Below are 72,089 nucleotides of genomic sequence, written 5' to 3' on the forward strand. Positions count from 1 at the left end.
TGCTTCAGAGCCCTGAAGATGCCCTTGGACATTTATGTCATTCTCACAAGAAAGTGTTTTTTGAGGTAGCAAATAGTTGTTCCACATGTTTTAAAACAGCACTAAATATTGGAATCCTGCTGATTTACTTTCTGAAAGCAAGAAGACAACATAATCTTCACTCAATTTTCACAAATTCAATATGCTTCTACTTAGACCATTCAGTTGGTTACCACCAGGTCCGTTGCACATAAGTTCAGTCAATGACAAAGTGTTTCCAAAAATGTGTGTAAAATTACACCAACTGCTTGTTTCCATTTCCAGTATTTTCAGTCATTTGTCAAGTTTTTATACCTACCATGATCACAGTTTATTTGCTTCTTTTTGGTAAACCACTGTGAATGAGTCCTCTTACCAGTGTTGGGCAAATTACTTAAAAAAAAAAAAAAAAAAGTAATTAATTATACTTACTAGCTACTTTCCCAAAAAAGTAATTGAATTAGTAACGAAATTTCTCCTTCATAAATGTAATTAGTTACCAAGGAAAGTAATTATTGTGTTACTGTTTTTGAAAAACATTCAAATATGTAAAAGGAAACTGATTTTTGAGCGTCTTTCACAGGCCAGTTGCATAGAGTAGAACAGCAGACAGGTACCTCATACCATAACTGTGGTGAGGCTGGGGTCCACCAGGGCCCGGCTTTTCCACCATAGAAGTACATATCTGCATTTATAGGAAGAAGATGCTCCTCCAGTTAATCCCACATCTCCACTTTTTTCAGTCGCTTCTCCCTGATACAGTGGTAAATGTCTTCAGTCCAGTCAGTCAGACTCTCACTGATAACTCCTCCCCTAAATTCGCTGCGCACGTAGCTGCATTCAAGTGAATGGGATATGCTGTGGACAACTCAAACTCGGAGATGTCATTAGTCGTTCAGATCAAGGCAACATGGACAACTCAGACTCATGGACACACAGGTGAAGCATGAAGGCAGTGTGGGCAATTTGAATATAAGAACGAACGGCTCGCAATGAATCAATTTTTGTCATTCACTGAAAAGAGTCGACTCGTCCGCAAACGTCTCACCTCTCGTGCCTGGCTGAGCGAACCAGGACAGATAACAGCTGTTAGATATCAATGTATAGTAACGCACCACATTTCACTGCCGGTAACGGTAACGGCGCTGTAACGTTTCAAATAGTAATTCATTAGATTACCCGTTACTGGAAAACAATAACAGCGTTAGTAACATTATTTTTGACGTCGGTATTCCCAACACTGCCTCTTACCCTTTGAGTACCATCAGCCCAAAGTCACTCTTTTGACCCAGATGTGGCTGAGAGCGCGACTACTACATGTAGGATTGTTGTTTTTATTCATTTCATAGCTGTATTGTTTTTGGCAGTGAATACATTTTGGGGTGAGAGCAGGGGGGTGAGGGTTGTTTTCTCATTGTTGTTTTTCTTCTCAAAATAAAACAAGAGATATTTGTTTAACAAGGGGTATGGAGGTCTGCAAACACACACACACACACACACACACACACAGACACACACACACAAACGTATGGGGCTTACTCTTTCACATTGTTTTCCAGGTGGTAGGAAATTGAAACCAGACAAGGGAACTAAGTGTAACAACCTCTTTACACGCACACAACAAGAGAAAGAGGGGGACTGACCCCACCCAACACACTTCATGGGAACAGAATCTCAGGACGGGATGTGAGTGCACAGAGGGTTCACTGATTATTGCCCTGTGCGGGTCCCATGGTGAGAGCAGAGTTTCACTTCTCATCCACAAAATGCTGAGTGAAATATTATTTTAGAGCAGTGTTGCCACCTCCTCAGCAGTGAAAGTATCTATTGTCTGTCCTAGAAGTTGCTAGAAGTTGATAAATGATGACATCAGCTAATTTGCATAATTGGAAACGTGCATGTAATTGTAATGAACAATGTAAGAGAGAGAAATAAAATTGTGCTAGAGACAAAAAAGTGAGCATAAAAACACCCTAAATATGTTCAGAACTACAACTCTTATGTCCCAATTACAACCCTCCTACTTTATCCGGGCTTGGGGACTGGCTAAAGTGACACAAAAGAGATACTCTGGAAGAGTTACTTAGGTTATTTATTTATTTGTTTGTTTAAATTTTATCTTCACTTTCTTTAGTTTGGTTTGGTTTTTAACCTTACTGTCCACTTAGGAGCCTACAACAAGTCACAGTAGAATGTGAGCATTTTTAACCATAATATTTTTAATTTTCAGCTTACATTAACAATACATGGACCAACAAGAGACAGTAGAGAAAACTGTCAATGACAGCGGGAGGGATTTATATTCAGTGCAGTGATTGTTTTAGTGATTGTTTGCTTTCACATCTCATGTCTCTAAAAGTCTCCAATAACACCAAAGTTGATATCAAAAGCCACTTTTTTTATCTAAAAAAAGGTCTCTGGAGGGGTCTGAAAAATCAGTAAATATGCCAACAGTGTCTAACTTGGAAGCACTGACTTTTACAGCTAGGCGGACATACCGTGTGTTTTTCTGACTGTGACAGAGAAAATCATTTCAAGTTACTTCGAGGAAAAATGTGTGTATTTTAGTGTATGAGTCACTTTTCAACTTGCTACAAGTTTCCAAGGAAATTGTAAAAGTAGCTAAATTTGTTGCTAGGTGCATTTAGAAAAAAGTTTCTAGGGTAGTCTTAAAAAACAATGTCCAATGTGTAACCTATGCCCTGACCAAACTACAGTCAAAATGGTTTAAGAAATGGCATTAGCCACTGTAACATCACCCATTGTTTTGTGGACTACAGAGTTTGGCATTTTAACCATCTTATTTGTTTTATCGTAACTAAATTATAATATATGAGATCAGTGTTATTATCTCTTCAGAAATAGCAATGTATGTTAAATTAATTAGGTCTGTTAGAAGGTTCCATGTGTGATTCCTTGGATCACTGTGTTGAAATTGTTCTTCAGTCTTGGTCATCAAATATTCATAAATTTTTTTAGATTTCTGTATCAATATGGCACATGAAAATAGTAGTTTTTATTTTTCTTCTTTTTTTGGGTCAATGATAGGCACCACCTCTGGATATCCATGTTCATTTATTTTCTTCCCCAGGGTCAGATCAAACGATCACTCAGTACAGACAAGGTCCACATAAAAAGACATTTGTTCTAGCTATTGGTAGTTATACGAGCAACAGCTCTTCTAGTTTTTAACAGTTGTTGTGCAGTTTGCTGTGCATCCATGTGTCTCCCCCCTATTTCCCTTCTTCTCCCCCCTCCCCCAATCTCTCTCTCTTTCTCTTCCTTCAACCCACTCTCTTTAACCCCAACTTGTCAAAGCAAACAACCATCCTCCAAGATCTAGGGTCTGCTCGAGGTTTCTGCCTCTTTAAAAAGCAAGTTTTTTCTCGCTACTGTCACCAAGTATTTACTGCTGAAGGATTCTGTTGAGTTTCTGTAAATTGGCTTCCAGTTTTTCTCAGTTGCTTTGGTACATTTCTCAGATCAGAATTCAAATTCTCAAAACTACTTGTTCAGTGTTCATGTCATTGTATCACTTGTGCACATCAAAAAAGCAGTTTCTCATTCATTTAAACAAATTGCAAATCTTTTGGTACATCCATACAAATTATTACGTACAATTCTCTGCTGTTTCCTACATTATCAATTGCTTATGTCATGTTGATCAAAATGTATTATCATGGGTCTCTGTTGAATAGGCTCAGCCCCCACAACATTTAGGCATTAGTTCATTGCATAAGTCTTTACAAAATGGTTGAACAAGTTGTCATAATATGTCAAGCATATTTCTGTACACCCATAGACTTTTTTTTTTCTAAATCTGTCCTTAATTGGTAAATTGCTCTCAGGTGAATCTTGACTTTCTCTAACGAAGAGAAGATATTTGTTGTGATGTGAATGAGAATTTGTGGTCCAACAAACAGGAATGTCAGGAGGTGTAGGACAACTGCGCTGGAATTACTAAACACTGCATGTACAGTTTCCCTAAGGAGATTGTCTGATGTTCACATTTCTACTTTTGTTTTTTTTTTTGTGCTATACAGTGCTGTCTTTTCCTTTCTGTATTGCAATGACACGGTCTGTCAACAAATTACAGTACAAACAGTAACAACATAAATGTGAATCTTGTCCAGTCTCTTGCGATCAATCTCCTACTTACACTTAGATGTAACTTACAATTTACAATACTTGTCATCAAAACTTTAGCCATAGTTTACATCAGAACCTCCCTCCAGATTACACGGTTATACTGACAACATGACTAAGCAATTTGACTGTCTCATCTGTACACAACAACTCAAGGATTTGTCATTCTGATGGCACTGACATGTTCACTGGCAGAGATATTTACTTTTGAGAGATGAACTGAGGATTTTGAGCAAGAGACTGGCTTTTGCAGGTTTTGCTATTTGTACAAACTGTTTTAAAAAATGCACTTATTGTTTGGCAAATGTCAAGGACAATTTGAGAAATGTACCAAAGCGACTGAGAAAAACTGTAGAAGTCTGGTTTAGACCAGCTCGAATTGCAAAGTGTCATGAGATAACATTTGTTATGATGTGACGCGATATAAATAAAATTTTACTGATTGACTACGATTGATAAAAAAATGTCATAAAATGTTTAACATTATTTTCTAGTTTCACAAATGATTTGTTTTAAAACTCTAAATCAGTAATCAGTGGCAACTCATCAATAGAGGGCACTAAGGTGCCACCCCACCTGTCTCACATGAAGAAGAAGGTAGATAGATAATTAGGAAGGTAGATAGATAAAAAATAATTTTACCAGCCGCCACTGTCAGTGATGATCAAATACTTGCTCATTTTCATAATTTTACCCTGTAAACTACTTCACCTAAAGAGACAGATTTATCCTTCTTTAAAAAAAATACAAAGAATGAAAAGAAAAATGCCATATAATAGATTATGAAATAGAAATGAATTTTTTAAAGGTTATTACAGCCTGGGATATATTAGTGACTTTGATGCATTGTTTATTTATTTTTTTTAATTGTGTCAGTTTTGAAACAGCAACACATTACCAGCTTTACAGTTAGCTGATAACTAAGACTATGTCAACAAACTGATGACTGATTTGAGATGTTGTCTGAGCTGTACTTGTACTCACAAAGGGTAGCAGACGGTGAAATAGCAAATAAATGACCATTTACATGTTAGACCTAAAAATAATACTTTACACAGTGAATTCTGGTGGAGACTTAATGTAACATGACAACATCTGGAACTTATCAGCATGGTACTGGACCTAAGAGAACCAATGGAACTTGCACAATTAAAAGGAAAAAAAAAAAGTTTTGTATAAAATCTGTCTGGCAACATGTAAATTATCTGGTGTCAAGCTCAGCCCAGCCTGTGTCAGAAGTTAAAGTTTAAAAAAAAAAAGTTATAACAATGAAACAATAACAGAATGAAAGGCATGCAATAAAAGCAGAAAATTAGGAAGTTACTGGAAAGTCAGGATGATAACATTTCTGTTTTAAGAGTAAGAGTTCCATATTGTATGATTTATTTATTTTTTTTATAAGAACACAGTGGGAGAAGTTTAAGATAATTCATCATATATTTATATGTCATATATATTGTCATAATATTTAAATGTCCAATCTCCATTTTATTTCTAAAATACTGGATCAAGCTCTCCCAAATCTATAATGTGAATACTTGTACAACAGGGATATATTTGAAGAATTTTAATAAAGATTAAGTATATACTATATTAGAGAAAGTCCCCAATGATCTTTTGGCATCCTCATCATCCTAGTCTTGTTTCTGTACTTGTTTTAGTAGATCTTAGTGTCACATTTAGTAGCATCAGTCACAATATTTTAAGCCATAAAGACCCAGTACTATTTTTGTGGCAGTTCCCAAGTTCTTCTCTGTATTTAATTTTTCGTAAGTGATTAATCGCAAATTATTACAATATTATCCTCTATATTTTTGTATTTTTCAGTGTACATCATGTGTTTTCCTGTATTTACTTCACAGATCATGTAGATGTTCATGAGAACTCAGATTAATTCAAAGGTTATTATAGCAAAACAGAAAACTGAAGAAAAAGTGACTTTTTCAGCAAAAATTTGAATGCAAAAACTAGTGTCTCCATCCACTGTCATTTGTCAAACTACATGGGTTATTGGTGAATCAATGTTGTAGAAGGTGACGGTGTTTCCATTTTTAGTAGAGAGCCTCTGAACGTCCAAATGAATCATATCCGATTACCATGAAAAGATGAATAACTGCATTTTACACCAATTATTTACATGTATTTACAGGATTAATGGATCAATAGGTATTAAACATTTTAGATCAGTAGATGGTTTTGGTCACCAGTGAGAGTGGAATATTAGAAACCTAAATATTGGGATTAAAGGAGCCACACTAGATCAGTTGTTATGCATTTTCTTTTTTTTTTCATCTTGTTTTCCCCTTTTTAAAAAAAAAATAAAATAAGACACTAATGTATATAGAACATACCAACACACCTGAAATACACATCACACAATGAAGGGCCTGATAATATGATAATACAACTGGACACAGGCAGAAAAAAAAAGAAAAAAAAAAAAGATTTATAACATCTGCTGCAACCTTCAACCTGGGAGTGATGAAAAAACTTTGCTTTCCCTTTTGTTGATCTGCAGTTATCCATCTTTTGTACAGTAGAAGGTCAAGGGCAGGACCAGACCATCATGCTTTCAATTGCAAATTGCTGCTAATTACGAAAATTATGTCAATTATGTAGTCAATACATCTCATATTCCTTGTGACTTAAAGTCTTGTAATGTCAGTCTCAAGGCCAGTCTCTCAGTTTTTGCATATGTAGTACTGTTATATAGTATGACAGAGGTAGCAAAAGTACACACATTTTCTCCTCCAGTAAGAGGTACTGACATTTCAGTAAAACTACTGATTCAACGTCTTTACTGGAAACTGATAAAAAAGGCTCTGAATTCGAATTAAAGTGTGACAGTAAAAAGCAGATGTCGTTTTTGACTTAGAGGAATAAGAACTCAGTCTGCTGTTTTATTTATCTTACTTTAATGCAGTAAAAACAGGTTTTTAAATAATTTAAGTATGGATACTGTAAACCTAGGCCCAGAAATATTTGGACAGTGACACAAGTTTTGTTATTTTAGCTGTTTACTAAAAAGAATATTCATGATACAGTTATATTATCAACATGGGGTTAAAGTGCAGATGTTCAGATGTAATTTGAGTGTATTCACATCCAAATTGGAAGAATGATTTAACATGTAGCAGCCTCTTTGTCAAGGGACCAAAAGTAATTTAACAATGGGGATGGTAAGTGATGATGTAACCGGCTGCCCACTCTCCCCCTCACTTTTTGCCATCTTTATCGAACCCTTAACAGCTGCTATTAGACAACAAGAAGAAATAAAAGGAATCCGTACCAGAAATGTAGATCACAAAATAAGTCTTTATGCTGCTGATGTATTACTTTTTCTCCAGAGCTCACAAGCATCTCTCTCCCAGATGATCACACTTATAAATAACGACTCATCAATATCGGATTACTCCATTAACTGGTCTAAGACCACAGCTCTGCCTATTAACTGTCACTTTCAAAGTGTACCCAATATTACAATACATTCAGGAAATATCAGATATCTAGGTATAAACATCTCACCCGGGTTGTCAGAACTAATAAAGCTGAACTATGTTCAGCTCTTGAAAACAACAGAAGATGATCTTTTGCGGTGGAGGCGCATACCCATATCACTCATGGGGAGAGTTGCCACCATCAAAATGATGGTTCTACCTAAAATTAACTATTTGTTTTCCATGATATCCATCAAATCATCCTCCAGTTGGTTCAAGTCACTGGACTCACACGTTTCTAAATTTCTTTGGGAAAACAAACCAACATGTATCAGTTTAACTACATTACAACAGACCAAAGACAGGGGCAGTTTAGACCTTCCCAACTTTAGTCCATATTTCCTAGCCAATAAGCTGCAGTGTATCTCCAAATGGCTCAAACCTAGTTATCTAGATGAGCCATGGCTAGATATAGAGCAAGCACTGTGTGAGGATCTAGGAATCTCTGATTTACCATTCATTAGTTCAACTATTAATCATCATAAATGTTAGAAAAGTGTGAACATCAGCTCCACTCTGACAGCCTGGTGGGAATTTCTTAAAATAAACAAATGTTCACTCATTCCATGTAAGCTGACACCCATCTGGAACAACCCTGACATCCTGCAAAATAAAAGAATGATCAACTTTACTCAATGGAAGAACAAAGGAATAACACATTTAGAAAATATCATAGTGGATGGAAACTTTGTTTCATTTGAGATGCTCACTTCGCAACATGGGATTAGCAGCACCAAATTTTTAGAATATCACCAAATCAAATCTATTATAGGTAAGAAATATACCCCTGACCAATTAAACCTGCAACTACCAATCAAGGTGGAAGAATTCTTGAACCTCTGCACCCTAAAGTTACTATCCAAAATATATAGGCTTAATGCTAAAACAGATGACTTAATCTACCAACCGACTTCAAAATGGGAGACAGATTTATTCAGTGATTTTGATCAAAACTCATGGTCACAAATATGTTCAAATACATTTAAAATGACTAAAAACTCAAATTTACACCTAATTCAGTCCAAAATTCTTTACAGAATTTATTATACAGGACAAAGGATGTTCAAGATGAGTCTCACACAGTCAAATATCTGCTCACAGTGCACAGATAATTCTGTTGATAACTACATACACACCTTGTGGCAATGTGCACCTGTCCAGAGGTTTTGGCTTCAGGTTTGTGAGGACCTGTCAACATGGCTCAGATATAATATTCCAGCACACCCCACACTGTGTTTACTAGGTGACCTGGGCCACACCAACATGGATACTAACACCTCACACATGGTCCTCACTGTTTTATGCATTGCAAAGAAAACTACCCTTGTGAATTGGAAAACAAAAGCCAATCTGAGCATTAACCAGTTTAGGAACCTTCTATTAGGTCACATAAGTAATGAGATAATATCTGCCTCTTCAAACAATCAATTGGACCAATCTCATTCTCTCTGGAACCCTGTGATTAGCTCTGTCACATCACTCGGAGTGTTAGGAGGCCGGCAGGAGGTGCTGCAGGGCTACGGGTGACTAGTGGTTTCTCGGGATGGGGGTCTGGACTGCCCTGCTCTGGGGGCGGCTCTGTGTTTGTCCCTGTTGGGGCTAGGCTGGGGTGGGGGGCTCCGGGTTAGGCCTGGTTTGGTGGCCAGCGGCCCCCAGGTTGGGTGGCTGGGCTGGTTGGGGGTGGGGCTCCTGGGGTCCGGGTGCTGCCCCTCCCGGGAGGGGGGGGCACAGCATGCACCGGGGTGTCTGGGCTGGCCTGGGCTTGCTGCTGCAGGGGTGGGCGGGTGCGTGCCCTGGTATCTGGCTAGTGCCTGGGAGTCCTGGGGTGGGGGAGTGTGCATGTATTTGTGTGTGTGTGTGTGTGTGTGTGTGTGTGTGTGTGTGTGTGTGTGTGTGTGTGTGTAGGTGTGTGTGTGTGTGTGTGAGAATGGGTGCTCGTGTGTGGGTGTCTGTGTGTGTTGGTGTGTGTGTGTGTGGGGGGGGGGGGGGCTGACCAAGCAGGTGTGTGGGTGTGGGCGGTGGTGGTGGCGGTGGGGGGGCTGTGCAGGTGCGCCTGGGGGGCTGCTGTCTCTCTGGGGAGTGGGGGTGTCGGTGGGAGTTTTCTCTGGGTTCGGTGATGGGGTGCAGCTGCGGTGGTGATTGGGGCCTGGGGCGGGGGTGCTGGTCGCTGGGTCTCTTGCGGTGGCACTGCGCCAGTGATCGCTGCACCCCTAGTGCATGCAGACTGGGGAGGCATGGAGTGTGGTGGGTCCCTGCACCTCCCTTTGAGGGGCTTTGGGAACTGGTCACTCTGTCACAGCAGATTAATGTGAACAACTGATGTTGTGTGGATTTTTTGCTGGTATTATTTGGGCGAACGGTGTGTATGATATTCTGTTCATGCTTTCTTTTCTTATATTCATCATTTAATACAGTACTTTTCAACCTTGGGGTTGCAAGGTTGCCTGGAATTCCGATGGGGTTGCCTGAAATTTCTAGTAATTGATAAAAATAAATAAATAAATAAATAAAACTTTGTAATAAAAAAATATATGGTGAGTTGAGACAATCACAATACATTAAAGACATGACAAAGTGAAGTTGAAACTGAAGCACTGTGGCACTGTTTATCTGTCAAATGTTCATTGTGGTTGGTTTAAGATGCTGCAGCTCTTTCATAATTCATAGTTTGAGTTATTGTTTGTGCAGTATTAATTGTCAGCCTTGTAAATACAAGTTGGACTGACTGTACATATCCTGGAAGGACATGGAAAGAAAATTCTCAAGGAAAATAAAATTCTCACTTTCTGCAGTAATCTCAACCTGGCTTTTCTGCCTCCATCCATAACAATAGACATTATTTAGACTAAATGTCATCTAAAATTTATTTGAAACATAGTAAAGCAAGCTATTACATGATCAAAAACAAATTAATTTTAGCAAAAACAAAGTCTTTGTTTTGAATGTCTGGGGTCACCAGAAATGTGTGATGTTAAAATGGGGTCACGAGCCAAAAAAGGTTGGGAACCACTGATTTTATAGATCTTATGTATTTTATTTTATTGTATTGTAATTTTGTTTAGTTTGTTTGTTTGCTGGACAACATGGTGAACAACATAGAGCAGGGGCCTGTTTCATGAAACTAGGATTCCGTCATCCAGGATGACTGACTAAGCCACGTTCAACGAATCCAAAACATGGGTGTCCAGGCTTAATCGGTTTCATAAAGACCAAGCCAGGATGAACGGACACGGATTCATCAAGCCAGGTGGAACTCATCCTGGATAAGTGCGCACACCCGGCTTCCTCAATAGACCCCGACATCAATCACAGATTCACCGATTCACCATGGTAACTAGAGCAGCAGACTCTCCCCGTCGCACGCAAAACTCCTCATTTTGGCTAATGAGGAAGTAAAGGAGCGAATGGAAAAGGAAGACAACACCACAACAGTTACAAAAACAACCAGAGACAGCGGTAAAGGACTGCAGACCACCTGAATGAGTAAGTAGAGCACAAACACACACTGACTGTTCCACTGAAATCATCACAATTATAACCCAAATATTTAACTAACACCTCTGAAAACGGAGTTGTGACATTGTAAGTTAAACTTACTGTAGATGTGAGTGAAATGGTGTAAATGTAACTGCATCAGACTGAAGAACTGATAAATAGATGAGCTCACTGACTTCAGTGAATTTACCTTTGGGATAAATAAAGTTATCTTATCATGATTCATGACTTTATGATATTGTTAATTCATCCATAAAGACCCAAACATCCATCACCAACCAAAACCATTTACTGATCTAAACTGTTTAATCCCTGTTGAGCCACTAACCCTATTAATCTATGTCAATAATTGGTGTAAAATACAGTTCTTCGTCTTCTCATGGTCATCAGATATGACCCAATTGGACGTTCAGAGGCTCCGTAGTGAACATGGAAACACCGTCATCTTCTACAACACTGATTCACCAGTCAAACCCATGGAGTCGGATCAATGACAGTGGATGGACACACTGGGTTTATGTTCAGTTAATGACTGATTGGACTGAAAAAGACACTGTTTATTCAGTTTGATCTGTTTCTGATAGAAGAACTATCAACTTTAGTCTGAACTTTAATGAACATCTACATGATCAGTGAATTAAATACAGGAAAATATCTGATTTATACTGATAAAAAACAAACTACAGAAGATAATATTATAACAAATGGAGATAAATCACTTAATAAAGGTTAGATATAGAGAAAATTCAGTTGTGAACTAACACTAAAGTAGTGCTGGGCTTTTATGGGTTCATGAACACTGTTCAATGTTTGGTTTAATATTCTTCCTCTTATTTCAGATGGTCCATGCTGACTGTCTCATCAGTGTTGTGTCTCAGTGGTCTGGTTCTGGTTCTGGTTCAGTCCATGACTCCTGAGTCTATCAGACCTCTGGAATCTGTCAGCGCCGATCACAAGGTGAGCCACACAACCTCTGTTAAGAACCACTGTTTCCATCAGATCTGTATCCAGAATGTCACTGTATTTCTGAGGTTGTGATGCTGAGGTTTTGTGTTGACAGGTGAATTGTCTGGTGTGTGTCTGGGGGACAAGGGGGTCTACCTACCATCCTTTTCTCCTGACACCATACACAGACCCCCAGGAACCACAGCAGGATGGGGTCATGCCCATGTCCGGACAAGGACCAGGATCCAAATGACCTTTGACCTCCTGAAGGAACGCTTTCACTGTCTTCACCACTTAAGGGTCAGCCCTTTGAGGTCATGTGACATCACTGTGGCCTGTCCTGTCCTCCACAATGTGGCCTGAGGAAGGGAGTCCCCCCCCCAAGGTGCATCACACATGGACTGGGACAATAATCCTGCCATCTTCCCTGATGACCGCAGTGGGCAGCTGGTCAGCTGGCCAGGGACCAATATGTGTTCAACTATTTTAGTTCACATACATGATTTAAGGTAAATATGTCCTGCAGGGGCAGAGGAATTATTTATTTATTTTTTTATTCAATTTAAATTGATTTGGCCTGTTTTGATGTTTGTGTTACATACTGTGTGTTTACTGTGTTTATACTGTGTGTACTGTGTTGCACGGAGGCTACTGCATCCAGTCATTTGTCTGTTCATTTGTTACGTATGGATTTGTCCTGCATTTCTTTCAGTGTACAGACAAGTATTTCTTTCAGTGTACAGACATGTATTTCTTTCAGTGTACAGACATGTGGGCTGTATTTTACCTTTGAATGTATATTTATTCTTCTGTTTTATCATATGCTTGGGGTCTGTTCTTTCAAAGTGCATTTATTCTTCTGTTCTATCATATGTTTTGGTTCTGTTCTTTCTATCTTTTACTGTCACTGTGTGACTTCAGTTTTAAAGGAACTGATGGTTTTACATGCTTTGATTGATCCTTATTCAATAAAGGAACATCATGTTACTCTTTGTGTATTTATATTTATATGACATATATAGTCTATGGGAAACTATCAGTTATCTAAGTATAAATAATACACAGACTGCAAGGGTGAATGCAATCAAATTCCTTGGAATAACTATAGAAAAGAAGTGATGTTGTTGTATGTTGTAGTGCATGGTGGTGTGGGGGAATACTGACACAACTAATACAAGTCCAGTCAACATTATTCAGAAAAGATGATCAATGAAGTGTCCTATAGGGAACACACACATCAGTTTATGATCAAATTAAAAATTTTAAAGTTTAGTGACTTAGTCCACTTTAAAACAACCCAATTTCCATCTCTCCATTATCTTCCACTTTATCCGGGGCCGGGTCACAGGGGTAACAGTCTAAGCAGGGATGCCCAGACTTCCCTCTCCCCAGACACCTCCTCCAGCTCTTCCGGGGGGACCCCGAGGCGTTCCCAGGCCAGCCGAGAGACATAGTCTCTCCAGCGTGTCCTGGGTCTTCCCCAAGGTCTCTTCCCAGCAAGACACACCCGGAACACCTCCCCAGGGAGGCGTCCAGGAGGCATCCGAAACAGATGACCGAGCCACCTCAGCTGGCCCCTCTCGATGCAGAGGAGCAGCAGCTCTACTCCGAGCTCCTCCCTGGTGACTGAACTCCTCACCCGATCTCTAAGGGTGCGCCCAGCCACCTTACGGAGGAAGCTCATTTCAACCGCTTGTATCTGGGACCTTGTCCTTTCGGTCATGACCCAAAGCTCATGACCATAGGTGAGGGTAGGAACGTAGATTGACCGGTAAATTGAGAGCTTTGCCTCTCGGCTCAGCTCCTTCTTCACCACGACCTTCTTCACCAGACCGGTACAGTGACCGCATCACTGCAGATGCTGCACCGATCCGTCTGTCAATCTCACACTCCATTCTTCCCTCACTCATGAACAAGACCCCAAGGTACTTAAACTACTCCACTTGGGGCAGGGGCTCCCCACCTACCCAGAGAGGGCAGACCACCTTTTTCCGGTCAAGAACCATGGCCTCGGATCTGGAGGTGCTGATCCTCATCCCACTCGCTTCCAGGGCACGCTGGAGGTCCAGGCTCGATGAGGCCAACAGGACAACATCATCCACAAAAAGCAGAGATGAAATCCTGTGGTTCCCAAACTGGACCCCCTCCGGCCCCTGGCTGCGCCTAGAAATTCTGTCCATGAAAATTATGAACAGAACCGGTGACAAAGGGCAGCCCTGCTGGAGTCCAACATGCACTTGGAACAGGTCTGACTTACTGCCGGCAATGCGAACCAGGCTCCTGCTTCGGTCATACAAGGACCGGACTGCCCTTAACAGAGTGCCCCGGAACCCATACTCCCGAAGCACCCCCCACAGGATATCACAAGGGACACGGTCAAACGCCTTTTCCAAATCCACAAAACATATGTGGACTGGTTGGGCGAACTCCCATGAATCCTCGAGTACCCGATGGAGGGTATAGAGCTGGTCCAGTGTTCCGCAACCAGGACGAAAACTGCATTGTTCCTCCTGGATCTGAGGTACGACTATCGGTTGGATCCTCCTCTCCAGTACCCTGGAATAGACTTTCCCCGGGAAGCTGAGGAGTGTGATCCCCCTGTAGTTGGAGCACATCCTCCGGTCCCCCTTCTTAAAAAGAGGGACCACGGGGGACTCAAGATGGCGTCGTAGTATGAACACCTTGTCCTGTTAAGCTCCGGTGAGTTTTACTGAAATATCCATCTAAATTACGTATTCACCTGGTGAAACTTCATATGCGTGAGCTGAAGCTGCTCTATAATGAGCCTGGATGATTATTTCTCGAAAATGCCAAACTCAAAGACCAAATTCAAGAAAAACACTGCTGCAGGAATGCAGGCTAGCATGGAGTCCGTTGCGGCTGAACACGAAGAAGCTAGCGAAATAGAAACTGTTACGGAGGCTGAAGAAGCCAGGAGTGATGTGAACCCTAGTATTCTTTTAGCTTTGAGTAAGATAACGGACAACATTACAAAGTCATTTGATGCTAAAGTGGACACTGTGCTTGCTGCAATACACGAACAAACGTCTCAGATGCAGGCATTGGTAACTCGGGTCGGGGATGCTGAAACACGGATCTCAGGCGTGGAGGACACCATGGAATCCTTACAGGCTAAAGTGATAAAACTCGAGAAACAAGTCACCGACATGGCAGATCATTTAGATGATTTGGAGAACCGCAGCCGCAGATGTAATCTTCGTTTGGTCGGATTACCGGAGGGCACATAGGGAAAGGACCCAGTCACTTTTATGGAGACGTGGCTCCCCTCTTATCTCAATCTCACCACTAAAACCGGGAAGATCAAGTTGGACCGCGTTCACCGCTCCCTAGCACCGAGGCCAGGCACTAACCAACGTCCCAGACCCATTATCATCAAGCTTCATAACTTTGCTGATAAACAACGAGTGATGGCCGCAGCCCAGCGCCTTGCTGCAGAACCGAACCAGCCAGCGGACCGAATCAGAATCTCCCTCTTCAACGACTATTCGGCGGCGGTGGTCAGGAAACATAAGGTTTTTGATGAGGTGAAGAGTTGTCTGAGGAGGAAGAAGGTGGATTATGCGCTTTTATATCCTGCTATGCTGAAGCTGACCATCAATGGTATGGAGAAGAGGTTTAATACACCAGAGGCAGCTGCGACTTTTGTGGAATCGCTGCCGTAAATTCCTGGAGTTATTGGACTGTTTTCTTCAACAGTAGGCCTGGACTTTGCTTCATGATGCGATGTGAGTACCTGCCAAATTCAGGCGTCTCTGACTGTTTTATCTTCTATTGCTTATAACTAGCCAGATGAAAATGTTCCACTTCACCGTGTGCTTGACAGACTGTGTTTATGTCTATGGATAGGCGTGAGTTAAGCGCTTGTTTCACCTGTCGGCTTTCAGCCGCAGACAGGAGATGGACGGGTTATCCCTACATGTTCAGTAGGGTCGTTACCAAATCACTGTTTTGTGTTTTAGTTCTGAATGTTATGTTTTCTATGTTATGCTCTTACACAGCTCTGTTTTTTTCTTTCTCTTTTCATCTACTTATCTTTTCTGAACCAGGAGTGTGGTGGATCTTTTTCCTCAAGATGCTTAATACAGTTAATGAATAACATCAATAATGAATAAGTTACGAGTATGTACCTGGAATGTACGGGGTGTCCATAGCCCTATTAAGCGAAGGAAAATACTTACATGTCTAAAGAAGGATAGTATAGATGTTGCTCTGCTGCAGGAGACACATCTCGATGATAAAGAACATTTAAAGCTACAACAGGGGCCTTTTGGACAAGTATTTTTTTCGTCCTTTACAACAAGAAGTAGGGGTGTAGCAGTGTTGATAAAGAAAGGTCTACCTTTTAAAATATCTGACTGTGTTAAAGATGTAAAGGGTCGTTATGTTATAATCAAAGGAATTTTGCAAGGTCGAATTATTGTAATAATGAATGTGTACTTCCCACCTGCCCACCCAGTTAGCTTCCTGACCAAACTGTTTCTAGATTTGGCTCCATTTCTTTCTAATTCCACTGTTATTGTTGGTGGCGATTTTAATTTAATATTAAATCCACTTATTGACAGATTCCCACATAGTACCCTGGCACCTTCTCCTCAAGCCAACACACTTCTTGCTCTATGTGAGGAGCTTGGGTTGATTGATGTCTGGAGATATACCCACCCCTCTGATAAACAATATACATTTTTTTCTGCCCCTCATAAGTGCCAAACCAGGATTGATTACTTTTTTCTGCCAAGAACTGACTTATATTCAGTCTTGTCATGTGACATAACCAGTATAATTATTTCTGACCATGCTAGAGTAATTATGGACATTAATCTCAAAACAGCATTACATCAGTCTCGTCACTGGAGACTTAATACTGTTATTCTTAAAGATGAGAAATTTACATCCCACTTCTCTACTGAACTTAAAGCATTTCTGACGATTAATACTCCTTCGGCCAACAATGCCTCCATTTTATGGGAAACATGTAAAGTCTATGCGAGAGGCTTAATTATTTCATACTCTGCAACAAAGAAGCACCAAAGACAGGAAAAACAAAAATCTTTAGAGAGTGAATTGATAGATAAAGAAAAAGCATATATTGTCTCCCCTTCATCATCATTGTGGCAAGAAATCACTACACTAAGATCAGCTCTAAACTGCCTTCTTACCAGGGATGCAGAAAAGAAAATGAAGTATACTAGACAGAGGTTTTATGAACATGGAGATAAAGCAGTAAAATGTCTGGCCTATTATGTTAAGAAACGTGCTGAGTCCCAAATCATCGCAGCTGTATCCGATAACAAAGGTCATAAGGTATATGAAAATAAGTCGATAAATGACCGTTTCAAGAACTTTTACAAAAAACTATATTCTTCTGAGCAAGATCCAGAGGAGGATCATCTAATGGACCATTTCTTTGCTCAATTTAATTTACCAAATTTATCAGAAGAGCAGAAGGATGCCCTTAATAGTCCTATAACTAAAACTGAAGTAATCAAAGCAATTAAAACATTACAAAATGGAAAGTCGCCAGGGCCTGATGGCTTCTGTTGTGAATTTTACAAACAGTTCCAAAATATTCTTGTAGAACCACTTCTTGATATGTTTAATCATTCCTTCACTACAGGAGAATTCCCACAGACACTGAAGGAGGCTAATATATCCTTAATTTTAAAGAAAGGGAAGTGTCCTGAATCTTGTGCATCCTACAGGCCCATAGCCCTCTTAAATGTGGATAGGAAACTTCTCTCCAAAATCTTAGCCTCCCGTTTAGAAAATCTCTTACCCATACTAGTAAAGGAAGACCAGACAGGTTTTATAAAGGGCCGGAACTCAGCTGCTAATGTGAGACGTTTGTTGAACGCTATACAAGCTTTTAAGCAGAAATCTATTGACGGTCTGGTGCTTTCTCTTGATGCAGAGAAAGCATTCGACAGAATTGAATGGTCCTTCTTATTATATACACTGGGTAAATTTGGTTTGGGGGAGGACTTTATAAAATGGGTCAAAATTATATATACTAAACCACAGGCAGCAGTTTTGACTAATGGATTCCGATCTGATTACTTTCATACTCACAGAGGGGTGATGCAGGGTTGCCCTTTATCACCCCTCCTGTTCGCGTTGGCTATTGAGCCACTTGCTGAGGCTATAAGAGTGACTTCTGCAATACGTAGTCTAGAGATTGGACAGCTGTGTCACAAAATAACGTTATACGCAGATGATGTTCTGATTCTTCTGACAGACCCTGAAACATCCATACCAGCTCTTATTGAGGTGATTGACAGATTTAGTTGTTTCTCTGGTTATAAGATCAACTTAGCAAAATCAGAGGCTATGCCCCTTGGTACTCTTTCAGCAATACCAACCACTGTACCTCCCTTTCCTTTCAAATGGTCTCCTAATGGGTTCGTGTGCTTGGGAATTTCCATCACTCCATCCTTTGATCAATTATTTAAAGTCAACTTTTTGCCTTTATTTTGTAAAATTAAGCAGGATCTAGAGCGATGGATGTCACTTCCTGTTTCTTGGTTAGGACGCATAGCCCTGATCAAAATGAATGTGTTACCCAGGCTGTTATATCCTATTCAAATGATTCCTGTTTTGTTTTCAAATAGGGTATTGAAGGACATAAATGGATGGCTCAGCTCTTTTATTTGGAACAAGCGCAGACCTAGGCTTAAAATGGCGGTATTACACTTATCAAGTTTGAGGGGAGGCTTAGACTTGCCTAATATTAGAATATATCAACTGTGTGCCCATTTAAGATTTTTAAGTGACTGGGTTAAGGATAAAACTTCAATCTGGATGGACATTGAGACAGCATTGTCACAGTGCAGACTAAGTGACTTATTATTTTTAAATAATTTTAAGGAAATTAAAGCTTGTTGTACAAATCCTGTAACAATTAACACTCTAAAAGCATGGCAGCTCGTACGCCGTCTTGAGGGGAGATCACATATAACATCCATATTCACTCCAATTATAAATAATCCTGCATTTCCTCCAGGCTCTTCAGATCCTGGCTTTCAACAATGGTATAATAAGAATATTAAATCTCTCGATGACCTTTTCTCAGATGATAAGCTTATGTCATTTGAACAGCTTACTAACAGGTACAAACTAATCAAACAAGATTTCTTCTTTTTGCAACTAAGACATTATATCACTCATAGCACAACACTTACTGTCCACCCTGAAATATCTGCTGTTGAGAAAATGATGTTTCAACAACATTCAAAAGTGTCTCTGAGTTCATTTTACTGTGTACTCAATGGTTTAAATATTATTGACATGCAAGGGGTCAGAGGTGTGTGGGAGAAGGAGCTGTCTGTGAACATAGATGAAGGAACATGGGATACTGTTTGGTCTTTGGCAAAAAAGATTTCGATTTGCACTCAGACAAGAGCAATACAACTTAAAATTTTACATAGATTACATATATCCCCTCATCGCAGACATCTCTTCAGCTGCTCTCTTTCCCCTTTGTGTCTCAAGTGTAAAACTGATGTGGGAACCTTAACTCATTGTTATTGGTCTTGCCACAAATTGCAAAAATATTGGGCTGAAATTGTATGTGAAATGGAAATAATTTTTCATACTGATATAGAAATGGATCCCATGTCCTTGATCCTGGGTCTTCCAAGTAAAAATGTGAAAACAACAGTTGGTAAAAGACTGTATAATGTTCTAACATTTGCAGCAAGGAAAAATATTCTCTTGCAGTGGATCAGTGACAAGATTCCTTCTGTCTGTGGTTGGCATAAAATAATTTTGGAACTGATCCCCCTAGAATATTTGACCAACATCATACATAACAACGCAGATCAGTTCTACAGAGTATGGCGCCCATTTTTGGACTATATTGGACCAGACTGTTCATCTACCCTCTTGAAAGGTCTGTTGTGAACTTCAGTTATATTTACAAATATGACTCCCGTACATTGTAAGTCTGACCTACCACCTACTGTATCAAGCTATGTTTTTGTGTTTTCTTTTTGTTTGTTTTTTATGTAAGAGCTGTAGTGTATGTTATGTTTTGTTTTGTGTCTAGTATTTGGAAGACACTGTTTGTTGAATGGACAACCCACCTGCTGAGGGAATCCAATGTGGATTGGGTGGCAGTCAATGGCAGGGAGCTCGATGACCTGATCCCCAGACGCAGAGTCTAGCTCTTGGGACATGGAATGTCACTTCGCTGGGGGGGAAGGAGCCGGAGCTTGTGAGGGAGGTTGAGAGATACCGTCTAGATATAGTCGGGCTTACCTCCACACACAGCTTGGGCTCTGGAACCCAACCCCTCGAGAGGGGCTGGACTCTCCACTTCTCTGGCGTTGAACGCAGTGAGAGGCGGCAGGCTGGCGTGGGCTTGCTTATAGCCCATCAGCTCAGCTGCCATGTGTTGGAGTTCACCCCGGTGAACGAGTGGGTCGCATCCCTGCGCCTTTGGGTCGGGGACAGGTGCCTCACTGTTGTCTCAGCCTACAGCAGTGCAGAGTACCCGGCCTTCTTGGAGTCCCTGGGAGGGGTGCTGGATGGCGCACTGACTGGGGACTCCATTGTTCTCCTGGGTGACTTCAACGCTCACGTGGGCAACAACAGTGAGACTTGGAGGGGGGTGATGGGGAAGAACGGCCTCCCCAATCTGAACCTGAGTGGTGTTTTCTTATTGGACTTCTGTGCTAGTCACAGTTTGTCTATAACAAACACCATGTTCGAACACAGGGATGTCCTTATTGCACTTGGCACCAGGACACCCTAGGTCGGAGGTCGATGATCGACTTCGTTGTCGTGTCATCAGACCTCTGGCCGCGTGTTTTGGACACTCGGGTGAAGAGAGGGGCAGAGCTGTCAACCGATCACCACCTGGTGGTGAGTTGGATCCGCTGGCAAAGGAGGAAGCCAGACAGACTCGGCAGGCCCAAACGTGTTGTGAGGGTCTGTTGGGAACGTCTGGCAGAGCCCAATGTCAGCGCGGTCTTTAACTCTCACCTCCGGGAGAGCTTCTCCCAGATCCTGGGGGAGGTTGGGGACATTGAGTCCAAGTGGACCATGTTCTCCACCTCCATTGTCGAAGTGGCTGCTTGGAGCTGTGGCCACAGGGTCTCCGGTGCCTGTCGTGGCAGCAATCCCTGAACCCGGTGGTCGACCCCGGAAGTAAGGGATGCCGTCAAGCTGAAGAAGGAGTCTTATCGAGCCTTGTTGGCTCGTGGGACTCCGGAGGCAGCCGATGGGTACCGGAAGGTCAAGCGTACTGCAGCCCGAGCGGTTGTGGAGGCAAAAACTCGGATCTGGGAGGAGTTTGGGGAGGCCATGGAGGAGGACTATTGGTCGACCTCGAGGAAATTCTGGCAAACCGTTCGGCGCCTCAGGAGGGGAAAGCAGTTCCCCACCAACACTGTTTATAGTGGAAGTGGGGAGTTGCTGACCTTGACTGGGGATGTTGTCGAATGGTGGAAGGAATACTTCGAGGATCTCCTCAATCCCACTGTCACGTCTTCCATGGAGGAAACAGAGGCTGAGATCTCAGAGGTGGACTCGTCCATCACCCAAGCTGAAGTCACCGAGGTGGTTGGCAAGCTCCTCGGTGGCAGGGCACCGGGGGTGGATGAGATTCGCCCTGAGTACCTTAAGTCTCTGGATGTGCAGGGACAACCCAATTTATGTTCCAAAAGGAAAACCTGTTGCCTGTTCATATTCAGAGCTTGATTAAAATATGGGAAATTATTTCTAATTTCAGAGGCAGTCATGTGTTCAATAAACCTTCTGTTAGAATAAATATGAAGACATTTACAGGGGTTGGACAAAATAATGGAAACACCTTAAAAAATCAACAAAATATAATTTAATATGGTGTAGGTCCGCCTTTTGCGGCAATTACAGCCTCAATTCTCCGAGGTATTGATTCATACAACTTGTGAATTGTTTCCAAAGGAATTTTAAGCCATTCTTCAGTTAGAATACCCTCCAACTCTTTTAGAGACGATGGCGGTGGAAATCGACGTCTTATTTTAATCTCTAAAACTGACCATAAATGCTGAATAATGTTGAGGTCTGGGGACTGTGCCGGCCATACGGGATGCTCAACTTCATTAGAATGTTCCTCATGCCATTCTTTAACAATTCTAGCTGTATGGATTGGGGCATTATCATCTTGAGGTGAAGGTGTTTCCATTATTTTGTCCAACCCCTGTAGTCTGTGTGTTGAAAGAAATGTTTGGAACAAGTTAAAACCTGAGTTCACAGACTGTACAACACTGTTTATGTTTAAAACTAGGTTAAAATGTCATGAAAATATATGAAGAATGTGAATGTTCATTTTTTCACTCAAACTATTGAATTGTTTAGTTTTTTATTGTTTCTGTTGTTACTAAGCTAAAGGCATTGGTATCTCTTTTATTTCATTTTGTTTGATGATATGAGTGGGGGGCAGAATGATCTTAGCCTTCAGCCTATTCCTTTACAGACTGTAGTTTTTAAACATTGTATCTGCATAAATGTCTAATGTTTGAAATGTCTGAATAAACACAATTGAATTGAACTGATCTAATGATTGCAAAATCATCTAAAATTATAATTTATGTAAAATTATTGAAATTAATACTCACAAATGTTTATATACTGACAGTGGGTCTAGTTAATGTGATTCCATTGTGTAGTGGGCAGTGGAATAACTATTGGTTTCCATTTGTGGAGACTGTTGACTGAGATAAGGGATGAGATTAAATAAATCCTGGAACTTAGCCTGGTCTGGACCAGGATAGCTCCACAGAATAAATCTCCATGGTAACTTATATGAAAACATATTCTGCTGTCCCCTATCCTGCTTTTGTGTAACCGGATCATGGATAAGTTGAGCCAGGATAGCCAACATATCCCGTCTTAATCCCTTATCGTAGTTTCATGAAACAAGCCCCAGGGAAATTTTGGCGCATTCTTTGTTTGGACCCAGAAACAGGAAAATCACGTGATGGTTACGTCACACTTTTACCATCCCCATAGACTCGGAAGGATGTATGGGCTCTTCCTCCATTAATTGTTGATTTCAGGTGTTGAGTTTGGATTTGGAAGCTTTTGTTGTGATCCCCCACCATGAAGTTGATGGAGCTCTCAATGGAAGTTCATGCAACTCTAAATGGAGCTCTCAATGTTATGAAGAAAAACCACTTCACAACATCCGCCCAAGTGAAGAACAGTGTCCAGGGTAGGTATATCAGTATCTAAGTCTACCATAAGAGAAGACTTAAAGGTTACCTGTTGTGAATTTTCATTGCTAGCTATCTCAAAAGATCACGTATAATAACCTACTAGCGGTTCTGTCACGGTTTGTGCCTGAGTGGCCGCCGGCTCCTCCCTCTCCACATCATCACCTCATACCCATGATCTGACTCACCTGCTTTGCTATACGGCTGTGGCCAATCACCTCTCTGTCTATTTAAGGCTTGGTTTTGCAGCTGTGCAGCGCTGGTCCATTCGTCTATGCCACCCACTCTATAACCCGGACATTCATTCATCCACCTCTGCGGACTCTGAACAAGGCTTTGTGTTATCTGTTGTTTAAGTTTTCTTTTATGTGTAATAAACTCGTATGTTTTCCCTTCAGTACCGTGCACTTGAGTCCTCTCATTTCCACCCCCTTGTGACAGAATGGACCAGCCAGCCTGGACTCAGCCGGTACTGAAGGGACCCATTTTTTCATTTCTCTACGTTTGAATTTTTTTATCCCTGGTTTCGTTCGCCTTTCTCTTAGTTCTCCTCTGTACCATCGCTCTGCACTTCCTGTTCCCTTACCCAGCTTTTCTGAGGCTTCCCTTCATTTTTCATTCTTGACTTTTTTGTCCCTCGCCTTTTTCTGTTTCTCCCTCTGTGCCGTCGCTCAGCACTTCCTGATCCCTTATCCGGCTTTTCCGAGACTTACCTTCATCTCTGCCCTTGTCCTCGGCGTCGGTTGCTCGGTGTCTTCCATGCTGGTTGGTTTGGGAGGTCCCGGAGTTGTCGGGTGCACACCCCAGTTTTTTCTCCCGGTGCATTTCTGTCTCCCATCTGTTTCCTGCCTCGTGCTTCCAGCATCCTATACCGTGTGTGGACCTGGGCCTTTGTGGGGTACGGGTTCTTCTCTTGTGTCTTGTCCTTCGTGTGTCTATTGCTTTCAGTGAGTTCATTAGTTCTGATCTGTCTGTCCATGTGTTAGTTTGTTTGTTCTGCCTGTTTTATTCATTCCTCCCTGTCTCTCTCTGTTAGTGTGTGTATTTCTCAGTGTGTAGTTCTCAGTAAGTGTGTGTATTTCTTAGTCAATGTGCGTATTTTTTAGTCAATGTGCATTTATTGCAGTTCATGTATGTAACATGTTCCCTGCGTTTCTTCAGCCTCCATGTTTTATGCCTTTGGTTATTTTTGTCCTTTTTTCTTTGTTCTTAAGTTCACTCAGTCCCTATCTTTTTTTATTTCTTCTCTGCCCTGTTCCCTTCGGTCCTTTGACTTATAGTTTTGTCATTTTTTTCACGTTCATGAGGTTTCTATTTTCATGTCATGTTATTTCTTGTCCTACGGCCTTCATGTTTTTTTTTCTTTCTCCTGCGTTCCTTATGTTCTCTGTTGTGGCGCCTTTGTCCCCTGTCGTTTCAGTCTGTCTGTCATTTCTCCTGGTCCTTCATGTCTCTTTAGCCCGTGTCATTAGCTCATGTCCTTAGCTTGTGTTGTTGGCTCATGTCTTTAGCTTGTGTCATTAGTTTATATTTTTAGTTTTTGTCTTTAACTTACGCTTTTAGTTGTTGTCTTCAGTCTCTGTCTTCAGTCTCTGTCTGCAGTTTCTGTGTCTGCAGTTCAGCTTCTGTGTCTACAGTTCAGTTTCTGTGTCTGCAGTTCAGTCCTTTCCCCCTGCAGTTCAACTTTTTCCCCTGCAGTTCAGCTCTGTTCAGCTCTGTTTCCCAGCAGTTCAGCTCAGTTTCTCCAGCTCAGTTCAGCTCATCTCTTCAGTTCTTCCCTTCTGTTCAGGTTTTCTCCTAAATTCTTCTCTTCACTTTGCCCCTTTTCCTCTTTTCTTTGGTTCAGTTCTTCTCCTCAGATCAGTTTCTCCTTCATTCAGCTTTTCAGTTCTTCCCCCTCATGTTCTTCAGTTCCATTTTATCCTTCTCTTCAGTTCAGTACTACAGATAAGTCACTCTGCCTGTTCGTGTCCCTCAGTCTGCTTGTGTCCCTCTGTCTGGTCTCAGTCCCCTTTTCCTTAGTACCACCTGGAGGTTAGTACGCTGTCCTGTAGTTTCCCTCCCTGAAGTCTGATTCCGTCTGGTAGCGTTCCCTGAAGTCCAGTTCTGTCTGGCAGCGTTCCCTGACGTCTGGTTCCATCTGGCAGCGTTCCCTGAAGTCCGGTTCCGTCCGGCAGCGTTCCCTGAAGTCCAGTTCCATCCAGCAGCGTCGCTGAAGTCCGGTTCCGTCCGGCGCATTCCCCTGTCTTAGTCCTGCTCCTCGCGTGTCCCCCGTCTCAGTCTCGCCCCTCGTGTGTCCCTGTCTCGGTCTCGCCCCTCACGGTTTCCCTGTCTCGGTCTCACTCTTCGTATTCGCCCGTCTCTGACTCACTCGTCGTGTTCCCCCCCAGCCCTGTCTCAGAGTCCGTAGTCCTGTCAGCCAGTCATGGGTCCGGTCATAGTCCAGTTCCAGTTGATGTCTGTAGTCCAGTCATAGTCCAGTTTGCCTTGTCTCAGTCAGAGTCATGGGTCCAGCAATAATTCAGTTCCAGTCAATGTCTTTAACTCAGCTATAGTCCTGCCTGCCACAGCCCGGGAGGTCCATGAACCAGGGGATTTTTCTATGTCCTGTTCCTGAGGGTTTTTCCGCGTTCTGGTCTGGAAGTTTTTCCATGTCCTGGCCCGGAGGTCTGTCCTGAGGTTCTTAAGCTCGTCTACTTGGAGGACCATCATGCATTCCACCGGGAGGTTCTTCTGCTGTCTGTCCTGAGGTTCTTTGGCCGTCTGTCCGGAGGCTCTTCACGCCGTTCCACCAGTAGGCGCTTCAGCCTGTCCGCCCTGAGGTTCTTCAGCCCGTCTACCCGGAGGCTCTTTATGCCGTTCCACCAGTAGGCTCTTCAGCCTGCCTGCCCGGAGGCGCTTCATGCCAGTTCCACCAGTAGGTTCTTCTTCTGTCTGCCCTGAGGTTCTTCAGCCCATCTCCCCGGAGGCTCTTCACGGCATTCCACCGGGAGGTTCTTCTGCTGTCTGTCCTGAGGTTCTTCGGCTGTCTGCCTGGAGGCTCTTCACGCCGTTGCACTGGTAGGCACTTCAGCCCATCCACCCTGAGGTTCTTCAGCCCATCTACCCGGAGGCTCTTTATGCCGTTCCACCGGGAGGCTCTTCAGCCCGCCAGCCTGGAGGTGCTTCACGCCAGTTCCACCGGGGGGTTCTTCTGCTGTCTGCCCTGAGGTTCTTTGGCCAATCTCCCCGGAGGCTCTTCAAGCCATTCCACCGGGAGGTGCTTCAGTCGTCTTGCCCTAGGGCCCTTCAGCCCATTCGCCCTGCAGCTATTCAGCCTTTCTACCCAGAGGCTCTTTATGCCGTTCCACTGGGAGACTCTTCAGCTGTCTGCCCTGTGGCTTTCCATGCCGTTCTGCCAGGAGGCTTTCCATGCCATTCCGCCGGGAGGTTTTCCACGCCCCGTTGCCAGGATGCCCCTTTGCTGGAATGCCCTCTGTGCCCCAGGACGCCCTGTTGCCAGGATGCCCCAGTCTCTGTGGGGGCACTGGTCTCTGTGGGGGCTTGTCTGCATCTCTGGGGACATCAGGAGCCATCCCTTGAGGGGGGGTCCTGTTACGGTTTGTGCCTGAGTGGCCGCCGGCTCCTCCCTCTCCACATAATCACCTCATACCCATGATCTGACTCACCTGCTTTGCTGCACGGCTGTGGCCAATCACCTCTCTGCCTACTTAAGGCTTGGTTTTGCAGCCGTGCAGCGCTGGTCCATTCATCTATGCCACCCACTCAATAACCCAGACATTCATTCATCCGCCTCTACAGACTCTGAACCAGGCTTTGTGTTATCTGTTGTTTAAGTTTTCTTTTATGTTTGATAAACTCATATGTTTTCCCTTCAGTACCGTGCACTTGAGTCTTCTCATTTCCACCGCCTTGTGACAGGTTCCATCCGGTAACAAACGTAGCCTGTTGTCAAGTATGTACGAGTACTAAGTCACTGCTCTGTCAGTCAAGGCATGAGGCCCTTTCCCACCAAAAGGCCCAGGAACTTTATTACCAGGAACTTATTTACCAGGAACTTTTTGGGGTAAAAGAGTTCCTGGTAACTGCGTTTCCGCCACACCTGAAAGTTCAGGGTAATTTATTCAAATCAGGTTGATGATTTATGAGGGAGCACTAACAGAAACTGTAGTCCTGTTCATGTCCATTCACAAACTAACCTCTAGTTCAATAAAATGACACACTACCTTAAGGGGATGGGTTGGGTTTAACATTTTACTGGTTGTTGAATCACTTAATCCATCTGGAATACATTTTAAATGAAGTTAACCATCATTACATATCCTTAATTTGTATTTAAAAATGGTAGAACATGTATTTTTAACTTCTCATTCCTTAAACTAAATCACATCTAACTTTCAGTGTGATGGATGGTCCTGTTTCATTTCTATTGTTTTACAGATATAGTCCAGGTTCAACCCTAAAGTCAGACAGATTTACTCAAATGCCTTCATTTAATTGAACTGCAAATGACTGATAAAAGTACTAATACTCATATTTTGATGCCTTGTAAATGAACAGACAGTATTAGGTTAGATTTTCTTTTATTAAAAGTTGAAACAAAACAAAAGGTGCAAAAAAAAAAAACAAGGTGCCTTGAGATTAAAAGGGAAATAAACATGTGAAAGGTTCAGGCTTTTGGACCAGGGTCTGGTCCAGCTAGTCCAGGACAACTGGTCTGGAACTCCATGGTCCCGGTCCCTTTTTCGCTTTCCTAAAGGAAAAGTAATAAAAATGATCAAATGAATAACAGAACACATGATGACAGATTCCTACCAGTGTGATGTGACATGTCAAATCTCTTACCTGGGCTGTTGTAAACGGCAGTAGATGATGGATGAGGACACAAACGAGCCGCAGGTTCGGAAAAAGAGGCGAGTCCATCCGGTCCATTTCAGGTGGAAATCACAAAACATACAGAATAAATCAGTGTTCAGCTCACGGCGACAACACGAATACATCCAGTTCTCAGATTTTGGTTTAGTGTCAGACTGTTGACCAGTTAGTATTAGGTTAACTGGACTTCACTTTGGACTAAACAGCTAATGCTGCTGACTACTATTACAGCATGGAACCAACTAAACAGGGAATATTTGTGTCATATACATACCATTGGTTTGTTCGACAGTCAGATCCACTGTGACTGTTGTGGTCCTTTAGTTTCTTTTAATCCTGCATAAATTTCTTCGGCTTTTCTCGCATTTCTTTAGGCTTGTGTCTTACATTTGGCTCCGACAGCTTTTACTCGCTCGTTTCATGTTGGCGATTCAAAGTCCATCTGAATTTCCTCACCATCCATATAGTTCCATAGATGGTAGAGGTTTCTATTATTTGTACTAACTGTTGTAGTATTAGTAGTACATCCACTGTTAGTACTTGTTATGTAGTAATAGCACATCCACTGTTAATATTTGTATTTGTAGTAGTAATATTAACAGTCATGGACCTTTGTTCTGATTTTTAGTAATTATACTAACATCAGCCGATCTACTTTTGACAGTTGTAGCTCAGTTATCTGTGTATCAATTGCATCCATGTGTCTACCCCGACTTCCCCCTTTTCCCCCTCTCCCCCAGTCTCTCTCTGTCTCTATCTGTCAGTCTATCTGTCTGTCTTTTTCTCCTCCTTTACCCTCTCTCTTTCACCCCAACTGGTTAAGGCAGGTGGCCATCCTCCAGGAGTCAGGATCTGCTCGAGGTTTCTGCCTGTTAAAAGGAAGTTTTTCTTCACCACTGTCACCAGTCACAAGTGTTTGCTCCTGGAGGACTCCGTTGGGTTTCTGTAAATTGGCTTAGAGTTTGATTTGACCGGCTCGATATGTCAAGTGTCATGAGATAACTTCTGTTATGATTTGGTGCTATATAAATAAAATGTCATTGATTGACTGATATATCACCAGGGAGCAACACAGCACTGTTTACTGACAGTAAGGAAGTTCTGCTTGAACCAGAACCTTAGATGTCGAAACCGTGTTTCTGATGCTGAACTGGAAACGGCAATGATCGCTTTGATTTACCAGGTATGTGCAGTGATATGAAGCCACACCTGTAAAGCTTATTACTACACAAATGATGTTTTGGAATTTAGCACTAAAACAAATCTATGTCTGTCACAGACAGGTCCAGCGTATGGACAGAAGTTTGTGACAGTATACCAGACATCCACTGGAATACGTGCTGGAGAAACAACACCAGACAAAACATTAAAAGCTGTTTTTCAGTCTTTCTTTCCACTGTACAACTAAAAAAATGGTCTGATGTTTAATTTTACCCAGCTCTTGTTCTTGTCTCCTAGTTTAAACCAAGGGTGCACTGGTTGGTGACTCATGTAGACTTGGCAGGTAAATATCCCGAGATGCATTTCATCCTACTGTCAGTTTACTCTTAAATTCAATAGTGGCTTCTCTGACAACTTAATTCAGAAATGTTTTATTGAGTAGATGACTGTCACAAGATGGTGTGATACAATGTTGGAACACCCACAAGAGACAGAATAGTGAGAAAACACATCTTTATTATTATGATATGGGATTCAATAATATTTGTTTATCCAGTTTTGAAGACTATACAAAATGTATGTGTAAATGTATTTAAATCAAATGGAGTGACATATTTTGGTGGATGTTGAGAATACGGTAAGGAGCTGATGGCGGAAACTTGCGTTCTTAGGAGTTTCATTCTCTGGGACCATTCCTACCAAGACTGTACCCTGTGACCTTGATATTGAGAAACAACTTTTGCATAAATGGTTACAATTCCTAAATGTTTCATAGGATGTTTTTGTTCAAGCCCTTGAATTAAACCGGAAAGTCTGCACTTCAATTGCATCTAAGTTGTTTAATTTCAATTCCAGAGTGGTGGCATGCAGAGCCTAAATCATGAAGAGTGTGTCACTGCCCAACTGCAGTATTTCTAGGTCCAAGTATTTATTACGTATTTAGTGTTGGTGACTTCCCGAGTCATGCTGCCACCTGCTGGCATGTCAGATATAGACATGTCAGCGAGGTAGTAAACCACGTGGAAGGTGCCCAATTAACTTTAATTTAACATTGCCAAATTAAAGTTGACTTGGTTTAATTTGTCCTCCTGCAAACATAAGACTGTAATGAAATAAAAAAATTGAAAATGTATAAATTAGAGATGCACTGATTGCACAATTCTTGGGCACTGCTGATAATGACACTAGAAATTACGTTACATTACATTACATGATATCAAAGTTGCTTTCTGTTTATTCATTTTGTTTTAGTTCTTCTGTTATCTATTGTCCCCAACAAGGTAATATAGATACAGATTCAGGCATAGATATAAACAGGTGTATGCATATTACACAAAACAACAGTGTGTGTGTTTTATCTCCTTTTTTAGTAACCCAAAATGCTGTTCATATGCAGATGCATGTGCAGGCCCAACTGCAGAGAAAAAATGGAAACATTTTGAAAACATTACTGTGGACAGAGCACAAGTATATGTTAATGCAATGTACTATCATTGAAATATTTGGAATAATTAACTTTCACGTACAACAACAAGAATTGAAAAAGAATTTGTGATCAACTCTGGACTGGAGGACATCAACCTCTCACCTGACTGTACAGTAAAGTCATGGAGTCATGGAGATTTTATTAAAACATTTCTTTGGAAAGAAAAAACATGCAGTGCATAACTGCTCATTTCAAATGCAGATAACCACAATTTTTTTTTTTTTTTTTACTATATTTTAGACACTGATCCAGATCTTTACAGGCGAAAAGGAAGGAGTGGCACCTAAAAACTATAATTCTATTTAAAATGTCAAAACAGAACTCTGCATCACACATTTTGTTTACTCATGTACTTGTATCAATATTTCAGCTCAGAAAACTCAATTTTAATTGTAATTTTAGTGGTAGTGGCTCCTTTTGGTTTTTTTTTGGAACATCTGGGATTCTCTACCAGGTCAATCTATACCCCCCCACCTCAATCAACATCCACATTATCTTTGTTTTAAATATCTGAAACATCATCTCAACATCTTATTGCCTCCTTTTCTAAAAACACCGGCCACATGTCAACCACTTGTTTTAGGTAGCTCGTACGGATCCATGTCAAGTCCAATTGTCCTTAATTTAATTTCATATTTCACATTTTCCCAGTCTTGCTGTGTTTACTGCTATACTCCGTCATGTTGAGCAGGTTGGTTTTTGCCACTCAGTCTGACTTAGAGGGGCATGGCCCGGGGGGGGGGGGGACGTATGTGCATACCCTCTATATGGAGTTGTACCGAATGAATGCATGTAGCCTATGTGAAGAACGCAAACATTCAGGAAACAGGGTGGCCGCAAGCAGAACCCATGTGCAGGGTTTCCCCCTGGGGTGCTGATAAGGGGGGGGTAAACATGACAAATTCATGGGGCCCAGGATTTGTGGGGGGCCCATAGAGCAGTGGAGGGGGTCCAGTGGATACAGGTAAGAAGTTTTGTGTAAAGTCCACTGTATAACAGAGGCATAGAAGTTGGGAGTTGGACACTGAAAGTATGTTAAGTTTCAGTTTCATTTCACGATAGCGTAAATGAAGTTATGTACGGACTGCACCCCCACGTACATACATAGAGCTCTCAGGGCTACTGCGGGTGATGTCTTCAGAATCAGATTGTAACACCCCCCTGCCCCCTGGTCTGAGAAGATACTGAATTTATGAAGGGTCCACGATGTTTATGCTTTCTTGGGGCCACAAATGGTAGTGGTGCCCCTGGTTTCCTTAATATACATTCTGCAGTAGCACCGCTGCTGAATTCTCAGTGCCATTGCAAAAAAAACCCCAAAAACCCACTTTATTCTGAGGCTGACTACAGAGAGTAAAACAGAGGCACAGAAGCCGGGTTGGATGTTCAAAGCGTGTTAAGTTTCACTTTTGATTTTCAATAGTTATGGAGCGCACCCCTCCCATCCACCCCCCGACACACACACACACACACACACACACACATACTTGCCTCCTTCACTGTACCGAAAATATATAGAAATAAATTAATTAATTTACTTACTAAATAATGTGAAGGTCATAAGGTGATACGGCTTCCTTTTGAAAACTTTTCATCAAAACTTCAAGGTTTGAAATAAGTGCAAAGGAAAGCAGGGCAGTTAAAAAAGGTGCTTCACTGAACACAGTGAGGATACTAGAGTCTGTTGGGGCAAATATTCCCAGTGGGCCCTCCAACCAGTGTTCATCAACATTATCAATGGAGGTCAAAGTGACCTAAAACAGAGAAACTGTCAAAGTTCAAGGATTATGAATTCCCTTCACCACTGATTAGTGCCATATGTGTATTCAATATACATTTAAACTACATTTTAAAAAATGAATCAGAGCTTTATGCTACAACTTTCGAGCATTCAGTGAGAAAAGGTTAGTGTCAAAAGGTGAACAATGGTACCAAATTTGGCAACGTCATGGTGGAAACCCTCCCTGTTATAAACAAATAAGATGTTTAATGTTTAAAAGAATCCCCATCCCCATTGTCACCAAGGTGACAAGCTAATTGTCCTGGGGTCCATGAGATGCACATACATTATGTTAACTAGTCAGCGTTTAGTGGTGCTCATAGGTCAACTTAGTCCAGCCAGCTGTTTCTCTCCGTATCTGGTATTTAAGCAAAGCTAGGATAATGATCTGTGTACTTAGGAAATAAAGTTCTGGAAGGACAAGTTTTGAAATACAGAAAGTTAATAATTGTATCTTTGTACATATTTGTCACATCCCTGTCTACTATGCTCTCTCTCTCTCTTTCTCTCTCTCCCTCTCAGCCACACCTCCTCATCCCTCTCACAGTCACATCTCCTCATCAGTTAACTCTGTTCACCTGTTCAGCTCAGCTGAAGCCCATAAGGCTAGGCCTATATATTCACCCCTCTGTCCTCTGTTCAGTTGCCAGATTGTTCTACCCAGTGAGACATTCCAGCGTTTGATTCTGCCTGACTCTTGATCCAGATCCTGTTCATTCCTGACCTGACCTGACCTGACCTGCCTGCCTGATTCCCTACCTGCCTGCCCGTCCGACCTAGCCTACCAGTCTTCAGCCCCTAGTAACGACCAGCCTTCTCCCGACCACGTCTTTCTGTCTGTGCCCTGGATGTTTGACCCGCCTTCCGTCCCCAACTACGTCTCCAGCCTGAGCCCTCCTGGTCCCGTTTGGATACCCCGGTTCCCGACCCATCACCTGTCCCTGACTAACCTGCTGTCTGTCCCTTGCCTGTTGTTTGTTCCCCAGTTAATAAAGACTGTTCTTTCTGAACACCTTTATCTGCACTTGGGTCCTCATTGTACTTGTTACAATATTAGTGGCCCTTTATGATTTCAGAGGGGGCACTGATAGTTGTTCATGTCCAGTGACAAGATGACAATATTCATTTAAGCACCTCTGTAGAAACAACCATTTTGTTCAGTAATGATAACTTCACATATTTTTTTCAACTGTAACTGATGAACAGTTACATTGAGGTTTCATTAGGCAATGTAACGCCATTACATATAATTATGTCGTGCCTAACACTGCATACAGAACAGAGCTGAAATAATCAATCTATTAATCAGCTCAAACTGATTGAAAAAATTATTCAATTACAATTTTCCTGAATTGAAGCTTTGTTTCCCTAATTTCGCTGCTGCTAAACATAGGTTCTGCTGTTGTGTGTCACACAGACGCTTACTGAGACGCACATAGCACTGGGATCAACACAAAGTCATATGTTAGCTCCATCTTAAGTTGTTAGTAAGTTAGCGAGTTGGATCCAAATGTGTTGAATACTGCAGTGCACATATTGTTTGTATATGTCATTTGACTTTTTTTTGTTGTTGTTTATATCTATATTTTCATATATACAGTACTTTTATACCATTGTTCTTGTTGTTTCAGCTGGCTCTGGAATAAAGGACAAGTTGTCATTTTCAGATATGTCTGTTTCACATTTTTACTATTTTTTTCAACTATTCAGATACAGTAATTGCTTAATCAAATCTTATCAAAGAAAAATAATGAATAGCGGCAGCTATAATGCAGAGTGAAATTATGTTCTGCTCTTGCTTTCAAAAACAACATCTTTTTATTACTGCATTAAAATATATAGTTCATATTTCTGATCACAACTAGCCACTTTTATCATGTTAGTATGGACACAAGCTTCTTGTGAGACTGCACATGTTAGGGCTCTGAAGCAGTTATCTAGCAGCACTCAGTAAATCATTCCTCAAAGTTCATCACTCCATGAAAGCCGTTGTAGGTGAAGGGTTCTAGCACTGGGCTGCAGGTCTCTTTAGCCAGACAGGCCATCCTGTTGTATTCACAGCTATCCTCACTGCCTGGAGCAAAGTACACCCCATCAGCAGAGTGGATGGACGGGTCCTCGTCAAAATAGTTATGGGGCCGCAGCAGGACCCCACCTCTGTTCCCCACGGCAACCGTGTTGGGGATGTCCTCAGCGTGAGGGATGTGGAGGAAGCCGGTGGTTACCCAGGCAACCAGGTCCTGAAGACACAGTAATAAGCAAATCATTTACATTCCTACTTCAAAGTTATAAAGTTTTTGGTAGATTGTCTGCCATTGTACCTCATGTTCAATATTTTCATTGTCTTGTATGAAGTTGCTGAAATCGACAGCTGGACTCCACATGTTATTTTGACTGTATAAACTGCCACTGGTCTGCTCCAAGTCCTTATGTTTAGTGACAGCAACTTTATACCTAGACCACAGAAACCAGGGGGAGAAAAGAGGGTTGGAGAAGTGGTGGAATTCCACTGTTTGAAAAGATGAACACAGAATGGAAATGCCAATAATCTGAAAAACTGCAAAAAAGGAATACATAAACCTAAATAGATGGATTTAGCAAGTAAAATTAATTTATTTGTTATATGCAGGCCAACACAATCAATAATACAATTAAATGTTATGGACAAGAAGAACCAATCAACTCACTATTCACAACACTAGAAAAGCTACATATGTAGCCACAGCTGCCCTGGGGCAGTCTGACAGAAGCGTGGCTGCCAATCCATGCCAATGGCCCCTCCAACCAACACCAAATATTCACATGCATTCATACACCAATGTGAGTAGCACTGAAGGCAAGGTGGGTGAAGTATCTTGCCCAACACGATGGCACATGACTAGGACAGAGTGGGATTCGAACCGCCAACCCTCTGGTTATTGCTGAGTGACACTACAGGTGATTGAGTGAAAGCAGAGATGACAAAAGTTTTTTAAAAAAAGTGGTATAGTACAAGGTTTCAAAGGGTTTAATACCACAAAGCAGACATGATGTGTGTAGAGTTGCAGCTATTGTTTTTTTTTTTTTTGTAATTGATTAGTCATCACTTATTTTCTTTTCTCTGATTAAACAATTATTTGAATAGGCAGAAAAAAAAAAAAAAAAAAAAAAAAGACAAATAGTAAAAATGTGAAAAAGACTGAAAATGACAACTTGTCCTTCATTCCAGAACCAGCTGAAACAACCAGAAAAAGTATGAAAGTAAAAGGGTATATAAAAATATCTATATAGAAAAAAACAACAGTATAAAAGTATGTATATAAATATGTATAGACATAAACAACAACAAACAAGTCAAATGACATCTACAAACAATATGTGCACTGCAGTCTTGAACACAGTTGTATCCAACTTACTAACAACTTAAGCTGGAACTAACATACACAGCTTAAAAAAATAAAGACAAATTGTGTGAAAGCTTAAAAGTTTAAATGACTAAGTGCTAGGGATGTCCTCAGCGTGAGGGATGTGGAGGAAGCCGGCTCCAACAAAGAAAAGTGAGCATATAGACCAGGGGTCGGCAACCTTTAACACTCAAAGAGCCATTTCGACCCGGTTTCCACGGAAAAGACAACACTGGGAGCCGCAAACACTTTTTGACATCTGAAATGAAGACGTTAGCCTATATATACCGTAAATTCCAGACAATAAACTGCTACTTTTTTCCCACACTTTAAACACTGTGGCTTATACTCCGACGCGGCTTATACAACGATTTTACCGGTACCACGGCTTGGTGCCGCGGCGCACCTCGGTGGTGCCTGCCGCGGCGCACCTCGGGGCCAACGCTTGGTGCCGTTGCACCGCCGTACCATGGCTCGGTGCCAGGTACCATGGCACCGCAGTGGTGCCTCGGCTCGAGGTGCCGGTAGTGTCGCAGCACCGGTGGCACCCAGTTGTGGCACCGTGGTGCCATGGCACCTGACACCGAGCAGTGGCACTGCGGTGCAACGGCACCCGGCACCGAGCCCTGGTACCGTGGTGCCACGGCACCAGGCACTGAGCCATAGTACTGCAGTGCCACGGCACCTAGCGTTGGCCCCGAGGTGCCGCGGCACCTTGGTCGTGCCATGGCACCTGGCATCATGAAATGTTCTATTTTCTTCAGATATTTTTCTTTTCTTAGATTTCTCCATACTTGGCCTACCTGGGGTTGAAAGTCTTGATAAATGTACGGCATTTTGGCGGGCTGTCGGAGAGTGTGACGCATATTTTGAGCGCCGAAAAATAATACTAAATATATATATATATATATATATATATATATATATATATATATATATATATAATTTTATTTTAATATTTCGAGATCACAATAATCTTACAATTTACAACTACAATTAAACAAATGAACAAACACAAATAAAATACTTTGTTCAGATTTTGTGCAGTTTTGGTGTCGCAGGGCATTCCGCGCATGCCGGCTGACACGTCAAGTGCTGTCAAACGTCTCTGAAGAAGGCGAATGCTGATCACTGAAATTGCACAAGGTCTGAAGAAAGAAGTTAAAAACTTTGACTTAATAAGAAAACATGATACACATTTTTGAGACAAATAACATACACTTCAATCGGACACTTATAATTTATTTTCCCAAGCCACGCAGAGCCGCAACAAAAGGATGAAAGAGCCGCATGCGGCTCCGGAGCCGCAGGTTGCCGACCCCTGATATAGACATTTCCTGCCTTTTTGTTCTTGTCTGTTATAGTGCCCAACCGATATGGGATTTTGGGGCCAATGCCAATACCAATATTGGGGGCTAAAAAAAGCCAATATCCGATATATTGGCCGATATCTGATATATTATACACTACCGGTCAAAAGTTTTAGAACATCCCAATTTTTCCAGTTTTGTATTGAAATTCAAGTAGTTCAAGTCCAATGAACAGCTTGAAATGGTACAAAGCTAAGTGGTGAACTGCCAGAGGTAAAAAAAAAAAAAAAAAGGTAAGGTTAAACAAAACAGAAAAATAATCTACCTTTCAGAATTATACAAAAAGGCCTTTTTCAGCGAACAAGAAATGAGTTAACAACTTAAAGCGGTTCAGCAGCAATGGAGATTGATCAAGCTTCAAAAGTTGGTGCTACCAATTCCTACAGGTGTCCCAACGTTTCTTAATTACTTACGACCCCCTCGGTCGGCATAAAAGTAGTGTTGGGACACACTTTAGTACCATACTGTTGTGAGCATTATTTGAACAGTATTGTACTGCAGAAAGTAGTGTGTTACTATAAAAATGGCAAGGAAAAGGCAATTAACAACAGAAGAGAGACGGACCATCATAACACTTAAAAATGTAGGTCTTTCCTACAGAGAAATTGCCAAGAAAGTCAAGGTGTCTGTTATGTTCTGACGCACCTTTTTTTCCCCCCTTTGTCTTTTGTGGTTTTTTTTTTTTTTTTGTTACACTTTATTCTTTTGGGTGATTATTGCTCTCGCTGTTATTTTTGCCTTGATAACATTTCTGTATAACATTATGTATTTAGTGTGTTTTTTTGGTTTTTTATAGGTGGCCAATTGGTTTTCCCGCCGGTGCAGAGCCTATAAATTGGACGGGCACTGGGCTATCGCTCTCTCTCTCTCTGCCTCGCCTCCTGCTCCACCTCCGATGCCACTCCAGAACACGCACGCCCGGATGCGCGCACCCAGTGGTTTTGGTTCTGAAGCGGCATGTGGGCTGTGCTGTAGCTTTTTGTTTTACCAGGTGAGTCTGGACGTCCTGTTTTCGGTTTTTCTTTTGACAGGTTTTAGTTGCGGGGTTGTGTTTATTAGGGTAGGGGTAGCGGTATGTGGCCAGGTCCGACGGTCCTGTAAAGGGTTGGTCTGAGCCACATACCGTCCTTTTGCTAAGTTTGCCGGCTCACCTTGGTCCTTGTTTTTCCTTTGAAACTTTGTTTTGTTTTGTTTTTTTGTTTAGGGCATGGGAAGGGGTTAAAGTAGGATAAATCTATACTTACCTTCGAGTAAAAATAAAGAATTTTGTAAATCGAATCCTTTTGCCTCCTGTGTCCTATGTTGTAACCTTTGGGTCATAACACATTTATGGAGGCTCAGTCCACTTAGAACCCTTTAGATAAGTTATCTTTTGTGTTTTTGGTAATAGGGTTGTGTCACTTAGTTTTTTCAAGACTCAACTTCGGCATTTGGTATGTTTTGGATTGTTTGTGTTTCGAGTCGGAGCTTCTGTTTTTGTGTGACTATGAGCAGTTAAGAGGTCCAGCTTTTGTGTGGGGATTGCTTATTTGTGTGTTGGCCTGTTGTTCTCTGGCTGCATAGATTCTAGGGTAATCATGTCGTTTAACCTAGAGGAGTTTGTAGAAGTGCCCACTTTGGAGGTATTTAATGCATGTTCGCAGAGAAACCTTGTAGCTGTTTGAGCATTTCAAGGTAGCTGTCTCAAAACAAGTACAAAAGGCAGTTATTAAGGCTTGTTAGATGCTTTAGTTCAGCGTGGAGTGTTCCCAACTGACGTGATACCTAAAAGTCCTTCACGTTCCCCCTCATCGGTTAATGCAGAGGAGGCAATTCATTTAAAGGAGCCAGAATTAGAATTAAAAAGGCTTTCTTTATGGGAAAAGGAGTTAGAATATTCAAGTATTCTGGAGCAGAAAAGGTTGGCCCATGTTTCACCTTCGGGTTGTAACATATTTTAAACCAAACAGTGAGAAAAAAACTAGTAAGTGCTTTCACAGCAACTGGAGTAGTGATTTTACGCACCGAGAACACTTCAGGGAAGCGGCTGGCCGCGCACATGACAGTTATTAAAAACTTGTTGCCAGCTTTTGTTCGAGGTAGCGGACCCACACAATCAACCAGTACTCATTAAAAAGGTTCACACACAGCTGGGACTGGATACAGAGGAGCAGGAAGAATAATCTGATTTGGTTTCCCAGACTCTTGACACCAATGACGGGATTTACAGTAACGCACAACATCGCCTTTCAGACCTGGCCAGAAAAAAATACAGCAGAATATGGTCGTACGTTTTCTTTACGCCTAAATGACCGGCCAGAGGACCGTCATGAGCCAGCTTTAATATCTCTGGTCAATATGGAGAGGGGACCACAATCTGTTTTACAACGCTCCACTCTTCAACAGGAGAGACATTTAAAGGCGCCCATTTATGCATTAAAAACCTGTCTTTCACAAAATAACCAGTGGACATGGATTCAGAGTTATCACCAGTTACAACATTTTCAAACAAAGGTGCCAAAGTTTCATCTGATTTTTGGTCAGCTATTAACTGTTGTCTGGACAAGGACAAACCACTCACATCATGTATGCCAGTTCTATACACAACATTACTTTTAGTGGCGAACAAGGGTACACCCACAGATTCAGCAAGCCCACAAATGAAACTGTCACTTAAGTCCACCTCATCTTTATTCAGCTCTTTCTCACGTTTCGGGGCTGCACGTGTGACGGCACAAGACGTGAACATGGTAGGATATTTCAGGGCTGGCTCATCGGGGTGTACACTTACAACAGGGACAGGCATTACCTCAGGTATAACCAGAACTCTACCTCCTACAAAATCATTTCCCATGATCACTAAAACTCCCTTTATTGGGAACCCAGGACACACTCCAACCACTGCGTCACCGGACCACAGATCTGACTGGATCACCACCTTATGCAGGGGAACACCGATATCCACCATATTGAAACCACGCACAGGCACATCAGAGCCAACAGCTGTTTCATTACTCAGTGGCAAAATACCCTCAAGAATAAATGACTGAGAAGCAGCAGTATCCCGTAATATTTTCACTGGGACTTTATCACCATCAGAAGACACAGAAACAAATCCGTCCATAACAAAAGGCTTAAAGTCAGCATAATCACAAGGTTTTTTAGACAAAAGCGATTTGCTAACTTGATTTACAGTTTTGACTAAAGCCACCTGTTTGGTGTGTTTTTTCTGTAGCACAGGACAGTTAGCAACAATATGCCCCTTCTTTTTACAGTAGAAGCATGTTACTTCATTAACTTTAGATTCAGATGCCTTTGCTTTAACATTCTTCAGTGTGGAGCTTGTACCTGACTCAACAGACACAGGTGCAGATTTTACAGCTTCTTTGCTATTACCGTCGAATCTGTCAATATGGTTAAAGCCAAAAGGACGCTCCACAAAAACAGGCTTGTGTGTCAACACATACTCATCAACAAGTACTGCAGCCTTAGACACATCAGAAACTTTATTGTCATTTAAATATGTGACTACCCTTTTGGGGAGACTGTTCTTGAATTCTTCCATCAAGATTAGCTGTTTAAGTTTGGCAAAATCTTTAACATTTTGTGAGGAACACCACCGATTGTCATGCCTGCCGCCAGACGTTAGTCTGGTTTTGTCTGTCTTGTGTGTTTGTCTGTCATTTCCTGTTTTATTTTGTTAAGTTCTCCTCTTGTGTCATGTCTGGTGTCTTTGCTTCCTTTCCCTAATCTGTGTCACCTGTGTGATTACCTGTCCCTGCCCTGATTTGTTCCACCTGTGTCTCATTGTCTTTCCTCCCTTTTGTGTATTTAAGCCCTGTGTTTTCCCTTGTTTATCACCAGTTCGTATTTTCCCTGTGAGATACTTACCAGCATTTTTTGGATCCTGTCTGTCTGCCTGTGTATGACCCGGTTTGCCATCTCTGTTTTTTACCTGTTGCCTTATCCCTGTCTGTACTTCAGCCTCCAACTGACTACGTGTGTTCGACCTTATCGCCTGTTTTTACGGTACGTGAGCTAGCCTGATCCTTATGTCCTGTTGCCTTTCCGTCTGCCTGCCCGTGTATGACCTGGTTCTGCCACTGACCTCCCTCTGCTTTTCCCTAGTCGGATTCCCGACGTGCTCTACCGATCCGGACTGTGGGTTTTCGTCTCCGGTCCGGTTTACTAACCCAGAGAAGAACCCAGGGCTCATTGTTCTCAAGATTTTGTTCATTATCATTATCAGTGAACTGTCAGTGAGCTTGGTGTTTAATAAACACTGTGAACTTTTACATCTGTCTCTGGGTCGTGCATGTGGGTTCAGTCTTCGTACTCTGTGCATTAAACGATCAAACAGAGCTTCCTTATCTTTGACAAATCCTACCTAAGACTGATTTTGATTTTTTTCTCGGTTTACGAAACTTTTGGCAGTATGCCTCTGGAACAAGTTCATAAGCATGTAAAATTGCACATTTAACTTTATCAAAATCAAGGCTGTCATCAGCCGACAGTGACATGTACGCCTCTTGCGCTTTCCCAGCAAGTGTGCACTGCAACAATAAAGTCCACCTTTCCTTAGGCCATTCAAGGGACCTGGCTACTCTCTAAAATAAAGTGAAATACTTATCAACATCTTTTTCATTAAATTGTGGAACCAAACGAATATTTTTACTCACATCAAACTCTGACTTAGGCTGCTGCGGAGGAACTCCTTGGTCTAACTCACGCAGTCTGATCTAAGTTTGGTGCTCAAGCCTCTTCTCTTCCAACACACTTGCATAATGCAACTCCTTTTCCTTCAAAGCAGGCCGTTTTAATTTGATTTCAAGCTCCTTTAATCGAATGGCTTCCTCTCTACCTCCAGACGATGACAAAGGTGGAGTTTCAGACAAAACTGCAGCTGGAAAAACTCCACTCTGAACCAAAACCTCCATTAGTTCGGCCTTAATTATCACCTTTTTAACCTGCTTTGACACTGCAGTTTTGTAGTGTTCAGCAACAGCACACAGGTTATCTTTAGAGCATTTATTAAAGACCTCTAAAGTGGGCACCTCAACGAACTCATCTAGGTCAAACATAAACATTTTAAAACCTAGAATCAATGCAGCCAACAAACAAAAGGCAACGCACAAACAACAGAATGGCTACCCAACGAATAATTACTGCAAAGTCTTCCTTTACCAGCTCTAAATAACACCAAAAATACACAAACCCAAAGTCAACTACAACCAAGTCACAACAAAACCCATTAATTATGCCATGAAAAAACACGAAGTGACACAACCTAAAGTTACAAGAAAAAATACAAAAGGCAACTTACCAAAAATGGGCTACAAATGACACGAGTACTAAGGGTTTTATTTGTTTGAGACAAGCCCCCATAAATATGGTACAACCCGAAGGTGAAACATATTTACAAAGGACATCAGAGTCAAAGAATATAATTCAAAAGAACATGTTTTATTGTATTTAATAATTTTTTTTTTTCGTTCTTCGTCGATTCACTTCTTTTGTTGAAAACAAGCTGCTTTTAATTGAGCAGAATCCAAACCCCTTTTAAACCCCGTGCCCAAAGTAACAAAAGAAAAGACCAGAGTGGACCAGCAAACTAAACATAAGGACAGTGCGCTGGACAAGCCAACCCTATACAAGGCCGTAGAAGCTGCCAGCGCACTGCTACCCTATCAAAAAACAAACCACAAAATAAGTCCTAATGAAAGAAAAGCGAAAACAGGACATCCGGATCCACCTGGCCAAACAAAAAAGAAAGACTAAGAAAAGGATAACAAAAAGCCACACTGCCAAGCAGCAACCTGCGTGGAGTGGAGTGGAGCAGAGCGGAGCGGAGCAGATGCGTGCCTCAATGTGCGCGCTCTGGATGCTGGCATCGCTGGAGGAGGAGGAGAGAGAGAGAGAGCCGCTCCACAGGTCCTCGACTATATAACACTAATGGTGCCAAAACCAATTAAGGTTAAACATAAAAATGAGAAAAATATGACTGAGGACAAAAAAAACCTTAACCTAGAGAAACACAATCAACTAGGTAAAATCTCTCTAAAATTATCACTCAAAAATAGACCAAAGTCAAAAGAAGAAAAAGACCGGAAAAATAGTGCACAGCACCTAACAGACCAGCAGACTCAAATTCGCCTTTACGAGGTGGGCCGCGGTATTGTTCCACGACAGACTGAGTTTGATGTGAGCAGGAATATTTGTTTGGTTCCCCCTTTCAACGAAAAAGATGTGGACAAATATTTGGTTTTATTTGAAAGGGTGGCAACTCCACTTAAATGGCCAAGGGACATGTCGGCATTATTGTTGCAGTGTACGCTGGTGGGCAAGGCTCAGGAAGCTTATGCTTCATTGTCAGCAGACGATAGTCTGGATGTTGATAAGGTTAAAGCCACTATTTTACAGGCCTATGAATTGGTGCCAGAGGCTTATCGCCAGAAGTTTCCGAGATTGAAGAAGGATTACAATCAGACCTATGTTGAATTCATTCGAGAAAAGGGCATTTTGTTTGATAGGTGGTGCTCGTCACAGGGCGTTAAAGATTTTAATAAGCCTCGGCAGCTTATATTATTGGAGGAGTTTAAAAACTGTCTCCCTCAGAAAGTTGTCACGTATTTGAATGAAAAGAAAGTTTATGACGTGGGTAAAGCGGCCGTGCTTGTTGATGAAAATGTTTTAATACATAAGTCGGGTTCTGAGCGTTTCAACAAATTTGATCGATCTAACATTAATGGCAGAGATTCTGTGGAAAATGTATCTACACCTGTTGAGCCTATTACAAACTCAACAGGTGAAGTTAAGACTGCTACAGTTGAAGCCAAATCTTATGACAATGTGACATGCCACTACTGTAAGAAGAAGGGGCACATCGTTTCCAGTTGTCCACTGCTTAAGAAGAAGAACAGCAAGCCTGTTGCACTGATTAAATCGTTGAGCCAGGGTAGTGAGTCTCATTCTGGTGAAAAACCCTGTGAGTATGCTGACTTCAGGTCGTTTAATATGGACGGGTTTGTGTCAGTGTCCGGTATGGGTGAGAGAGTTCCGGTGAAGATTTTACGAGATACAGCAGCTTCTCAATCCTTCATTCTCCAGGGGGTTTTGCCATTAAGTGAGGGCAATGCAGGTGGTTCAGATGTTCCTGTGCAGGGTTTTAATATGTGTGTTATCGGGGTTCCCCTGCACAGGATTGTGGTCCAGTCAGGCCTGTGGTCCGGTGACGCTATTGTGGGTGTGCGTCCTGGGTTTCCCATACCAGGAGTTTCTATGATAATGGGGAATGATTTGGCAGGAGGCAGGGTGTTAGTTACACCTGAGGAGGCGCCTGTTCCTGTTGTGAGTGACTGCCCTGATGAGCTTGCACAGGAATTGCCTGACGTTTTCATATCCTGCGCTGTTATGCGCGCCGCTGCTAAACATGAGAAGCAGCAGGACAATAATGATATTGATTCACATTAACGGTGGAGTTTTGGGTAATAATGTAAAGGTTTCATCTAAGGACGTGCCCAACGCTGAGCATCTCACAATGACAGGACTTAATCAATAAGCGAAAGACGGATGTTATTTTGTCTTCTATTTGAAAAACTGGTGAGTGTCGAGGCCATAAAGTCTATATCTACTGGTTATTTTGTGAGTGATGGTGTACAACTGCATAAATGGCTACCTAAACATGTGTCTACAGAGGACGAGTGGTGTAATGTCACACAGATTGTCATTCCAGTGCCATACAGATCACAAGTATTGTCTCTGGCTCATGACAGTCCTTTTGCTGGTCATTTGGGGGTTTGAAAGACATATGACTGCATTCTGCACCATTTCTTTTGGCCGGGTTCAAAGAGAGATGTGTCACGTCATGTACAATCATGTCATGTGTGCCAAGTGGTGGGAAAACCCAATCAGACCATACCACCGGCTCCGTTGTCTCCTATCCCCATTGTTGGTGAGCTGTTTGAGCGGGTTTGGTAGATTGTGTAGGTCCTCTTCCCCGTACAAAGTCTGGTAATAAGTTCCTCATGTCGATCATGTGTGTGTCAACCCATTTTCCAGAGGTATTTCCCCTACGTAAAATCACTACTCCAGCCGTAGTAAAAGGACTGACGAAGTTTTTTTCGTTGTTTGGTATGCCACAAGTACATATATATATATATATATATATATATATATATATATATATATATATATATATATGTATGTATGTATGTATGTATGTATGTATATATATATATATATATATATATATATATATATATATATATATATATATATATAAGACCTGTAACGGTACACAAAATTTTCAATTCGATACGTTTTCAGTTTTGAAAGCCACGGTTCGTTTTTTTTTCGGTTCGGTACAGGAAAAAAGAAAACTCCTCAAAATGTCTTTAATGCATTTATGAATTTTTGAACAACTTCCACAAATTTTTGGAGACAATAGAGTACAGAAAAACAGGAATAATATAATTCTGCTGCTATAAATCAAATAGAAAATAAAATATTACTCAATGTATTTTAAACATTAGTATTGCACTTTTCCCTGAAAGGGAGTTTTGAATAAACAACAAAAATCAAATCACAGTTCTGTCAGTTTACATTCTGCAGAAAAATAACAAAAAAATTCCATATGAAGTGCAACATTAACAAGAGGGCAAACTGATATTCTATTTAAACAAACTGAAGAGAAACATTGACAAATAAATTAACCTAATTATTTATTTTAGGACAGTGAAAAAACTGTTTAGGACACTTTGTGTACTTGTGTGTGTGTGTGTGTGTGTGTGTGTGTGTGTGTGTGTGTGTGTGCGTGCGTGCGTGCGTGCGTGCGTGCATGCGTGCATGCGTGCAGGGTGTGACTTGTCAAAAACACAGAGGGGTTTTTTGTTTTTTTTTTGTCAGAGGCGTGCACGGGGGGTTCGGTCCATAACTAACGTAACTAACGCTGGCGTGAAACGAAAATGAAACTTTACATCCCTTCAACTCCTTTCCAACTTCCAACTCCCGGGTTCTATTCCTCTATTATACAGTGTGTGTGTGTGTGTGTGTGAGAGAGAGAGAGAGAGAGAGAGAGAGAGAGAGAGAGAGAGAGAGAGAGAGACAGACAGTCAGACAGACAGACAGACAGACACACAGACAGAGCTAGTGTGAGCTAGAGCTAAATATTTTAGAACTACTTTAGTTCACAGGCGGCAAACAACGTTCGTCTTCTCTTTCCCAATTGTTGTCTTTCACCTGAACCCATAGTGATCCCAAACGGGACTGTAATGATGGTGGAGGGTCTTTAATCTCTTCCCTTCAGGTTGAAATCATATTTGTTGTTTTTTTAACCTTATGGCAGCAGCTATTTCATATTTCAAGTCATTGTGCGCTATGTCCGTGTGGAACTTGCGCAGATTTAAAGTTCCGCATCGAACGTCTTCCGTTCCTATTTCTTTTTCTCATCATACTGTGCCGTTTCGGTACAGCTGTGTACCGAACCGAAGTGGTGCGTACCGAAACGGTTCAGTACGTGTACCATAACAGGCCTAATAAAAAAAAAAAAACAAATCTATATCTATCTATCTATCTATCTATCTATCTATCTATCTATCTATCTATCTATATATATATATATATATATATATATATATCTGTATATATACACATTATGCAAATTAGTTGATGATGTCATTTAGCACCTTCTAGTGACTTTTAGGACAGACAATACTTTCATTATTGAGGAGTTGGAAACACTGCTGTTAACATGTGCAGGAGTAGGGGTTGTTGGGTGTTACCTGGCCCAGGACATGGAGCGCTCCTCAGCCTGGTTCTCTGGGAGATGGTCCCCGGGAAAGCCGAACACCTGCAGTCTGTAGGAGCGCTGGTGACCCCAACAGTTAGTCTCATTACTGGCGATGTGGAGGTAGCGAGGCGTCTTCCTGTCATAACGCAGAGCTGCCTCCTTTGGAATATTGACAGCAGACACACAGTACAGTATTAGTCCAACCATGGAGAAGTGAAGACGCATTTCTAATAGCTAATCCTTGTTGATTACATGCTTGTAAATATTTGGTTAGTTTTGCTTTCACACTTTCATTTAGGAGGTGGATTATACAACATTTCCTTCATACCTAGCCTACATCCTGTTGTCATCATCTCCAATACTCTATGTCCTTTGACACTGATTAGTTTATAGATGCACTGTATCAGATGATGTCATCTTGTTAAATTTTCTTCTACTTTGTTTGCTGCTCGTCTTTTGTATACTGGTGTCATTAGCTGTGTGTAGCTTTCAGTGACTGGTCCAAAAGTCTAATACATCCACAAAGAGTTTTCACTCTGAATGAACCAAACCGTGGTGTCTGCAAATTTGGTTTGAATCCAAGTCCTGACTGAAAAACATAGGTGTGAAAGCACCTTTTGTGAGCATCTAAATACATTTTATCTTTTTATCAAATTCTAAGCCTTCGTGAGAATATATGGAATTTCTTACCCCTTGACATCAACTCTTGCAAATTTGCATTAACCTCCCAAGACCCAGCTATGGGTTTTCTGTCCACATTTGTGGACAAGAGTTTCACAACTTTATACAAAAAAAAAGAAAAGAAAACTGTCCACCACAAAGGACATTCCTTAAAAATTTTAAAAACTGCATCTGAAAAAACTGTTGCATCTTGATGTTTCCAATATAGGCACTTATTTAATAAAAAACAAAAAAAAGCTTCGGTAACACTTTATTTGAAGGTCTAGTTTATAATGCATTAAGCGGACATTCATAAGATATTATAATGCATTATAAAAGTTATTACAACAGTTTATGATCATGTACAACAACTTAAACCATGGTTAATAAAGTATTATAAGTGTAAGCATAATGTATTATAAATTCAGCTTTCATAATGTTTTATATCTCCATACCAAAGTGACAACAGTGTCTGAAGGAAGAACCTCAAGTCCTGGGTCACATAACACATTATAACCATCATAACTCTAGCCGGGTATAAAGACACAGAGAACTGCTCTGACATGTGGTTTCTCAGATTCAGATTCAGAAAACTTTATTTAGCCCATACGGGCAGTTCATTTGCAGCTTACCACAGACATCAGCCCACATCCAAAGTGCAATGTGACAAACAGAAATAAATCAGTGCACAAATACACGACTATTGAAAGCAACTACAAATAAATGCATTTAAATAATCAACAATAAATAATCAATAAATACCAATGCAGATTAAAAGACTAATAGACCCTATTGGTTCCATTAATATTTAAAAAAAAGAAAAAAACAACAACAACAACAACAACAACAAAAATCATATAAAATGACTAAAATGGCTTCTGTCAGAGTTTAAAAGTGTCATAGCTGAAGGAATAAAAGATTTTGAATATCTGTTGGTTCTCCTCTGAGGAGTGTTACCCTCAGAGGTTACTGCTGGTTTCTGAAACTGAATAATGCCTTATAAACATCAATAATAAGTTACAGGATGACTTTAAGAGCTTTTAGTAAAGTGACAACACTGTCTAAGGTTATTAGCAATTGTATGATATTATAACACAAGTATGATGATGTATGAGCAGTATCTACTGGCTCTAAGTAAAGTGCAAGTCAAAAATTATACATCAAAGTGTTCTTAATAACTTTTTATTGTGCAGAAACAAAACATTAAAAGAACAGAGACAGTAAATAGAAGTGTTACATGTTGCTTTATACATAAACCAAAAAAATATGTGGCAGCTCTAAATCTTTGTTAATTCGAACATATACTTTTTTTAAAAAATAAAAATTAAATCCCTAAAATAGATTGGTATAGAGACCAGTGACAAAACCTAATAAAAGTTCCCACCTAAAAAACTCAATTCCTTCACACTGCTTCTGTGCCAGAATCCAAATCACACAATGTTTATCCGATAACTTTAAACTTAAAACCAAGCATCTGAGGAACTAACAAATGCACTTTCAAGAACAAACCATAAGCTTAATTTACATTTAATGTGCAATGGGCAGTGAAGTACCATTCTCCTTCATTTCACTTATGCACTCTTTAATCTTCCCTCTACACTTATAATACTTTATTAGCCTTGGTATAAGTTGTTGTACATGATCATAAACTGTTGTAATGACATTTATAATGCATTATAAATGCATTATAATGTCTTATGAATGTGTGCTTAATGCATTATAAACTAGACCTTCAAATAAAGTGTTACCAAAGCTTCTACTTTGCTGACATTTCCTGGGTCTCAGGAGGTTAAACTGTTTCCATTACAGAGTCAACTGAGATACTGTATGTATTCCCCCAATGCAGATTTGGGCATAGTTGATACGAACCTAGTCAAAACACTGAAAACAGTTTTGTGTCCTGACTAGGTTTCATCAATATCCAAATTTCTATCTATATTGTTCTATGTGCTATAGTCAAACAACAATTTCCACTTTAGAATTCCACTTCTACCATTTTAGCATGTGCTTGAAAGCAAAAACAATTTATTTTTGTTATACCTGTATGTAAATTCAGGCATTAAGAAGTTAATACCAATGTAAGATCATTTATAAACTAATGGACAAGGATCTCAGCTCCAAAGTCACAAGTATCTGAAAGTGTAATACCAATGACAACCCCTAAAAATGTTATATTTAATATACAAACAAAGGTTTCTATTAGCCCTCACAGTATAGACAGAAGAATAATTTACAAATGAACACCGGTGGATAGTTTTATTTTTAGAGGTCTATACTTGCTAACCCACTCATTTTACCCTAATGTACTGTAGATGATCTGTTCTATGCAAGAAGCATAGCCATGGGGGATTTTTATGGCCAAAAGTTGGCTTTTTTTTTTTTTTCTTTTTTTCTTTTGGGGGGTGGCGGGGGGGGGGGGGGGGGACTTGTTTTGGTAGTGTGCACAAATGAACAACTTCCCTGCGCTTTTGTTTTCATTCATTTTATTTGAACCATATCAGATGTATAAAGATGTAAAGAGAGTGAAATAAGTAAACCTGTTCAGTCTTGAGTTGTTTCTCTACCAGGTGAGGGACCATGGCATAGTGCGCTGGCATCCATGGAAGGGATACATTGGCATACTCCATGTCTTTAGTCTGGAATATGTTCTTCACTCCTACACAAGAAATGACACAAACATATTTGTGGTGATCATTTTCCAAAATTGGAAATTTCAATTCTCCTATGGAGGGTGACATTTTTTCATTTGACTGGATTGCATTTAGCTTTGGTTACAGGTCACATTTCCTGCAGATCCAAAGCAAAGACTGGGGTTCAGCTCTGAATTTTGTTGGTGGCCAGTTATAATAAAAAAAAGTCTCATGCTCCCTTTACTCTTTTGTAAAATTACTCTTTTGAATTTGAGCCCTACAAATCGTGGCATTGTCCAGTCTTTATGCTCTCCACCTAACTGATGGTGGTTTCAGAAACCAAAAACTACTCACTGCATCAGTTAGTGTTAAATTATCCAACAGAAGGATCTGAACTATTGGCTCAGTCAAATCCAGATGGGGACTTCTATTTTTAGCCAGGCTTTGTATTTGTACATTTGCAACATTCAAAAGATAGTTTGGGAGGAGATCCAAGGACACATTGGAAGGATTAAACCTCTCAGCTGGCCTGCAAGACTCAGAGCTCCCCATGAGGAACTGGGGGAGGGGGCCGAGGAGGGGGAACTCTGGGCTTCTCTGAAGAAACAATGAAGAAAGATAATAGATTTTGTGATGAATAGTTGAAGGACTTCACAATAATTGCTTTTCATATTGAAAAATTGTTTAAGATAACAAAAAGAGTAACTACAACACACAAACATACCCCTAACTAGCAAAATAAATACACAAATAAAGTTAGCTATTTGCTCAGTTCCTATTTAGATCAATGCATGGGCATCTGCACAGAATTTCACAAGTCATGCATCTAGGGTATTCTCATCTGGTGGGAGTAAATTTGCATTTACTTCTCTTAAGACATTTCAGGTTGTTCATATTTGTTCAGGCTATTCACATTTTTGTGAAAGGACAGTTTGCAAATATAAACATTTTCATGTATTTTTACATTTTTACAGTAAAACAGTGAGAAAATTTTGGAGTTGTTATTAGCCATAGGGTATTATGTTGGTATTTTACTGGTCTGATCCACTGACATCCCTGTCCTTGGTGCATACATAATACCCATTTCTACTCACCCAACACATCCAGGTCCACTTTGAAGTTCATGAAGTGTGTGTGAATGTTGCCCAGGACGTTTTGTGCCACCTGATGGCCGTATTTCAGACTGCCGTCCACCAGGTAAGAGGAGGAGATGTAACCGGTGGCGTGAACTTTGGCTTCCACGGAGCCGCTCTGGTAGAAGATGAAATCCCACACGTAATCGTAGTTGACAATGGTGGTGATAGTCCTTAACACCAGTGCGCTGTTCACCATCCCTCCGTAACTGCTGTGAAAAAAATCGGCCAAGTGCCTCCGCAGCGGCTGGCCCATGTTATGCTCAAAGATGCAGATTGAGTTCCGAAACTTGACCGGTCCTGACATGTCTACATAATGGTATGTGTCCACGTACGTAGCCTCGTGGGGGCAATCCACACCACGGACCAGTTCATATGCGGATCGTCCGATTCCGAGGCTCGAGTCCAGAAACTTGGTCATCATCATCCCCGGGGTCGCAGAGCCGTACACGGACATGGCCTCCTGCACGCTCAGCTCGTACAGGATCCTCTGGTTCTTGTGTCGAACATCAAACACCCTCATGCCTGTTTGAGCGCTGAGTCCGAAGGCGAAGCTCCAGTCCATGTACAGAACGTGGTTTTTGCGCACACTGTAGCGCTTTCCCTCTGCGTAAAACAGCTGCGGACCGATCTGCAGAGGCTTGTGCTTCGGTTTCAAGGAGCCGTAATCAGGAGACTCTTGGTAAACAATCTTCTTCACAAATCCCAGTTTGTACTTCTCCTTCAATTCTTCCACGGTGTCGAAATACTGTCCGTTATAAAACAGCCGCTCCACTCTCCAGTCAGACACGTTGACGCTCTCGTGGTTCACCTGCACCTCGAAGCCCACGGGGTGGAGGAACATGCCACTCATGTTCCTGAAGAAGGAGATCCAGGTTCTTCTCTCCCCGGTCCGGACTCCACGGGGCATCTGCTCGAATGAGTTCAGGTACTTGTTCTCATCCACATCGAAGCTTTCTTTCAGCAGCGTGGGTAGCTTAGAGAACACCTCATCGGTGAGGAACTTGAAGAGTAAGGTGTACTCCCCCATGGTGACGGTGCGCGCGTTGATAGGCAGCTCCTTCTTGTACCTTTTCACGGTGACATCTGTGTGGGTCGTTGGATTAGGCAGCGGTCCCACCACGTATTCCTTGATGTAGCCCCGGGCGCCGTAAAACACAACCACGGTTGCTTCTCTCTTTGGCTTGGATCCTTTTCCTTCCAGATAAGCCAGAGCCTCCGCTTTCTTCGGCAGAGACAGGTCTATTAAGAATAAGAAATTCTGCGACGGCTCGGTGGTCTGCTTGGTGGATATATCCAAGTCTTTCTGCTTCAGCATGTACTGTTGGACCTGCAGATACTCGTCCCGGGTCAGGTCCGCGAATATGGTGCTGCGTTCGTCATGTTTTCCTTGCAAGAGATGGACGCGTTGTGCGGCACATTTGGGGGTCCTGCTGGAGTGGATTCCAATCAGGACAATGTTAAGAATCACTGAAAACAGGACCAGAAGAATGAGCGCCCACTTCACCAGAGAGTTCATTTTCTTTTTCTTCTCTACCATTACGCACAGGCTCAGAGCGAAGACGACGAGGGGAATAGAGCGATTTGGGAAGGAGAGGCGCGCCCCTTTTTATTCTTCCGTTCCCAATCCCTACTGCATAACATTTTTTTTATAGCCCTCTCTTTCCCTCCTCACCCATGAAAGAACAACTTTGGAACTTCTATTCATCTATACGCATTTATTTAACCCATAAAGACCCAAACATCCACCATCGACCAAAGGCATCTATTGATGTAAAATGTTTAGTGCCTGTTGGCCCACTAATTCTGTCAATACATGTAAATAATTAATGTAAAATGTAAGATGTTTGTCATCTTTTCATGGTTATCAGATATGACTCGTTTGGACGTTGGAAACACCTTCATCTTCTACAACGTTGATTCACCAGTAAAACCCATGCAGTTCAATAAATGACAGTGGATGGAGACACTTGGTTTATGTTCTGTTAATGATACATTTTGCTGAAAAGTCACCTTTTGTTCAGTTTTGTTGTAAACATATCTGACATATTTCTGAACTTTTATGAACATCTACATGATCAGTAAATTAAATATGTGAAAATACCTGATTTTCACTGAAAAATGCAAAATGCGGAGGATAATATTATAAATGGTGTAAAATCACTTGGGAAAGACAAAAAAAATAATTTGGAAGTTGTGACAAAAGTAGTTGTGGGTCTTGATGATGAAGGCCACAGAAATTGAAACCTTCCCTAGATTTGTGTCTTAATACAATCCTGTCCTGGAGGTCTATAGATAATTTGTTGGACTTCAGGCCTTAGTGCACGTCAGAGGACGAACCATCAACTGTAGGGCGTTATATAGACAGGTGTGTGCCTTTCCAAAACATGTCCAATCACCTGAATTGGCCACAGGCCAACTCCAATCAAGTTGTGGAAACATCTGAAGCATGAGTGGAATTCAGGATGAACCTGAGTCAATTATGAGTGTCATAACAAAAGCTGTGAATACTTAGCCTATGTACATGTAATATTTTTGTTTTTATTTTTAATACATTTGCTTACTTTTTTCACTTTGTCCTTATCAAGTGTTGTGTATAGAATTTTGAGGTAAAAAAGTGAAGTTAATCTATTTTGGAATAAGGCTGTAACACTAGAAAATGTAACAAGAGTGTAGCGCTGTGAATACTTTCTGTATGCACTGTAAGTTCATTACAGTCACAGAGCACCAGTCCAGTGTTATCAAACAGCACAAAACATTTGAAGCATTTGCAGCATATCTTTATGGGCTTCTTGAAAATGTCAGATGTCTTTAAAAGACTTTAATATGACACCGTTGGATGCAAAGTTTTACGGATGACTTCAGCAGAGCTCAGAACAGATTCCTGTTCAGAGGATGTGATCAAATGAGTCCTGGACTACCTCCACATGTGTCCAGAGATTACATGTATTCAGCATCAGATCAGATCCCTTTGGGTGGATGTTACACACATCTTATCTACACATCAGATTCCTCAGATATAAAGGAACATGCAGCACAAATCACATCATCATTTTGCAAGTTTTCATTGAAAAAGTGCTAAAGTGGCATTTCACAAAATCTGTAAAGTCACTGATTGATATGTAGCAATAAGAATATGATTTTTTTTTTTTTTATAAATATGATTCATAGAAAAGCTTTAACAGCTTCCATGGCTTATTTGTAATTCCGTTTGCTGGAATTGTTGTTTTATTGTTTGAGAGAATGTGCTGTTTAATGTGGGGAAGTTGTTTGCACTTTTGCACTATGTTCAACTGATTTACAAATGGACATGTCAGAAAGCAATTTATATGTCCGAACAGGAATGGGATCTATGCAGAGAAAGCACTGAGAACATATATATATATATATATATATATATATATATATATATATATATATATATATATGTTTCTTTTTATCTGTCTGCAGAATTTTATTATTTTCATGCAAACTGATTCAGTTTGAGAATCTCTTGTTAAATGGGGGGATTTTAAAGTTTTAGCATTTGAAGTTAATTTTACTTGAAATATATATTTACAAAATGTAATACAGTTAATGTATCCGAAAGCACTACTCGAAAGCAACCTAAAGTGAAATCTTTGTGTAAGGTGGTTTTATTATTGCCATTTTTTTCAGTTAAACAAACTGTACAATAAAGTGTGAAATAGAAAAGTCAAGTGATATGTACTTTAAAAAGAAAACAAAACAAGTGTGGCCTGCTGTCATCAGTGGGAGTGGGTTGGGGTAGGGTGGGGGCCTTTAATATTTTCCAAGTTGCATCAGGTGACACAGAAAAGTAAGTGGTCATGAACTTGCCAAGTCCTGTGAGAAATATTTGTTTTCGATGGAGCATTGAGCCAGTATCCTTCCCAACATGCTGATGATTTTGCTGATGTTCCTCCAACATATTTATGCAAGAGAACAGCTGTAGCCCTGCTGAAGGCCTGTTTCTATCAAGAGAATTATGTAATACACTCATCCGATTTTGTGCACTATCACTGTTTTGTAATAAAATAGACAAAGACAGAAAATGCAAAAATCATCATAACATGAAGTGGAAAATGATCTTTGTTGTCCCGTCCACATCCATTATCTTTTGGTGCATTAATAATATTGTTGCGCTGATTGATTGATTGATTGATTGATTGATTGATTGATTGATTGATTTTTTTTTTTGTAAACATTTTACCTGACCATGACATATGTATAATTAGTGGTCAGAGGAACTGTCATGTCACCTGTTGGTTTCTGAACTGCAGTTTTGAAGCCAGTAATTTGTAATTTGAGACTTTGCCACCTTCCATAACTGCACTCATATTATTCTGGCAGCATGGGTAAGTCAGATAGAGGGCAGGAAGTAGACAGCGGAATGGAGGAGATGCAGATAACACAGGAGAAAGTATTAACTGAAAATCACTGTATTTGTTGGATGTGATGATTATTATATAAAGAGCATTTCCTGCTAACAGGGCAGTAGAGTCCACTGCTCCAGATGACAAATGATGGCTGTGAATTAAGTTAAGGGTGAACATTCAACAGTATAGTGCCTCAGTGCAAATGTTACTGTTCTTAACATTACTGGATTAACAAGTTTTAACAGACTGATGACAATTCATAAGTAGAACCACCTACTCTATATGGGTCAAAAAAACCTGGGACAGAATCATTTTCAAACACTATTTAAATAATTGAATTGGAATTTTATGTTCGTTATATTGCACACTTGTACTTGTACAATGTACGCATCCCTAAAGAGGGTAACTGGTATTCATGTATATTTCTTTTACTTATCTTATTGATAATATATGTGTGTCTCCACTGAGACACACATATATGAGCTCATCCCTGCTACTTTTTCTTATACTTGCATGTAGTAACTATATCACATGACGTGGAATAAATTTGTGAGCAAAAATTAGACTGAATTATTATTATTATTAATTATTATTAATTATTATTATGAATTATCAAACTTATTTTAGTTCAGGTTCCACATACAGACCAATATGATCTCAAGTGGGTCAGACCAGTAAAAAAATATCATAATAACCTATAAATAATGACAACCCCAAATTTTCCTCTGTTTTGGTGTAAAAAAAAAAAAAGTTGAAGTGCATGAAAATGTTTACATTTACAAACTATCCTTTCAGAAAAAAACATGAATAACCTCAATAAATATAAACAACCTGAAATTTCTTAAGAGAAATACAACTGCAAATTTAACAATATTCTGCCTGTTACTTAATGTTTTGTGTATTTATAGATCCAGTGTGATCTTTAAGTTGTAATGCACATGTGTAAAGATAAAATAAGGCATAATATTGCTAAATTGCACTTATTTTTCAGAAGAAATTTCAGATTGTTTGTGGTTGTTCATGTTGTTCACTCTTTTTAAAGGATAGTGTGCAGATCTAAACATATTTCTTAATGTAATTTTACTTTTTTCACTCTAAAACAAAGAAGAAACTTTGGAGTTGACATTATTTACAGGTTATTATGGTATTATTTCACTGGTCCAGCCCACTTGAGGTCATACTGGGCTGAATGTGGCCCCTGAACTAAAATGAGTTTCAGACCAATGGATTGGAGAAACAGTAAACAAGTGATAGTGCTCTTTATGTAGAAAATCACCTATTGACTACATGCAATTAGCAAGTAACAAGTAATGCAGTGAAAACAACCTATTAGCCCAGAAATCTTACTAATGGAGGAAGAATTTAAAGATGGACCTGAGCAGTCCAAGAAGAATGAATGCGACCAGAATGACACATGGAAAAATATCACTGACCTACATCAATGCAGTGTTTCAGGTGAGAAATTCAGTGTATGTCTTAGTGAGGCAGAACTTTTTAGAATGTGCACCTAGTGGAATCAACCATTTTTAAGGTAGCTACTTGTATTTCTTTTACACAGACTATGATCAGAGACTATCAGTGGTACTAGGCTGACAGTGTTGCTTCGTTTTGGAGCCCAAATCCTTCCCCCTTGTTCTGGTCCAAGGAATGTCTGAGTTATGACAGAGATATGCAAGTGTTGCAACTGTCATCAGTCTCCTTTCCCACTTGAAAGCTCCCTCTTGTTTAAGGCACTGTGTTCAGAGCAACCCTAAGAACAAATGTGATCCATCAAGAACTAGACACGAAATTCAAATTTTTGAAAAAGGAGATGTTTATCTGGTCTTTTAACAAAATCCAAACAAAAATGTTTGAAAAATTCATTTGGTTTCTGATTTTTTTTTAATCATTGCATTCGATACATTGATCATTTTCTTCAACTTCTTACTCACAACAATGTTAACTTTAGATACTAAAATAAATTTTGCCAATAACATTTTGAAACTGTAGAACATTTCATGCCATTTTTTTTGTTCCACATAAAACTTTTTACAGTCTTTTTATTTCCCTTGAATGGCACCGTAATTTCATCAATTACATGGCATTCTTCAGGAGGTGTGCAGACAAACCTGTTTTCACAGAATTTGTAACCAAGGCCTGAGCCTGAAAGTGAATCAGTTTCAGCAATTTCAGAAACCGATCACGAGATATCACATCACAAACTACAGGGAGGTTTTTCTCCATCTCCCAGTGGACTCACACAGGACATCTGTAATAACTCATATGCATGGACATGTCTTCAACCTGCTCTATCTCTTTGACATTTATGTTTATCATCTTTTTGTACACTATACAGGTTTGTTTGTTCTGCAGTTTCCTCTACCATTTCACTGGTGGCAAACTGTTTGAAATACAGATCCACTGTCCCCAACACATGGAATAAAATCAGCAGATAGAGCTTGATATTGTACTTTTCTCCATTTCTATTTTTTTTGCATTGCCGTTCACTGACTCCTTTCTGATTGTGGCCTGTGTTGTTGTTGGATCTTTAATGTCTGTGTTTGTCTAGGCTACAGCTTCATCTTAATAGTCTTCATCACTGCCTGAACTTCTATCATTATGCCTGGCCTGATGAGAGGATTCCTCCTGATCATCATCATCTGACTCTAACTGCTCCATGTCACTTAAATTGCTATCACTTATCATGTTGATGATATTTTCAGTGTACTTTCTTTGTCTCTCTTCTTCCTCTAATCTTTTTGACATTTAAAAATATACACATAACAAACTGGTCAAAATAGCATAGTGATTATAATTTCATAGGAATTGTTATTGTGAAAATGCCCAAAATGAATTTTAAGGTCAGTCATTAATTAATTTAATTAAATCATAAAAAAATAGTTTGTGTTTGTGTTGTGGTATGCATGCTGTTGATTGCATTACAAAACTATGGCATGATCATTCATGGTTAAAGCAAGTTATATACCAGTAGTATCAAATTTGATAGACACATTTTTAACACCATTTAACTGTACTTTAAAGAATCAATTATTAATTAGTTATGGATTGTTTCAGTACATAAAGTATTTATTTTTTTAAAAAATTAATAACAATCTCAATGTTCTTCTGGTTGTAATTTCATTAAAATTACTAAAGACTCATCAGGTCTGGGTCGTAGGGGCAGCAGCCTCAGCAAAGAAGCCCAGACAGCCCTCTCCCCAGCCACTTCCACCAGCTTCTCCGGGGAATCCTGAGGTGTTCCCAGGCCAGCAGAGAGATATAATCCTTCCAGCATGTCCTGAGTTGGCCCCGAGGTCTCCTCCCGGACAGACATACTCAAATCACCTCCCCAGGGAGGCGTCCAGGAGGCATTCTCACTAGATGCCCGAACCACCTCAACTGGCTTCTCTCAACGTGGAGGAGCAGCGGCTCTACTCTTAGTCCCTCCCAGATGTCCAAGCTTCTAAACCGATCTCTAAGGCTGAGCCTGGCCACCCTGTGAAAGAAACTCATTTTGGCCGCTTGTACTCTTGACCTCATTGTTTTGGTCATTTGGAAGTGATGTTCCATGTTCCCAAAGCCAGCTTCTGTAACCAGAGATTGGACCGCCAAGGCCCTTGCCTTGGTCTGATTGTATTAACAAACACAAGTGGCTGAACAGAAAGCATGGTCAACAACCTGAAGGTGGTGGGGTGTGAAGTAGCTTATTTTGATTTAAAGAGCCAACGCTCTCGTGTAATTCGTCAGAAATAGGGTTGAAGTGATGTGGAGTTTAATTAATGAAGAATTCAGACCCAAGCATAGCATTTACAGTTTATGTAGACCACAGGGAAATGTTTTAAAATGCATATTTAAAAAGCAAAATATCACACCTTTAACAATTGTGGCCATATTGAAAAAGGGAAGAAAAACAAAACAAAACAAAACAAAAATACTGGTTGCAGTGGGATAGTAGTCCACCAGAGGCACATTTCTGCACTAGTTTGTTAAATCGTTAAACCCAGCGTGATGCAAAATGTGTTTATTTAACGCATTTTGTGCTATTCCGTTTCTGGGCTCGCTCTTTGTTCGTTAACAACTAATGCAAAGCAAAATGCGCTATCCTGTTTCTGGGCTAGTTCATTAAAAGTGTGCGCTTACCCAGTTCCTCACTAAAGAGCTGATTTTAACATGGACCTCAGAGGTCCATGTTAGAAGGAGGATGTATTCTTGTAGCTTCATTTCACTTCACTTCTGTCATGTATTTCCTTTGAATTATTATGTACATTTGAAAAAGAAGATTTTTAACACAAGTTTGACAATATCTGTAATGATATAAGATTTTTCCCATGGACGTTTTGCACTGATAAAAATGAATTTACTGAGTGAGGACTGATCTGCTCACTGAATTTTACTCTCTATGGATTTATGGATAAATATAGATTAGTTCAGGACAAAGTGTGTGTGGCTTTGAGAGATGAATGAATGAGAACCGTATGGGGGCAGAGCCAGTGAACTGGTGACACACACACAAGTGGGGGTGTGTGTGTCTGCGCACACGCATAATGAGATATGAGCATGTGGATGAGAGGAACGGAACAGAGTTCAGTTTTTTTACACAATCTGTTTGTCCTGTTGTTCGGTGTGGTTACGACCAACAGTGACCATTTAGAGTTCTGTTAAAGGCAGCCATACACTGTACGATTTTAGAGACGATTTCTCACTCGTGCGACTCTTTCTGGGATTGGGCCAGATGTGCCTCTAATCATGTGTCGTGCTTTGTGCAGCGTACATGGGGTAAGGAGAAGCGATTAACACCTCACGACCACCTCATGACCAGCAATCGTGTGTTCGCAAGGAAAACTGAGCTGTTTGAAATCCTGCTCGCTCCTCGTGAGGGTATCGCACTGTCAAAGCAGTGCCACAAGCCGATGTGCCTCAAATTCTCACACTGTGCATGCGCGAACACAGAAGTGTACTGTAGCGTACAAGCTTACAGTAGCTGGTTATTGGCCTAGTGCAATTTAGCTTTTGCAGTTTACCTCTAGTTCTCGCTGTAGGATTGACAGCCCATACTGTCGACGTCTGGCCAACCAATTCCTGCACCGAACACATCGTCGTCTTTTCTTCTTTTTTGATTCCCCACAGATAATGGCACAAATTGCCAAAGAAGCTCGTTGGTTTTTGTTTAGCACTACCATTTCATGACTTACACCAATACACAATCGTCTATGCACTTATGGATTCCTTGGTATTTTAACGTTGTATTTCCAGATACAACACTGGAACGTGTGGTGCGTCCTCTGGTGTATGGTCCTACAGTATGAGCAGTCAGGTCGCATATGAGCATCAGTCCGTACAATGTGAGAACATGAATCGTGAGCCTGACTTTACGATTGATTCGCACAGTTTGAGATGGAGCTGCGTGCAATGATCGAAATAATCGCACAGTGTATGGCCGCCTACTCTGCTACCTCCAGTAATTCAGGACACTGTTGTTGCTGTTGCACAGGATGGCTGAGAAGAGGTACATTTCTGACATGATTCCTCACTCAGTTTAGCATTTGAATTTACTTTACTAACAGAGGGTTAGGGTTAGACCAAAATGTACTGTATACTCGGAAGTCAAACACTCTAACTGACAGATCAGTCAAACACTTTGGTCAAATAAGAGCTACCATCAGCTAAGTCTTGCTGCACTGCTTTCAAAGCATACATTCAGAACACAAAACTCAAGGGGAAAATCCAATTTCAGTGGAGGATGATGATCAGTCACCTTTCAGGTTGATGGATTAGCTCCACATGACCCAAGTCAGTCGCTACTTGCATGTCACATTTAGCAGGGATTATGATGTGGATAACATTACCTGTAAAGATGGATTGCTTCGATTATTTGGCCAAAATCTGGATGGAGAGGGTAATTCTGAAATCCTCTATAAGTGATGTTAAGATGAGTTTATACCTTTGCATATTATGTGAAGTGATGGAATGATTAATCAATTAATTGAACTGATTAAAAAATTATACAATTACAATTTTCCTGAATCAAAGCTTTGTTTTTTATTAGTTTTGCTGCCATTACACATTGGCTCCACTATTGTGTTTCACTCAGATGCTTATGTGATCTACATGATACCAGGATCAACACAAATGACATGGAGATGAGGACAAAAAGGCAGAAAATTTCTATATGCTCAGTTTTCTTCATTGGAACCATCAATTTAAACTTTAAACTTTTAAGCTTATATTTGTCTTTATTTATTTATTTTTTTCACTTGTATGTTAGTTCCACCTTAAGTTGTCAGCAAGTTAGTAAATTGAATAAAAATGTATTGAAGACTGCAGATTACATATTCAATGGCAGAATTATCTACCGGCATTTTCAGACGTGTCTTTTTCACATTTTCTTTCTATTCATTCATATTTTTTCTATATATTGCTTTTCAAATAATCATTTAATCAAATCAAAGAAAATAATTGATAAATGAATTGATTACAAAAATAATTGATAGCTGAAATTCTAAACATAACACTGTTTTTTTTTATTAGGTAGTGCTGAAGTTCTCTGTTTTACTATGTCAGTAAGTTAGTGTTTAGCATTAGCTCAGCCATAACCCCTTACAGATGCCTGTGACCCCTCTACCCCTTTGTCCAAATAGAACTGCATTGTAAATCACCATGGATCTCACTCATCACTCAGGGACAAAGCAAACGAGCATGATGGGCCACAGAATGCATAGGTAGGTATGTTCATTTTAACACAGAAAGCTCAAAAAATCCTTAATGCTACTAACTCATACAGACTCACTTTTTTTTTGTGGTGACATCCAAATCAATTTCTCTCTACATTTAACCATTATCAAGTGATTTAATTGTAATTTATTATATAATCTTGTGCATTTTTTCCTGTGAATTTTTTAAAAATATATTTAATTCACTGACCATGGTAAATTAAAGCTCAGAGTAAATTCAAAAGGCATTATATCAAAACTGAAAATTGATGAAAACATGAATTTTTCAGCAAAATACACCATTAAATGAACATAAAAACAAGCATTGTCAACCACTCTCATTTATCAAACTCCATGGATTTTACTGTGAATCAGTGTTGCACTAGATGACAGTGTTTCCATGTTCACTACAGACACCATGGATGCATCCGAAAAAGACAAACTGGAAAAACTATATTTTACCTTAATTATTTCACTGTGTATAGGATTAGTGTTTCAAAAGTTCTTAAACATTTTAGAGATGCTTTTGGGTCCTTTAGGGTTAATATTTCATGATTTGACAGAAATTAATTTGTAATACTTTTTTGATGTTTACTGCATTTCAAGGTTTCAGGAGGCATCAGGATTAAAGATGAAAAAAATATTTAAAAATCACTGTTTAGGTTCTCTATCCTCCCAGGAACCCATTATAGGAGAAGGGCTCTAGCACTGGGCTGCAGGTCTCTTTAACCAGGCAGGCCATCTTGTTGTATTCACAGCTATCCTCACTGCCTGGGGCAAAGTACACCCCATCAACAGAGTGAATGGACGGGTCTTCGTCAAAGTAGTTATGGGGCCGCAGCAGGACCCCACCTCCGTTCCCCACAGTAACTGTGTTGGGGATGTCCTCTGCATGAGGGATGTGGAGGAAACCGGCAGTCACCCAGGCAACCAGGTCCTGAAGACAACAAAAGAGAAACCAGAACAGTGTTTCCAACCCCTCAGTAAGGAAAGTATCTATTGTCTGCCCTAAAAGTGGCTAAATGACATCGTCACCTAATTTGCATAAATGTAAATGTCCATGTAACTGTAATGAACAATGTAGAAGAGAGAAATAACATTGTGGGAGAGACAAAAAGTGAGCATAAAAACACCTTAAATATGTTTAGAACTACAAATTAACTGCAGTCTGTCAATTCTTGTTTTTTTCATGTCCCGAGTCCAATTCTCCCCTTTTTTCCGGGCTTGGGGATCAGCTAAAGTGACCAAAATGAGGCACTCTGGAGGAGTGACTAAGGTTATTTATTTATTTGTTTGTTACTTTAGTTTTTATCTTAATTTTCTTAAGTTTGGTTTGCTTTTTAACCTTACAGTCCACTTAAGAGCCTACAACAAGTCACAGTAAAACATGAACATTTTTAACCATAACATTTTTAATTTTCCAGTCTATATTAACAACCTTAATAGACCAAAAAGAAACAATACAGAAAACTGTCAATGTCAATGGGAGTGATTTATATTCAGGGTAGTGATTCGTTTTAGACAAAGAATAATATGTGCTTTCACATCAGAGTCCCCAAACGTGCCCAATAACACCAGAAAAAAGTTGATAGATTTGTCACTAATCACTAGATGGGTCTGAAAAGTCACTAAATATACCAACAAATTGTCTAAGCTGTCAAAACTTACTTCTACAGCTAGGCAGATGAACTATGTTTTTCTGACTCAGACAGAGAAAATCATTTTGTGTCATTTAGAGGGCAAATGTGTGTGTTTTAGCATTTGAGTCACCTTTCAAAAAGTTGCTAAAAACCTTCAAAACATATTTTCAAAGTAGCTAAATTTGTTGCTAGATCATCTTGCCATGTAGAACGTGTTTGCCAGTTCATCGTAGGGTTTTGTTACTAGGTACTTTTTGAAAAAAATAAAATAAAATTACCACGGTAGTCTGAAAAGTTGCTAAATCTAGGAAAAAAAGTGCAAAGTTGACATTAATAAATTAGACTATATTATATTTCATTAATATTTTACAACTGATTTGGAATTAATGCGTCAGCATACACAGAACAGTTATAGTATCTCTTTTACTGTACACCTACCTCATTTACAATGCGTTCATTGTCTGCTATAAACTTGCTAAAGTCCACAGCTGGAGCCCACATCTCATTCTGATTGTACAAACTGCCACAGCTCTGCTCCAAATCTTTGTGCTTAGTAATGGCCAACTTATACCTGTAGGAGTGAGAGTGAGTGGAATTGAATGGAGAAAAGAACTATAGAATGAAAGGAAAAAAAAAACATGTATGTCTGAAATCAGTCAATCATTAGAGATAAAGTATTATCTGAACTGGATAGGCTCTACATATTTGAAACATAGAATGATGACTTGGAAGCATACACTGAATCATCACAGACAAGTAAGCAAGTTTAACAAGATGTCCCAAAAGTACATTGTCATCACAACTGTGGACACAGAGTAATTTTTTTTTTTTTTAACCTTTATTTAACCAGGAAAACCTCATTGAGATTAAAAATCTCTTTTCCAAGTGTCTTGGCCAAGATGGGCAGCAGTACATTAAATAGTTCCAGACACAAACTTTCATACATAAAAACGAAAACAAGTTTTCAATACATAAAAAACACAAAATCAAGTCAAACCTTCCAAAGTCAACCTTGCTAAAAGTGCCGACGAGGTGAAGATAAAGTGCATCAGACAAAACATCTGCAGCCAGATGTCTCCCTCTCTAAGTCATAGAACATCCTCTTAAAAGTGTCGAATGAAACCAGATCTTTAAGTTTCAGGTGTTTTTGTAGTTCGTTCCAGGTGAATGGAGCCGCAAATCTCAAGGTCTTTTTCGCCTGTTCAGTTCTAACTTTAGGAACAGACAAAAAGAAGAGATCCTGAGAACGAAGATTATAAATGTCTGTGGTTCTCAAACTGATGTAGGTCAGAAGGTAGGATGGGAGCAGACCTAGAATAGACTTATAAATTAAAATACGCCAGTGACTAAGTCTGTGAGCCGACAAAGAAGACCATCTAACACGAGCATATGGCAAACAATGATGAGTGAGAGATTTAAAATTTGTGATGAACCTCAGAGCTCCATGATACACAGTGTCCAGTGACTGTAAGCTGTGGGAGGAGGCATGCATGTACAAGACATTACCGTAGTCCAACACAGACAGAAATGTAGCTGAAACCAGTCTTCTTCTTGATTCAAAAGAGAGACATGATTTTATTCAAAAGAAGGAAGCCAAGTTTTAGTTTTTTAACAAGCTGCTGAAAAGAAAGGGAGCTGTCAATTAAAATACCTAGATATTTATAGGTTGGGACGAGTTCTATCTGAGTTCCCTGAGTAGTGATCAGTGAAGGCAGGTTTGAGAGTTTGGACCTTGAATTTGAGAACATCATGACTTTTGTTTTATCTGGATTTAGAACCAGTCTTAAGTCATGAAAATTTTGTTGGACAGTGTTAAAAGCAAGTTGTAACTGGGTAAGGGCTTGGACAGGTGTGGAGGCAGAAGTGTACATGACTGTATCGTCAGCATAAAAATGAAATTTTGCATTTGATATTTTCTGATTGATGTTATTGATGTAAAGTATGAACAAAAGTGGCCCCAGGACTGACCCTTGTGGCACACCTTTTGTCAAAGTGAGTGAGCTTGAAGTACAGCTGTCTACCTGCACACACTGCTTACTGTCTGTCAGGTAATTTATAAACCAGCCAACTGCATGTTCCGACAGTCCAGTTTTAAGTAATCATGAACAAGACTGGAATGGTCCACAGGTGTCAAAAGCTTTTGACAAGTCAATAAGAAGGGCTGCACAGTGCTGTTTGTTATCAATAAAATCTATAAAATTGTTAAAAAATGTTCAGTGCTGCTGTAACTGTGCTGTGTCTTTTTCTAAAACCAGATTGAAAGTCAGATAAAATACTATTCTCATTTAAAAAATCCTTCAGCTGATCACTAACCAGGGACTCAAGAACTTTGGCCAAGATGCATAGCTTGGAGATGTAATTGTTTAAAACCATGGGGTCGCCCCCTTTAAGCAGAGGAGTGACAAGGGCAGACTTTCAGATTGAAGGTATGGTGTCAGTGACCAAGGACAAGTTAAAAATGTGAGTCAAGGGTGGGGCAATAAAATCAGATGCTAACTTTAAAAAGTAAGGCTCAAGTTTATCAGGGCCTGCAGCTTTTTCTGTGTCTAAAAGCTTGAGGGCTTTATGCACCTCGGTAACTAAAATAGGATAAAAATTAAAAGAATATCTTGACTGGATCTGATTATCAGTTTTAGCGGAAAAAGACTTAAGAGTGGAGTTTACATTTGTAGGGTTCAGAGGCTCAAATAAAAACCCTGAGGCAGAAAAGTGCTCATTAAAAGAAGTAAGCATTTTGGCTTTGTCTGAGATTTTTTCAGTCTTTAACAACGCATGGAGGTAGCTCAGAACCTTTACTATTTTCAGAAATGGATTTGATGGTTTTCCAGAATTTTGAAGGGTTATTTAGATTTTGTGTAGTTTGTGATTGGAAATAATTGGCTTTGGCTTTCTTGATTTTAACAGTACAAGTATTACGTAATTGCCTAAAGACTAACCAATCAGAGTTTAGATCTGTTTTTCTGGCTTTAGCCCAGGCCAGGTTGCACTGGTGGAGGAGATCTGAAAGTTCTTTGATGAACCATGCATTGTTTCGGCCCTTGACTCTATACTTCCTAAATGGAGCATGCTTATTTACAATGTTGCAAAAACCATCATAAAAACACTTCCAGCCAATGCCAGTGTCGGCTATAAGATAAATTTTTGCCCAGTCAAAATGAAATAAATCATGAAGGAAACCTTGCTCTGAAAAGTGCTTCATGTCACATTTATAAATAATGCGTGGCCTAGTTTTAAGTATTTTTGTGTTTTACACTGTTGCAACAGCAGTGGTCACTGACATTGTTTGCAAATATTGAGACAGTTATATATTTATGAGGAGCATTTGTTAGTATGAGATCTATTAGAGAGGATTTTCCTGGATTTTTAAGGTTTGGTTGAGTTGCACTGCCTACCAACTGGAAGATGTTCAGGGAGTCGCAGTGGGATCAGAGCTTATATGAAATTGGTTGTAACCAATTCAGGTCAAAATCACCCAAAGCTATAAATTCCTTTGACTTGAATTCTGAAAGGAGCTGCATTAAATTAGGCGGGGCACAATTTTCAGCTGAGGGTGCTCGATAAAAACCAACATTAATACGCAGAGATTTAGAGACCTTAAGTTCCCAGGCTAAAAACTCAAACTGCCTTTTCTTGAGAAACACAGTATGTGCAGTTTCTGCAGATTTTATTCACCTAAGATAGTAGCATATATAGCCACAGTGGCCCAGTGCTCCTCAGCCATTGGCAGCTAGTTACGTTTTTCCATTTATTTTTCGCTTTCTACTCTGCTTGTGAAGTACAACAGAGCAGTGCTACTGTCCATTACTGAAAATACTTTTGGATATTCTGTGACTAAATCTTGTAGGACATCATTTCCCAGGAGATTTGGTGCTCTTCAAAAGGAGTCGACATCATCATCCCCCAACTGAAATGGCACAGATGATGGAGGCACAGGATATAGAAGTGGGGCAAGAGAGGGAGACTAATGCTGTGTTTCCAGTACATGGAACCCGCTCGGTTCGACTCGACTCGGGTACCAGATACCATTCCTGGAGACCATTTCCATTACAGGATACTACTGACTTTAGAGTACCTGGACGTCATAGCGACGCAACACATAACTTCCGTGACATCTCCTCAAAGAGTTGCTGATAAACTCCTTCGTTGCGTGTTGTCCTGTCAAACTCATGCTGAATTTTGTCATTGGCCACCAAGGACAGACATGTCTGAACCTCCTTGACTGACCATGGTGTAGTTTTGTGGGCTGCCATCATGTGGATTAGCCTACCAGTATATTTGCTGTAAATTTCCAAATCTGTGTTTTTTAAAATGGCGGGTCGCCGCACATTGATGACCAATCAGTGGTCTGCAGTAGTTACACGTCATGTTTTAGTTTCTCTTCCCCCGTTTTGGAACCCCGGCGGAGCAGATACCAAAAAACTAGTACCGGGTACCTGATTCCAGGTCCTTTTACATAATGGAAATGTGAAAAGGCTGAGTCGAGTCAAGTCAATTCGAGTCGAGCCAGTACCACGTAGTAGAAATGCGGCGAAAGGCTAACCTCTACAAACTGGTCATTCCTAGTCTCTTTCTTTACAACTCCCAGTTGCCAAACCATGAAATTGACAAACTACAACTGATGATTATATCACACATTCTGCAATACCATGTTATGATCATCAAAGACATCTGGCAGGACCAAAACATCCCTGAGGTCGCTATCAAGCAGGCAGAGCATGTTATTATAGTGGCTGGAGACATTAATTGTGCCAACCTGTGCCAAAAAAAGTTTGTTCTGCCTGAATTGCACAAATATCTGAACACTTTAAACCAAGTCTCCAGCTACAGCATTACATTAAATGTGGGTGAACAGCAAAGTGAGGACCCTGCTCAGAGAACAAGGCTCAGCATTTAGATCTGGGGACCCACAAAGCTACAAAAAGACAAAAAAAAAATCTGCTGATACAACACTATAAGTAGTGTAATGTAACATCAGATTTTCCCCATCAGAAAATTAATTGGATTGTTTGGATGTGTATTTATAGATGTCTTGTGATGTCACAGAGCAATCCCGCTGACATCTTTAGGACAACCCAGGGTCCGTATGCTTAGGTACACAAAATTTATCTGCTGTACTGTTGGCTGTAGCAACAGCAAGTCAAAGAAAACGGGCCGCAAATTTTACAACATCCCCAAAAACCCAGTCAGAAGAAAGAAGTGGCCGGCTGCCATCAGGAGAGACCACTGGACACCAACAAAGCACTCTGGACTGTGCAATGACAGACTGATCTCAACAAATTGCGTTGTATGTCACGCTGATTCTTATGACATTTGGCAAGCTACCTACCTTTTGCGTGTTATTTAATGCCATTTTATTGCGTGTCAATTGACGCCAAGATCTCCTGTTCACATAACTCTAACCCTAAGTGCTTGGTATTTGGTGCATCGATTCTGGTTGGACAGGGGCTACTAAAAGTGTGAACATACACAGGGAAAACTTATTGTGTGTACAGATAACACGCCAATTAAAAGTGGTGTGTATATTTATGCAAGTCATGACATCACGTTGCAGAGATCAATCACAGCTATTTCATCACCAACTCCTTAACAATCTTGCGTACCTGTCCCAGGACGTAGATGTTATTATTTTAAACAACACCCATGTACACAGCTCCCTCATTAATGCACCTCTACTTGTTGCAGATCAAATGAAAGCTAACAAACTCGTCTTTTCCGAATATATAAACCATTCTGAAGTGCAACAACAACACCACATACACAAAAGGTTGTTTTCCAGAAAAGCAAAAAGTGAAAAATTTGGCTTTTCTTACTTTTGAAGGCTGTCTGCAGATTAAACATCCATCTCCGAACACCAAATTTGACTGACACCTAACTTGGCCAACCTAAAGTGTCCCAGGGGTTACTGATAGGACAGATATCCAACCAAGTGTTAGAAACATGTAAATGGTCATGCCCAGCTCACACCACTACTGTTAATCAGCAGTAAGATGAGTGATTTTCATCTGACTAGCCATTCCCCTCTGTGCACTAGGTCCTAAAGATGGCGGCGACAACACTAAAGTCACGTGACTGACACCCATGAATAAGCAGGATGTTGGAAAGCAGACCAACACCCAAACACTAATGAGCAATTTCAAAACTGATGAGTACATAAAGAAAACTCAGCATGAGTTGGAGATCTGCTCAAGGTTTGGTACTGGCGAATCCTCCCTGTTGGATAAGTAGGACCAAGGTATCCAGCCCTCAACTAGCCCAAAGTCAAGAACATTTTTGCAACTTCACATCATCACATCATCACTTACCTGGCCCACGACATAGCCCGTTCCTCAGCCTGGTTTTCAGGTAGGTGGTCTCCTGGGAAACTGAAAACCTGCAATCGGTAGGAGCGCTGGTGGCCCCAGTGGTTCTTCTGGTTGCTAGCAATGTGGAGGTAGCGTGGAGTCTTTGAGTCATGATGAAGGGCTGCCTCCTGCATATTGACAAAATTTTTTGCAATTTTTTTTGTAAGATATATTCTGGTTCTGCATCTTTTTCCACTTTTTTTAAAAGCACTGTAGTCACTGTTGCTTATAATGAATGGATGCCTACGAGCTTCTCCTTGATTTACAACACATGCCTAAAACAGATTAAGATATATATTTTATATAGCCTATTCAAAAGAAGTGGGACATCTGAGAGGTGTTTGAGAGCTGCCATTTTATTTTTTTGGAGCTAGAAGATGGGTGCTTCTATGAAACTGGATTCATTTTGGTACCTGGCACTTTGCCAGTTTTTCAGACCCAATAATAAAAGAGAAATATACCTAATGATGACCTCAGATAGATGTCAATTTTTTTTTTTTACTCCTGCTCTAAGCCATCCCAAAATTAATGAATTTTTATTAAAGTATTGGGGCCAAAAATAGGACCAAAATTGGGACATGAAAAGCTACCTAGGTGTCAGTGCATTTGATCTGGAAAACATGGCTGTAAATGGTCTTATGTAGCACTATAAATAAGTGGTTTTTCTAATCCAGACGTGGGTTTTTAATGAATCAGCAGTTATTTAATTTTCGTGTCCTTTCTGTTACACATGGATTTTTGTATAAAAAATAATCTAAAAATATAAAAAAAAAAGTGTTTTATCTGAAAAATAACTTCTCTTTTATCTCAGTAGATATTTATTTTTTAAAATAGACCCAAAGTGCTTCCATACTTGCTTCATAACATTAGTCTACATCTGGTTTGAATTTTTAGCCCCCATGTCCAGTTTTTAGGTGCCAGTTTCATAGAAACACCCAGTGGCAATATTTGGACAATAGCATGGATCTGAGGAAGAGACTAAAGGTTACCAGACTAACACAAATTTAGTGAAAACACCAACCACACTGTTGTAATGAACATAGTTATGATAAACGGCACAAGGCATTTTAAACTGTATGATGAAAATTCACATATTCAGTTGTGCAGCATGATGATAAGGTCAAGTTAATTAATGTATAAACATAAACACATACCGCACTTGCTGGACTATAAAATGGACAGAGAAAAATATCTAACCATTTACTACCATAACCTATACCAGTAAGGTAAGCTAAAAGACAAAGTATGCTAACAGATGGGGTACTAGAATTGGAATCATATAATGGTCATGTCAGAATAACTTCTAACACACAACTATAGCAGAGCTGCCTGCAAGAACAACAAATGCTTTATTCAAAACAAAACAACTCTGAAAGTTTTATCTGACAATCATTAAGCGGTCGAAGCCCATACACCACCCTGTCACCTGTTCAAGACAAAGTCCCCCTGTACGATTGTCATAAATGAGGGAATTAGCCATAGAGA

The 72,089-nt window shown here is 40.5% G+C and overlaps 3 protein-coding genes across 4 annotated transcripts in view; 1 reads left to right on the plus strand and 2 right to left on the minus strand.

Moving 5' to 3' along the window:
• LOC115423712 (primary amine oxidase, liver isozyme-like) overlaps nucleotides 1–482 on the plus strand; it is an 8,925-nt gene extending 8,443 nt beyond the window's left edge. The window contains exon 5 of the mRNA XM_030140710.1: nucleotides 1–482. This exon is cut by the window's left edge and continues 305 nt beyond it. The gene's annotated coding sequence lies outside the window, so the exon portion shown is untranslated.
• A 29,198-nt stretch (nucleotides 483–29,680) lies between these two features.
• LOC115423714 (primary amine oxidase, liver isozyme-like) lies at nucleotides 29,681–53,157 on the minus strand. 2 transcript variants are annotated; one of them, XM_030140711.1, is made up of 5 exons: nucleotides 51,520–53,156; nucleotides 50,333–50,451; nucleotides 47,128–47,294; nucleotides 34,938–35,070; nucleotides 34,274–34,856 (listed from the first exon to the last, which is right to left on the minus strand). In XM_030140711.1, exons 1-5 carry the CDS (start codon nucleotides 53,096–53,098, stop codon nucleotides 34,572–34,574), a joined length of 2,283 nt encoding a protein of 760 aa, XP_029996571.1. In that variant the 5' UTR covers nucleotides 53,099–53,156; the 3' UTR covers nucleotides 34,274–34,571. The 2 variants fall into 2 exon arrangements, with proteins under 2 accessions (XP_029996572.1, XP_029996571.1); XM_030140712.1 differs by lacking the exons at nucleotides 34,274–34,856; nucleotides 34,938–35,070 and adding an exon at nucleotides 29,681–30,764 and having other exon boundaries at nucleotides 51,520–53,157.
• Nucleotides 53,158–63,290: 10,133 nt separating this feature from the next.
• The window catches only part of LOC115424867 (membrane primary amine oxidase-like), a 12,206-nt gene continuing 3,407 nt past the window's right edge, over nucleotides 63,291–72,089 (minus strand). The window contains exons 3-5 of the mRNA XM_030142261.1: nucleotides 70,566–70,732; nucleotides 64,702–64,834; nucleotides 63,291–63,560 (exon numbers count right to left, since the gene is read on the minus strand). Of these exons, the coding sequence (XP_029998121.1) occupies nucleotides 63,291–63,560; nucleotides 64,702–64,834; nucleotides 70,566–70,732 (570 nt within the window). The remainder of the gene's footprint in view (nucleotides 63,561–64,701; nucleotides 64,835–70,565; nucleotides 70,733–72,089) is intronic.

This window comes from Sphaeramia orbicularis, chromosome 8 (assembly GCF_902148855.1).
Source record: "Sphaeramia orbicularis chromosome 8, fSphaOr1.1, whole genome shotgun sequence".
Taxonomy (NCBI): domain Eukaryota; kingdom Metazoa; phylum Chordata; class Actinopteri; order Kurtiformes; family Apogonidae; genus Sphaeramia; species Sphaeramia orbicularis.

What these genes read in the sequence shown, in the direction of transcription:
- LOC115423714 (XM_030140711.1), bottom strand. Translation starts at nt 53,098, where the DNA reads ATGGTAGAGAAGAAAAAGAAAATGAACTCTCTGGTGAAGTGGGCGCTC. An exon ending in AGTGGACCTGGATGTGTTGG is followed by an intron (nt 50,452 to 51,519) that starts GTGAGTAGAAAT and finishes TTTCTTGTGTAG; the next exon opens with GAGTGAAGAACATATTCCAG. An exon ending in CGCTCCATGTCCTGGGCCAG is followed by an intron (nt 35,071 to 47,127) that starts GTAACACCCAAC and finishes TCTGTGGTCTAG; the next exon opens with GTATAAAGTTGCTGTCACTA.